Source organism: Dendrobates tinctorius, unplaced genomic scaffold (assembly GCF_039654945.1).
Source record: "Dendrobates tinctorius isolate UK_male_01 unplaced genomic scaffold, ASM3965494v1 ptg000290l, whole genome shotgun sequence".
Classification (NCBI taxonomy): domain Eukaryota; kingdom Metazoa; phylum Chordata; class Amphibia; order Anura; family Dendrobatidae; genus Dendrobates; species Dendrobates tinctorius.
Genome location: NW_027361957.1, coordinates 5050330 through 5122418, shown reverse-complemented (window position 1 = coordinate 5122418; position 72089 = coordinate 5050330). Strand labels below are relative to the sequence as shown.

At 46.0% G+C, this 72089-nt stretch overlaps 1 protein-coding gene across 3 annotated transcripts; it reads left to right on the top strand.

Annotated features, from left to right (window-relative positions):
* Positions 1-14601: 14601 nt before the first annotated feature.
* Positions 14602-64863, top strand: NAP1L1 (nucleosome assembly protein 1 like 1). 3 transcript variants are annotated; one of them, XM_073560003.1, is made up of 16 exons: positions 14602-14753; positions 23115-23150; positions 25615-25700; positions 32904-33006; positions 39738-39879; positions 39964-40044; positions 40995-41123; positions 41213-41284; positions 43942-44081; positions 44781-44926; positions 46025-46044; positions 55700-55822; positions 55921-55953; positions 56542-56592; positions 56820-56849; positions 64188-64863. In XM_073560003.1, exons 2-15 carry the CDS (start codon positions 23134-23136, stop codon positions 56823-56825), a joined length of 1149 nt encoding a protein of 382 aa, XP_073416104.1. In that variant the 5' UTR covers positions 14602-14753; positions 23115-23133; the 3' UTR covers positions 56826-56849; positions 64188-64863. The 3 variants fall into 3 exon arrangements, with proteins under 3 accessions (XP_073416104.1, XP_073416103.1, XP_073416102.1); XM_073560002.1 differs by lacking the exon at positions 56820-56849 and having other exon boundaries at positions 40998-41123; XM_073560001.1 differs by lacking the exon at positions 56820-56849.
* The last annotated feature ends 7226 nt before the right edge of the window (positions 64864-72089 follow it).

The following is a 72089-nucleotide window of genomic DNA, read 5'->3' as shown; positions in this document are numbered from 1 at the left end:
CTACACCTGATACCCCAATGCTGAGCCATTGCTGCCGTATGTGTCCCTATTACTGCACCTGATACCCCAATGCTGAGCCACTGCTGCCGTATGTGTCCCTATTACTGCACCTGATAACCCAATGCTGAGGCGCTGCTGCCGTATGTGCCCCTATTACTGCACCTGATACCCCAATACTAAGCCGCTGCTGCCGTATGTGTCCCTATTACTGCACTTGATACCCCAATGCTGAGCCGCTGCTGCCGTATGTGTCCCTATTACTACACCTGATACCCCAATGCTGAGCCACTGCTGCCGTATGTGTCCCTATTACTGCACCTGATACCCCAATGCTGAGCCGCTGCTGCCGTATGTGTCCCCATTACTGCACTTGATACCCCAAGGCTGAGCCGCTGCTGCTGTATGTGTCTCTATTACTGCACCTGATACCCCAATGCTGAGCCGCTGCTGCCGTATGTGTCCCTATTACTACACCTGATACCCCAATACTGAGTCGCTGCTGCCGTATGTGTCCCTATTACTGCACCTGATACCCCAATACTGAGCCGCTGCTGCCATATCTGTCTCTATTACTGCACCTGATGCCTCAATGCTGAGCGGCTGCTGCCATATGTGTCCCTATTACTGCACCTGATACCCCAATGCTGAGCCGCTGCTGCCATATGTGTCCCTATTACTACACCTGATACCTCAGTACTGAGCCACTGCTGCTGCCGTATGTGTCCCTATTACTGCACCTGATAACCCAATGCTGAGCCGCTGCTGCCGTATGTGTCCCTATTACTGCACCTGATAACCCAATGCTGAGCCGCTGCTGCCGCATGTGTCCCTATTACTGCACTTGATACCCCAATACTGAGCCGCTGCTGCTGTATGTGTCCGTATTACTGCACTTGATACCCCAATGCTGAGCCGCTGCTGCCGTATGTGTCCCTATTACTGCACCTGATACCCCAATACTGAGCCGCTGCTGCCATATGTGTCCCTATTACTGCACTTGTTACCCCGATGCTGAGCTGCTGCTGCCATATGTGTCCCTATTACTGCACCTGATGCCCCAATGCTGAGCCGCTGCTGCCATATGTGTCCATATTACTGCACCTGATACCCCAATACTAAGCCGCTGCTGCCATATGTGTCCCTATTTCTGCACTTGGTACCCCAATGCTGAGCTGCTGCTGCCATATGTGTCCCTATTACTACACCTGATACCCTAATGCTGAGCCACTGCTGCCGTATGTGTCCCTATTACTGCACCTGATATCCCAATACTGAGCCGCTGCTGCCGTATGTGTCCCTATTACTGCACTTGATACCCCAATGCTGAGCCGCTGCTGCCATATGTGTCCCTATTACTGCACTTGATACCCCAAAGCTGAGCCGCTGCTGCCGCATGTGTCCCTATTACTACACTTCATACCCCAATACTGAGCTGCTGCTGCTACCGCATGTGACCCTATTACTGCACCTGATACCCCAATACTAAGTTGCTGCCGCCGTATGTGTCTCTATTACAGCACCTGATAAACCAATGCTGAGCCGCTGCTGCCGTATGTGTCCCTATTACTGCACTTGATACCCCAATGCTGAGCCGCTGCTGCTGCATGTGTCCCTATTGCTGCACTTCATACCCCAATACTGAGCCGCTGCTGCCGCATGTGACCCTATTACTGCACCTGATACCCCAATACTGAGTTGCTGCTGCCGTATGTGTCCCCATTACTGCACCTGATACCCCAATGCTGAGCCGTTGCTGCCGTATGTGTCCCTATTACTACACCTGATACCCCAATGCTGAGCCATTGCTGCCGTATGTGTCCCTATTACTGCACCTGATACCCCAATGCTGAGCCACTGCTGCCGTATGTGTCCCTATTACTGCACCTGATAACCCAATGCTGAGGCGCTGCTGCCGTATGTGCCCCTATTACTGCACCTGATACCCCAATACTAAGCCGCTGCTGCCGTATGTGTCCCTATTACTGCACTTGATACCCCAATGCTGAGCTGCTGCTGCCGTATGTGTCCCTATTACTACACCTGATACCCCAATGCTGAGCCACTGCTGCCGTATGTGTCCCTATTACTGCACCTGATACCCCAATGCTGAGCCGCTGCTGCCGTATGTGTCCCCATTACTGCACTTGATACCCCAATGCTGAGCCGCTGCTGCTGTATGTGTCTCTATTACTGCACCTGATACCCCAATGCTGAGCCGCTGCTGCCGTATGTGTCCCTATTACTACACCTGATACCCCAATACTGAGTCGCTGCTGCCGTATGTGTCCCTATTACTGCACCTGATACCCCAATGCTGAGCCGCTGCTGCCGTATGTGTCCCTATTACTGCACCTCATACCCCAATGCTGAGCCGCTGCTGCTGTATGTGTCCTTATTACTACACCTGATACCACAATACTGAGCTACTGCTGCTGCCGTATGTGTCCCTATTACTAAACCTGATACCCTAATGCTGAGCCACTGCTGCCGTATGTGTCCCTATTACTGCACCTGATATCCCAATGCTGAGCCGCTGCTGCCGTATGTGTCTCTATTACTGCACCTGATACCCAAATGCTGAGCCGCTGCTGCCGTATGTGTCCCTATTACTGCAATTGATACTCCAATGCTGAGCCGCTGCTGCCGCATGTGTCCTTATTACTGCACTTTATACCCCAATACTGAGCCGCTGCTGCCGCATTTGACCCTATTACTGCACCTGATACCCCAATACTGAGTTGCTGCTGCCGTATGTGTCTCTATTACAGCACCTGACAAACCAATGCTGAGCCGCAGCTGCCGTATGTGTCCCTATTACTACACCTGATACCCCAATACTGAGCCACTGCTGCTGCCGTATGTGTCCCTATTACTGTACCTAATACCCCAATGCTGAGTCGCTGCTGCTGTATGTGTCCCTATTAGTGAACCTGATACCCCAATGCTGAGCTGCTGCTGCCATATGTGTCCCTATTACTGCACTTGATACCCCAATGCTGAGCCACTGCTGCTGTATGTGTCCCTATCACTGCATCTGATACCCCAATGCTGAGCTGCTGCTGCTGTATGTGTCTCTATTACTGCACCTGATACCCCAATGCTGAGCCGCTGCTGCCGTATGTGTCCCTATTACTACACCTGATACCCCAATACTGAGTCGCTGCTGCCGTATGTGTCCCTATTACTGCACCTGATACCCCAATACTGAGCCGCTGCTGCCATATCTGTCTCTATTACTGCACCTGATACCCCAATGCTGAGCCGCTGCTGCCGTATGTGTCCCTATTGCTGCACCTAATACCCCCTATACACACACGGCTCTGCTCCGCACCCCCTATACACACACGACTCCGCTCTGTACACCTTGTACACATGCGGCTCTGTTCCGTACACCTTGCACACACGCAGCTCTGCTCTGTACGCCTTGTACACACGAAGCTCTGCTCCGTACACCTTGTACACATGCACCTCTGCTACGTACACGCTGTACACACGCGGCTCCGCTCCGTGCACTTGTACACATGCGGCTCTGCTCCGCACACCTTGTACACACGCGGCTCTGCTCCGTACACCCTGTACACACGCGGCTCTGCTCCGTACACACTGTACACACGCGGCTCCACTCCGTACACCTTGTACACACCTGGCTCCACTCTGTACACCTTGTACACACACAGCTCTGCTCCGCACACCACGTACACACGCAGCTGCGCTCCGTACACCTCGTACACATACGGCTCTGCTCACCCCATACATACGTGGCTCCGTTCCTCTGTACACCTCATACATGCATATCTCTGCTCCGTACACCTTCTACACACATGGCTCCGCTCTGTACACCTCATACACACACAGCTTTGCTCCATCCACCCTGTAAACCCCTCCTGACCCCACACAGAAACTTACTTCACCTCATCCAGCACCATTACAACCAGCACAGCAGAGTCCTGCAGCCACTGAAGCCCCTGATCATGTGACCCCTGACTCCGCCCCCCTGTGACCTCATCACAGGTCCTGTGCGCACAGAATAGCCCAGGACAACACTGCTGGCTGTGAGGTGGGGGCCCACTGCAGGAACCGGGGCCCCCCACCGCCTTCTCAGGGGCCCATAGCGGCTGGGCGGCAGAGTAGGGAGATCGATTCTCCCTGCTCTGCCGCAGAATGTAACTGTATGGGCGCGCTGTGCACGCCGATACAGTTACAGTAGCGCAGCTCTGTGGGCCTCCTCAGAGCGCGGGCCCGGGGCCACCGCCCCCTCTGCCCCCCCCGGTAGCTACACTACTGGGGCTACCATTGGATGGGTGAAATCTAACTCCGCAAGATAGAGATGCTGCAGTCTGGAATAACACGCCGCATGTCTGTCTCCGCAGGTAAGCCGCGGGCGTCGGAGCAAGCATAGTGGACATGGGATTTCTTGAAATCGCATCCACTATGCTGTAACATCTGGCCGCTATGGCTGGACGCTGCGGATGTCAGTGTTTACTGACCATGGAAACATACCCTTACAAAACTCCTTCAAGAAAAGAAAGGCTGGGATAAGACAAAAGGCCCCATTCATGAAAAGCTTTCATGCCGGAATTCTGGCATAAAAGCTTTGAAAAGTCACAAAATTTAGACGTAACTCAGAGTTATAGCAAAATTCTGAAACTTATGGAGTTTTCACACCAGTTTCTCCCAGCTCTAACAAAACAGGCAAAGCTGGGGTGTGACAGGGGCCTAATACCTCAGTTCATCCAATTCATGATGAGTTGTTGCATTCCCTACATCATAGATCTCACTCCAGTTACTGGCGTAAGATTTCTAGTGCCGCGCACGGAGATGCATGCTGCTCGTCAGACGCTCCAGATTCATGAAGAGGCCTACACTCTTCATGAATCAGGAATGTTTGACTTCAGCATGCCCCCTCATCAAGAGCAGCGTAAACACAGCCAGTATGGATGAATCGGGCCTAAAGTTTTTATTGTAGCAGATCCCATCCAAAGACCGTCTTTGAAAAGCGCATTAGGGTGTGTTCACACTGAGTCTCTTTGTTGAGTTTGTTTTTTAGGAGAAGCTAAGTGGAAACTGCAAGTTTTTGAGGAGGATTTTTGGAATGTCCTGTTTCACACATCCGTTTGACTCCATCAGTCAAAATCCGCCGTTTTGAAAAAAAAAAACGGATCCGCCATTTTTCTTGGCTGATCCGTTTTTTTCCCATTGACTTGCATTATCGGCGGATCTTGATGGATGGTCATCCGTTGGATCCTTTTTTTTACGGATCCGCCAAAATTTTGGCGTCCGCTGACAGGACAGGATGGACAATGAAACGTTTTTTAGGCTGGCCGGATCCGCATTTGTCACTGCACATGCCCAGAAGCATTGCCTTTGCCAGAAATTTAACCCTAAATCCCGTTCTGGCGGCTGGTAAAAATCTCTCTCTCTCTCTCTCTCCCTCTCTCTCTCCTCTCTCTCTCTCTCCTTTAAATTTCTGCCTTCCCCGGATCCGTCTAAGCAACGCTCCGGTACCACACATTGCTTTCAAAACGGTTGCCGATCTGTGTCCCGCCATTTTCGCGGATTGCAGCTGATGTAAAAGACGTATGTGTGAAACAGGCCTAAAAAACATGGTGTGAACATACCCTTAAGGGGTAAGAGTTTGCTTTTGGAAAAAAAATTCTCCAAATCCAACTCAAAACTCCTCAAAAAGGTGCACTTTCTGTTTATTTCCGCTCCATTAGGTCCAATTCATGAAAGTTTTCACACCAGAATTCTGAAGTAAAAAGCTATGAAAAGTTGCAAAATTGTAGTGAAATGCAGGGCTGCGGCAAAATTTTGCACCTTTTGGCATTCTCATGCTATTTTCACCCAACTCTGACACAGTGAAGGGAGTTAGGGCAGGACAGGGGTGTGGCAACTGCAGAGTGACAAATTCATGATGAATCTTACTCAAATATCTGACTGAAGTAAGGTTTTGGCGAGGTCCACTCCACTTCTCAGATACGCCGGATTCATTGGGAGGGGTCTCTCTTAATGAGTCATAAGCATCGGACTCCAGCATGCCCCCCTCATCAAGACCAGCGTAAAAAACACTGGTCTTGTGGAATTAGAGCCTTAGCTTACAGCGTACGTTGGGAGTTTTTACCAGCATATACTACTAGCTGAAGAGCCCGGTGCTGCCTGGGCATAGTAGCTAACTACGGTTAGTTATAACAAATTATAATAATTATATCTATATATAAAGCTCAGTGTATAGCCCCGCCCGCTCCACTTAGCCACATTCACTATAATATCCCACATCATCCCATCAGCCAGAGCTACCGGACTACTACGCCTAATATCCCACATCATCCCGTCAGCCAGGGCCACCGGACTACTACCTCTAATGTGATGGGGATATGGGCATGGGAGGGGGTGATTCATTTCTGTCATGTGGTCTGTGCTCCTTTCTGGGGGCAGACAATGGCTGGGAGCTTATGTTCCTGGGGATGCTAGATTTCTCCCACTGTTATGAATGAGTCACCGTAGGAGGCAAAAACAGAAATACTAGCTAAGTCCAGAAAACCAGAGAAGTTGGCAGCTATCGGATTGCAGATCCCTGAACCTATCAACAACAACTAGCAGTAGCCATGGGGGGTTCCTACGGTGCCCTAGACCCCTCAATCACAGCCGGAGAACTAAATAGCCTAAAGACAGAAAGGGAAATCTAAACTGCCCCAGAGCAGACCCCAAAGCAATAGGCAGCCCCCAGCATATAATGACGGTGAAGCAAGATGAAAAAACACTCACACAGATAGAAAGATAGGCTGAGCAAACGATGGGGCCCAAGCTAACTACAAAGGACAGAAAAGCTGCTGTCTGTAATCCGCCAAAACCCTATCAAAACAAGAGCCAACAGCTGATAGGGAAAAAAGCCCTGAAGATGCTAGGCTTCAAAAAGACTATATCAGCACTCAGGTATTTTCTGAAGACAGAGCAAAAAGGAATTCAGCACACCCCAGCAGGGAATGGCAGAAATCCAGAAAAACAAGGAAAAACAAAACCAAAACACAAATGCAAAAAACAGAGCAGAAAACTTAGCTTTTGAGGAGCAGGAATCAGACTGGTCTCCTAGAATCCCTCAGAGAGATCACCAGCAAGGCAGAAGGGCGTCGGCTGCCTTATATCCAGTCAGCAACTCCCGTCACCCAGTCATCATCATCCTGCCCAGATGCTTGGTAATCAGCCTCACTACCTTCCTTCCCCAGAAGAGGGAGTTCATCAGACCTCAATGGTGAAGGGGAAAATGAACTCACAACATCCCACCATGTCAGTGTCTGCTGAGGTGTTGTCAAGTGGGAAAACTTGCGCATAGCAACCAATCACAGCTCAGCTTCTTTTAACCAGCTCTGGTGAAATGAAAGATGGTTTGTGATTGGTTGGTGATACACACATACATACATTCAGTTTTATATATATATCGATAAAGTTCCCATAGTGCCCCATTCACCAGAGGCCAAAAGTGTGTTCTATTGGCCTCTGTGTCCAACATGCAACTGCATGCTGTTTAGCTATTTAGTAAAGTGCAGCAGACTGTACTTTCCTATATAGAGGGCCACTGCAAAGAAGTATGCACCATGTTGTATATGGTTCTTTACAATTGGTCCAAATGATGGAGGGATGCCTTGGCATCCATTCTGACTGTACCCACTGTGGGGGCATGCCTCCTGAGCACCAGTGCCTGACAGTGGACCCAAAAGCAGTCTGAACCTAGCCGTACTTCTTTGAGGTGGACTCCTGGAAGCCACTCCAAATCTGACACATCAAATCAAAAGGCCGTAATAAGATGATTCAGTAAATAAAAAGCTTTATAAAAAAAACCTCAAAAGTCACTCCAGGAAAGTATAAACTCCTCAAAGAACGAGCATTTCCTGAAGCAGTTTCACCTTGAAATACTAGTCATTTTTGACAGCTAGTGTTGGACGGATTGATTCGTGGTCCATCGGCCAGGTCAGTCATGTATGGCTGATGAATGGGACTCTCACAGATCTCTAACCTTCTGGGATCCTCACCGCAGCGTTTCATTAGCCTACTGACCTGGCTGATGGACTAAAGTCCTGCAAATCAATATGCCCAACTCTATTGACCGCCTCAAATAACTTCATGTGCACATATGCTAATGGCCTATTTAGATGCGCTAATCACTAGGGAACAGTTCTATTTTTCTGCTGATTTAGAGTAGAATCGGCATGCTGATGTCAAAACTGTGGTTAGTTATTTGCTATCACTTCTAAAGAATGAGCTCCCTGGTAGTCGCCAAGTCCACACAGGCACAAAGCTTCTTAATGTAACTTGGAATGTTTATTAGACTTCATACAAACGTTGTTTCCTTCGACATAATGATAAACCAAAAACAAACAGTCCATTTGCTAGCACGAGCTTGCCCGCTCAGGTAAGTGTCCAACTCTGAGTCTCTGGCAGAGACAGAACAACACTGGAAGTCATTACACTTCCACTCACAGACACACAATGAGGCAGCTGAACTGCCTTATATAGGCTGTACCACATCCAGAGGTGGAGATATGGGAGCAGCCAGTCTCACCCATCTCTTTCACAGCTACTAATCCCGACCCTTGCTATGACCTATTAACTCTCTCTACACTTTACATGCTGGAGCACACTTTTTCGGGATTACATCACCAAGGCTAACCACATCAATGACACATATCTCCCCTCGTGGACATGTCAGATGGCCATCTTATACATGTCAGGTTCTTTCTCTACAGCTTATCTAAAAGCCATGACTCTAAGCTGGATCGAGGGTAGCACCAGTGCTCCCCTATTGGCCAAGCGTGAAACACCTTTGAGTGGTGAGGAGTGGAGGATGACATTGGCGACTGGCAACAGGCTGTTATTTGTCTACGATATTCAGTTACACATTAGATAGTCCAACAAAAGACTGTGTGCCGCGCTATATAGTGATATGTACTCCAAAAGTCTGTATACAGGGGTTTAGCAAAATTTTTTTTTTTATTTGAGCACTTATTTCCTTTCTTTCAGATCATGTATGTCTCTGCTATTTCTCGCCTCAAGTGCCTAAACAGCTCGGATTCCTTTTGTTATATCTGTGGCAGTTTCACCATTCTCAGTCAAAGGACGAACATCAGCACGTTTGTCAAGCAAGCTTATTTTGCATATTTCAAAGTAAAACTTGGTTTTCAAGATAAGTCTTGGGCCCCTCTAAAGGTGTGCAAGCAGTGCGTCGAGAGTTTACCGATGTGGATGAAGGAGACAACTGATAAGATTGATAAGATGCCATTTGCTATACCTAAGATTTGGCGAGAGCCAAGAGATCATTCCAGTGACTGTTACTTTCGTTAAGAGAAAACATCACGATATAACAAGAAAAACAAGTTTAAAATAGATTATGCTAGTCTACCTTCAGTTAAACGTCCAGTACCTCATTCAGCTGAAATTCCAGTGCCAGTTTTCCTTCTCTTCAAAGACAGCATTATGGCGAAGAACAAAGTGACAGCAGTCATAAAGATTTTGAAATTGAAGATGCCTGAGTTCATAAGGGATGTGACAACAATTTGGCACAAGATTTGGGACTAGCAAAAAAGGTTTCAGAACTCCTAGCATCAAGACTGCATAAGAAAAACTTGCTTGAAAAAGGAGCAATGGTATGCTGCTTTTGATCCAGAGAAAGTGCATTTCTGCAATACTTTAGGAGCGACAGTGGCTTTGTGTATTGCCATAGCATATGTCATGCCCCCCATGTCCGTTATGCCTGTCATGTCTGTCGTGCCCGCCATGTCTGTTTTGCCGCATGACCCCTGGAGCAGTGTGCACGTGTACTGATTTCTCATGCCTGTTATGTCTCGTGCTGCAAGATGCCTGTAGCAGTGTGCACGCGCGCCTTACCTCATGGCTGCACGCCGTTGCTAGGTAACCATCCGTCTCTGCTCTGATTCTGCAATCCTCTGTATTCCTGGAGCTCCTGATCATGTGACCTTTCCTATGTTCCAACGCTCTCTGATTCTGCAATCCTCTATGTATTCCTGGACCCCCTGATCATGTGACCTTTCCTATGTTCCAGCACTGTATGATTCTGCAATCCTCTATGTATTCCTGGAGCCCTGATCATGTGACCTTCTCTATGGCTCTGCCCAGTCTGATCTAGCAACGCTCTCTATGATCCTGGAGGATCTGAACCGGAAGTCCTTCCCTGATCCTGACCCGGAACTGCAGGTGCTATGGTGCTATATCAGACCGCCCCTTCCTATGGTCGGGGCCTGATTATCGTGTTGCTTGCCTGCATGGCTGCTTGGTCTGCTCGGTCGCTCCCTGTATTCTGTGCCTGTGTACTATGAGTTATTTTTATATGGTTTCAATCAATTTAATATAATATATACTGTATCCTTACTTCCAGGGAGGTAAGCAAAAGGTCACTGAAGGTTAGTTAAGATAAAGGAATGTAAATTATTGGTCATTTGTTTATCCATCAACAAAGGACCATTGATATTCAACGCAACTACCCTAATTAGATTGGGTGTGTTAACTTTCCCCATGTATTGTCACCTGGTGAAATCTCATCTATTTGGTTTCAGGAGACTTTTTCATTAGCATTCAAGGATAGATCAAAGCTTTTTTAACTAAGACACATTTGGATGCTTTTGGGGGATAAAAAGAGAGACACAGAGAGACAGGGGGCAGAAGGGATGTGTACAGACGAGAGAGGACACTGAGATGAGACTATCTGAATAATGTAACGTATGAATAATGCCTGTTTCTGATTAATGCATACGTATTTATAGTTTTATATTTTAATCTTATCATTTATATAGTAAACCAATTTAGTAAATTCAATTCTTGTGTGAGCATTTTCTTATTCATTACAATCCATTGGAAACCCTTACAATACAGTGCCCCTGCACTCTGCTCTGTAGTGCGTCTCTGCACACGCTCTGTGCTTGTACTCTGTCTCTTGTCTCGTGCCATGTCTTGTGTTGTCTCTCGTGCCATGTTTGTCCTTGCCTTGCTTTGCCTTGTAGTACTTCCGCTGTTCTCTGCCTTAGCCTGTTTCGCTATGTCTTGCCTAAGTTCTTCCTTGCTCTTACCTATGGTGCTCTGTTGTGCCTCCTGGTACACGCACCATTCCTCCTCTCTTACCTATGGTGCTCTGTTGTGCCTCCTGGTACACGCACCATTCCTCCTCTCTTACCTATGGTGCTCTGTAGTGCCTCCTGGCACACACACCATTCCTCCTCTCTTACCTCTGGTGCTCTCTTGCACATTTCCATGCTAGTCTCAAGGTTCTCCCTTGACCCGGCTCTGGGCTTCGGCCTACGCTCTGCTGCTAGCTCTGTTCTCGATCTGACCTGGCTCTGTTTCTGCCTACGTTCTGCTCTTTGTTCCGTACCCTGCCTAGCTTTGCTTTGTTCCTTGCTTTGCCTTGTTTCTCCGTGTGCCCTTTGCATGCGCCTGGCCTTCCTAGCCTCCTGCTTGTGCCTCAGCCGTGCCCGCCTGCTTGTGCCTCAGCCGTGCGTCGGTCAGTGACAGCTGTGTCGCCTGCTATGCCCCAGTCAGGCTCGCTGGAGTCTTACCTGCCTGTTTGTGCTGCAGCCCGTCCAGCTAGCCAGTGCCCCAGCCATGCTCTCTGTGCTTCCTTGCACTCACGCTGTCTCTGCACTGTGCTTTGCGTGCTCCTCTCTTAGCACGCGCAGGCCCTCGCCTGCCCCGTGGCTTACCTCCCCGTGCTTCTGTAAAAGTACGCACAGATCTTGCCATGTACCCTGTCGTGCCCTCTCGCATGCACAGGTCCTAGTGTGGCGCCCCTGAGGCTCAGTCGCCACAGAGGTACTGCACGTCCTCCTGAGGTGTGGTGCCCCACCATCCAGGTAAGTTGGAGGCTCCTGACCACGCTCCAACACCTGCATCCCACACAACACAGTAGTTCAGCAAAGCCACATTGCGGCTCCCTGCTTGGAGTGTAGCAGAGCACCTTTGGTGGCTCCCTGCTTGGAACACGAAACATGCTGGGAGGCGGGTGGAGTTTAGAATATATAAAAGAGTGGAAGGTTTAGAATTACAGGTCAGTTGGAGAGAGTCACTCAGAGAGGAGTGAGGAAAGTAGATCCCTGGAAGAGGGATGGAGGAAGGAGGTGCTGCAGCAGACCTCAGTGACCTAGGTCTGCTGGCACGGGAAAGGAAAGAAGGAGAAAGACATTGAACTGAAATCTAGTCTTCCATAAGAGAGAGAGATTAGTACGGAACAAAGGAGTAAAAGGGAACACAGAGGACTTGGGTTAGGAGAGAACCCTGCCTAGAAGTTCTAAGTGCAAGGCCGGGGCCCGGTCCCCGAGGTTGTATGGACACTAATGGTTCTGCAGCAGACACCGGTGGAGTAGTGGGCTGTAAATGCACTACTCCCATCTAAGACTTGGGGGCACAACAGCAACTTGGATAGAGAGCCGGGACTCAGGAGTAAGGAGTCTCCGAAGCAGGCTACAGCTGTCTGCCGTACAAGTAGAGTTCTTGGGAACATCTGTCAGGAGGCACTCCAGTGTAACTCAGTACTAGGAGTACTTCACACTTAAAGGCGCTATAGAGGAGACGTTCAGAAAGGCACATGTTGGCGGAGTGTTGGAAGGGAGCATTCAATCTTGCCTGGAGGTTGACTGAGTCCCTGACCCAGGGGACATGGCACGGAGGCAGGCACCTGTGTGTACTACAGACTGTGACTAAAGCTTTGGAACTACAGGCCCTGGTGTCCTCCATTCATTTTTGTGCCAACGCACCCAGCACTGCTACTTCTGGGTACCAGCTTCTACACCGCATGTGCCTCTTTTCTAATTCCACATCTACACTGCCCTGGGGCTACAGCTTCACCTGTGGGGAGCTTCACCATCTTGGCTGCAACACACCACCAGCCCCAGAGGATCTGCAAGCAGCGTCGGCTTAACATCTCACTTGCCGAACACTACAGGTGGCGTCACGAACTATTCCATTAACTATATTCCACCATTCAATCTCCCCTTTTTTACATTGGGTGCCCAGGGCCACAGACTGGGTCACCGCTGCTGTGACACATCCCGCTGACACCGGCCCGGTACCGAGAACCCCACGGCCCTGGGAGGGCGACCCAATTTTGGCGTCACGAACAGGATGACGAGACCCGATACCATCGGGTTCTGTGTGCCTAAGATTTGTTGGACTTGGAACTTTTGAGAATGTGCAGAAGACCCAATTTAATAGACTGTAAAATGAACATTAAACATGGCCACTGGCGCGGTGAAGGGCGTGACGATATGGGAGGTCCTAGGAAAAGACCGCGAACAGTCTTGGGCCTCCCCTGCCTGAATTACTATGTGACAGCAACATGGCCCACCCCCCGAGGGGTCCATATACTGGCTTGGCATGGAGGCGCTGGAAGAAGACGCTGCCCCAAGAAGGAGGGGCAGAAGCCAGTGGCGGGAAAAGAGCCGAGACAGGAAGAATGTCAGAACACCATGATGGAAAGAGAAAGGAAGTCAGAAGAATGGGGGGAGAAGTCACTGGCCCCTAGGCCGCCCCTACAGAGGCTGCGACCGCTGATACATCCTCTGCAGCGCCTGCCGCCACCTTACAACCGATACTGCCATTGGATGAGCCCCGTCTGGAGGAGATATATGAGGGTTCCGGAGCAGAATGGAGGGCCGGGACCGCGTCCCCGTCTGGACCAGGTGCGGCTGCACAGGCCTCCACCGACGGCCCCAGCAGGAACCGGTCGTGCCCTTACCCGAATCCAGCTGCGACCCACCCCATCGGCAACTCCGGGAGTTGCGGCTGCCACCGTCTACTACCAGGTACCGGAGCCGCAGCTGGAAGCGCCGGGCATGATTACCGCTCCAGGCCTGACCCTGGTTTCAGGAGTGGAACCCCTGAATAGGAATGACCCCGTTGACCTACGTTGGTGACCCCCGACTGCGGTACCGCTGACTGAGGTCCCGATGGACACTGAAGAATCAGATCCCGAGGAACCAGCGACAGCGCCGGCTGAGTCACCAACAGCAGCAGAAGTGCCATCGGTGGTGGCGGATATGCCATCCCCGCAGGCAGTTGACGTTACCTTGGCCCTTTCCATTACCCCGACCAGTCCCTATCTCACCCTTTAGGAGGCAGAATACATGCGTTTGGCAAACAACCAGCAGCAGAATGCAGATATGATGGGGGCAGAATGCAGGTATGATGGGGCAGAATGCAGATATGATGGGGGCAGAATGCAGATATGATGGGGGCAGAATGCAAGACATGGGGCTCTCAGCAGCACATTGTCCCGTGTAATCAGCGCGTGCTGCCGAGCACTTAGCACAATCCAATCCGCGCAGATGAAACTAAGCTTGCAGACCCCTGGAGCAGTCACTGTAGTGGGCATCTGTCCCGAGGCGTGATCATAAGGCTGTAGGGCTGTGAATACTTTGCTCTCACCACAGAGCTGGGGCAATGGGGGCGGCCATACTGGGCGGTGGGCGCCCGCACTGGCTGGAGACACTGGCAGCGGCGCACAAGGGGTTAGCGCTCCAGCCATCTCTGACAGAAGGACACGCCCTCCAGAAAGGAGCGCGAACCCGGGCGGCCGACGCACGTTGCCATGGAGACGGGGGGGGGGAGTACGTGCTGACGCCTCCCGTTGTATATGAGCGCGGGCGGCGGGATCTCTGCTCCTCTTCTTATTTTGCCGCCATCCTAGAGGGGTGCTCCCTCCTCCTATCTGTGACACTGCGCGGCGGCAGCGGACTTTTCGCTCTGTCACCCCGGTAAGGGCTCCTGAGGGAGAGCGGGTGGGGTTCGGTGTGAGGAGAGGCGTCGCGTGTGCAGGCACTGGAGGCTCGGGCCGGTGTTCCTGCTGCGCACGGATACAGGGCCATGTCATGGCCGCCGGTCCCGCCATGCCGGGGGAGACACAATGTGTCTGAGGGCGCGCCTGGTGCGGGGAGGACCATGGCCTTCCGTGTCTGGAGCGTCCAGGCTGCTGGCGTGTGAGGCCGCTGGGAGAGGCCTTGCCGCACTGGAAAGCCGCAGAGGGCTCCACGTGTCGCTGGTCTGGGCGCACCCAGGAGCGGATGCCGGGCAGCCCCTGTGCGCCGGGAACGGCCGTGACCTGCGAGGCTCCAGCACGTGGTGTCCGGGCCCTCACTGCTACTGCGGGGAGCGATGGTGCCCGGGCCCCTGCCAGCTGCGGGTGGTGGATGATGCCCCTCTGACATCTCTGTAGGGTAGAGATGATTCCAGATCATATAAGCAGCTTCCCGTTTGCTATGGCTGTGCCCCCCAGCTGCAGGCTGTGCCCAGTGACACCTGTGGATAAAGGTGGGATGTGTAATAAAGGGGCTGTTACTGTGCCTCAGGTGGTTCCCAAATCTCCTTTCCACCATGCCTGCCAGCAAAGACGTATTAAATCTAAACCCACAACTATTCCAGTTCTTCGATGCGACCACTAGGCCTTACTGATCTGCTGCCGGTGACCTGTATAGTAACTGCGGTCCCATCATAGCTGCGGGATGCTGTCCTGTTAAGCCGTGGTTTCTCACTAGCGGGGGAGGGGTATATAAAGCGCATGACCTCATGTAATAAAGTTTAGTCTTATAATGTCTGACAAATATATTCCTGATGAGACGCATTGGCTTGAAATTGGCTTCAAATGCCATGTTTTGAGGTCGGTGGAAAAGTTGCCACTTGTAGGGCTATGTCATGGTGTTAGGGCGAACAAAACCAGCAAGTCTGAACAGTGATCTAACAAACGAGGAGCGGCAACACGTGTGCAGTGGATGTAGGTGGGGGGAGCAAGATCTTTGCACTAGTTGTTCGTGGTCACAATGCTGAAGCCTAAGGCTGTGCTCACGTTGCGTTTTTTTTTTTTTTAGCATTTCCGTGTTTTTGCGGCCGCAGAAATGCTTAAACGCACCCCCATGCAATCCTACGGGATTCCGCAGTTGCTGTGCACATGCTGTGGATTTTACCGCTGTGGGATCGCATAGCGGTAAAATCCACCGCATGTCCATTATTTCTGCAGAATCGTGGCGATTCCGCCACCATAGGATTGCATTGAAACTCTGACTTTACATATGTGGCTTCACAATGCGTGAAGTGAGCGCTTCACACGCTTTACTTGTGGCTTCATGTGCGGATGGTACCCAGGGTCTGGAGGAGAGGACTCTCTCCTCCAGGCCCTGGGTACCATAATCCTGTAAAAAAAAAAAAAATAGAATTAAAATTAAAAAATAAGGATATACTCACCTTCTGTCGGCCCCCCGGAGCCCTCCAGGTCGTCATTGGCGCTGCCGGCATCTTCCATTCCTAGGGATGCATTGTGCAAATGACCTCTGACGTAGCGGTTTCGCATGACCGCTACGTCATTGTCGCAAGGTATCCCACGGAACTTGCCACCAGCGCCAATGACAACCTGGAGGGCACCGGGGGCCGCCAGAAGGTGAGTATATCCTTTTTTATTTTTTTTTAGCATTCTATCTTTTACTATTGATGCTGCATAGGTCCCAAAAAGTTGGTCACACTTCAAGCACTATGCTGAAAAGTGACCAACCTAATCACTTTTCCAAACAATGCTTCAAATGGCTTGGAAAAGCGCAAGCATTCTGTAAGCTAAAAACGCTTGTTTTGTGGGAAAACGCATGTGAATTTCGCATACATTTTACCCGTGGCAGGGAGTTGTGGAAGTGCTGCGGACATTTCCGCAGCATTTCTGTAGCGTGGGCACATTGCCTAAATCACTCATGACTTAGCCCATCAGTTAGTTGACATGAGGAATGTACCTGGTTACATTAGCATGGTTAAGAGGCTCCAGTATCAGTGGCAAGCGACTGGTTAATCACTTGGTGGTTACAGGATCACTTATTTCTTTGGGGCACACCGTGTGCACTAACTGATCTTGGCTGATTGCTAGAGAACTGAGAAGTTTGGTTGAAGATGACTTCAGCTAGCTACCTAAGGATACCGTCACACTTGGCGACGCACCAGTGATCCTGACAACGATGCGACCTGGTAGGGATCGCTGGTAGGTCGCTGGTGAGATGTCAAACAGTCAGATCTCAACAGCGACGCAGGAACGATGCGATGGCTGTTGGGACCCTGTCTCTTAGACCTGTAGTATTGAGGTCATTCGTCGTTGTCCCTGTCAAACACAGCAATGCATGTTGGCCAGCGGGACACCAGCGATCCAAAAATGGCCCAGAACATTCGAACACTATCAGCAACATCGCAGCAGGGCCCTGATCGCCGCTGATCGTCACACGTAGCAAGATTGCTGTTGCGTCACAATCTGTGATGCAACTGTGATTACTTATGTGAGGCGGGGGGGGGGGGGCCTTAAGAATGAGATCTGTCTTCCCTAAACAGTGTACACAACGGGCTCAATCTTTTTCTGTAGCTCATGTCTGCTTTGGTGTATGAACAGAAAAGTATGGAAGGAGCATGATCACAGCACTGTCTTCACAAGCAGACAACCGCTTTACTCTTAAGCTTCTCTCTGTCCTTCCTGCCATCAGCATATCGTTTACCTTATGACTTACAGGATTTGCCACCTGCGTGAAAACAGTATCGTTGGGTGATGGTCACTGTGGCACATGCACTAGATGCACATCTAGTAACTGCGCAGATAAATCCTTCAGTGGTTCGGATGGCATTGGTGATGTCGCAGCTGTGGAGTGAGGAGAGCAGAGTACACTTGACCACAAGAAGAACCACATGTGATGCACCTCTCACTGGAACAGAAGTCAAACTGTAGATATTTAACTTTTAGCATTCTGCCAGTATTGGTAGCTTTCAAAGCATATCACTGAAAATCCCTTAACTCCCTATGATGTACATTTGTCCAATTAATAAGGAATGTATGGAGCTGGCTCAGTAGCTTAGCTTGCTTCATACTAGGTGGTGGGTGCCAGCTGTTACCTAGCCTGTTACTACAGCGCCAGAGCTTGCGTTCATCGCTGCAGTTTAATCACTTGTTTGCTCCTGTCAGTCAGGGTTACCCTGCCATCTTGGTCCTCCTGAGAAGCTATGTCACAGGCTGAGCTCAATTGGGAAAACTGACTTCTCGATGTATTGCTGTACTGTGGTATATAGTATAAGCAATTGCTAGTTCAAGTCCCCAAATGGGGACTAAAAACAAAGATAAAAATCTTTATGTACCGAAGCTACTCAGGTCTCTTCATCAGGCATTGACTAATACAACATCTGAAGAATCTTCAGATGTTGTATTGGTCAATGCCTGATGAAGAGAACTGAGTAGTCTCGAAAGCTTGCAATGTGTTACCATCTTTTCAGTTGGCCATTAAAAGGTATCGACCACTAAGGACTCTCAATTCTGAATATTTCTTTCCACTGCACGGTACAAAGATATACATCGTTCATGTATGTACCGAAGTGTGTTTTTTACAATTCTCAAGTTGCCACCAAAAAAACTTTCTTGGCATTGTTGTATCCCAAAAAGTTCAATCTCTGAAAATATGTAATAGTTGACTCTAATAATGGCAGAAAGATGATATAAATGGCACAATCGCTACTTAAGTCGCCGTCAACTCGCACCCCCCCAAAATACGATAAAAGCAATCCTCAAAACATCATGTGCTAAAAATGACTAAAGACCTCATCTGCTGCTAGGACAGAATGAGTTACTAGTCTCAGAAAATGCTAACAGGCATAAATAGATCTATCATATTTTTTTTTTTTCTTATTTTAATCACTAAAAGAAGACTTGGATGAGTTTGATATCGCCACATTTGTACTGACCTGGAGAATCCTGATGGACAGGCAATTACACCTTAGGCCTGTTTCACACATCAGTTTTTCATGTCAGTCTTAAGGCCGGTTTCACATTTGCTTTAAAGGCCGCAGCGTCGGCCGCCACTAAGCCCCGCCCCCTGCTGCGCCTCCGCCAGTAGCTCCGCCTCCAGGTGCATGACGCGTCATGCGTCCCCTATCTGTATCACTGAGGACGCAGGCCGTGCGCAGTATGCGTTTTGGCGGCGCCTGCGTCCTTTTGACTGTGCGCCAAACGCAACCTGTTGCAATTTGGTTGCGCTCGGCGCACCGTCAAAAGGATGCAGGCGCCGCCAAACGCATACTGCGCACGGCCTGCGTCCTCAGTGATAAAGAAAGGGGACGCATGACGCGTCATGCGCCCGGAGGCGTAGCTACCAGCGGAGGTGTGGCAGGGGGTGGGGCTTGGCTGCGGCCGTGCGCAGGCCGACGCTGCGGCCTTTAACGCAAATGTGAAACCGGCCTAAGGCTGTGTGCACACGATGCAGATTTTACCGCGCAGAAACGTTGCATATCCGCATTGTGATGTACAGTAGCCTTAAAATCAATGAAAAAAAAAACCGCTGTGCAGACGCTGCGGATTTTTCCGCGCGGTTTTCCTGCGGTACAAAATCCGCAGCATGTTACTACTTTTGTGCGGTTTTCAATCTCCCCTGTCACCAAATCCGCAGGGGGAAAACCGCAGTGGAAAACTGCACTAAAACCGCAGGAAAAATGCAGGTCTTTTGACCTGAGGATTTCTTCCATTCTGCATGGAAAAATCTGCATGGCTAAAAAGTCCATCTGCACTCAGCCTAAGGCTGAGTTCACATGTGGCGTTCTTTTCGCGTTTCCGCTGTGGTTTTAACCACGCGATTTTGCCGCGAAAACGCGAAAAATAAGCATCCCATGCATTCCTATGGGATTCCGCAATGCTGTGCTAATGCTGCGGTTTTTACCGCGGCGGAATCGCTTCGCGGTAAAAAACGCAGCATGCTCATTAATTTGCGGAATTGCGGCGATCCCGCACCCATAGGAATGCATTGTTCCGCTTACTTCCCGCATGTGGCTGTGCACACCATGCGAAAAGTAAGCAGAACAATTGCGGATGGTACCCACGGTCCGGAGGAGAGGAGACTGTCCTCCGGGCTCTGGGTACCATATCCCTGTAAAAAATAGAATTTAAAATAAAAAATATTGTTCTTACCTTCCGGCGTCCCGCGCAGCCTTCCCGCTTCTCTCCACGCTCTCGTTCCCAGTAATCCTTTGCGAAAATGCCCACGATGGCGTCTGTTCTCGCGGGATCGCAAAGTCTCGCGGTTATTCGAGCGACGTCATCGCAAATTACCGCGAGACATCGCGATCCTGCGAGAATGGACGTGGGCATTTTCGCAAAGGATTACTGGGAACGGATGCGCGGGACGTCGGAAGGTAAGAATAACACCATTTTTTATTTTTTTACATTCTATCTTTTACTACTGATGCTGCATAGGCGGCCTCAATAGTAAAAACTTGGTCACACTCGTCAAACACTATGTTTGACGACTGTGACCAACCTGTCAATCAGTTCTCCAAGCGATGCTACAGATTGCTTGGAAAATGCTAGCATTTTGCAAGCTAATTACGCTTGCGAAATGCTAGTTTTTCCGTGGGAAAATCGTGGGAATTTAAAATGCGATTTTCCCGCAGAATGGAATTCCGGAATTCTCGCGGTAATTTCCACAAGAGTTCCGGTACGTATGCACTTAGCCTAAATCTGTCAAAATAGTGGAAAACTGATCCGCAGGCGGACTGACAGGAACGGATGTCACTGGAATGGCGGATGTACGGATCTGCCGATGGTTAAAATTTAAAGGAACCCTAGCAGAGAGCGTATCGGCGCGATATAGCAGAGTACCTGCATGTTGGAGCGGGGGTCCATGGCTGCGATATGAAGGCATCGCGCGATGAGAGAGAGAGAGAGACACACTCGGACAGCAAAAAAACAGTTGCATGGTCTGTTCGGTGCGGACGCCAAAATTTTGGCGGATCCGCACAAATACGGACGATCATCAGTCAAAATCCGCCGATAATAAGTCAGTGGGGGGAAAAAATGGATCCGCCAATAAAAATGCCGGATCTGTTTTTTTTTTGGAAAAAGGCAGATCTTGACTGATTGTGAAAAACTGAAGTGTGAAACAGGCCTTACACAGTGAATGCGGTGAAAACAAAAACCAAGAAACTGGCTGTTTTTCACTTTCCTTGGAATCCTTTACATGTTTTTTCAGTACATTACATGTGAAAATGGACTGTTACTTGTGCAACTTGTTCCACAAGCGGTGACATGGCTATGTGGACAGAAAGTTATGGTTCTTGGAACACAGGAAGGAAATACAACCTCAAAAAAATGAATTCCTTTGTCATTAAATGGAAGAAAGATGGATGGCTTTTGTCCTACTGAAGGATCCTGCCTGATTGGCTTGTATAATAAGACTAATATGACTTTTCTTGGCTAAAATTGATTGAGCCATATAATAGGAGTGCTTTATTGGGCTCCTAATCAACTGTTAGTGGAGTTTGAAAAATTGTTGCTTAAAGTGAACCTGTCAGCAAGATTGTGTTCAGTAACCTACAGACTGTCAGGTTGGTGCTGTTGCGCTGATTAAAATTATACCTTGGTCAATTAAATCTGTCTTGTGGTTTTGTGTAACCTTGATTTGTAGTTTTCAGTTAATGATATGCTGGTGCTTTGGGGTGGCCTGTGGGGAAGGGCTTATGACCGGTCCCTCAGTGACCTGCCCCCTACTTTACATGCTGATTTATATGTATTGAAATAAAAACATCACCTTCGGCTGGCGAGGGTGCCTGCGCTGCAGCATGGTCACATGTATAATGTGCATTAAATTGTTATATACATGGATTCAGAAAAAAAAAATATTTCTCAAAATGGCAGCCCCTGCGCCTAGCATCTCAGCTAGATGCTACTGTGCAGGTGCCATCGTGGTGGAGACTAGCAAAATGGCGCTGCTTGTGCTGTAGCATCTATTGGATCATGCTGCAGTGCAGGTGCCTGCCTGTTGAAGGTTTTTTTTTTTTTTTAAACATTATATTCAGTATGTAAAATGGGGGCTCGGTGACCTGTCAAACCATCAGTGTGAATACCGAAGGCTGGCTTCACATCAGTGGTATTGTGCGCATGCGCACCTATGTTTAACATGGCGTGCGCATGGTCTTGTGTTTGCATGCGTTCGGCTGCATTATCGTGCGCATGCGTTTTAAGAGTAAAAACATGTCTACACACTGGAGAACGAATGCGCATAAATGCAAACTCGTGCAAAAACGCATGATGCGTTTTTGCATGCGTTTCTATTGCGCATGATGTGCTGCGCAAACAAAGCTAATGTGACATTAGCCTAAGCAGAGCACCACATGAAGCTGCCCCAGAGCACAAGCTGATCATTAACTAAAAACTGAAAATAAAGATAAAGGCGATTCACACGCTGCAGATCCGCAGCAGTTCTGCAGACAGTGTACAGTACAACGTAAGCCTATGGGATTTACAATCCGCAGTGCACATGCTGCGGTTTTTACGCTGCAGTTTTGAATCCACAGTAATAAATGACATGTCAATTCTTCCTGCGGATTCTGCTGCGGTTTGCCACCTATTCCATTGTCCAGGTGTCAAACCGCAGACCAATCTGCAGGTAAAACGGCAGGTCAATTTACTTGAGGTTTTACCTGCGGATCCGCAAGGAAAAATTCGCTGGTGAATCCGCAGTGTGTGCACATAGCCTTAACCACAAGATGGATTTCATCACCCAGGTATCATTGTAATCAGTATAACGGCGCCAACCTGACACTGTGTAGGTTACTATGCACAATCCATAACTAGAAAATAAAGCCACTACAATTTGTGTGAAAAAACTGGGCTCTTACGCTATGTGCACAAGATCCGGTAGTAGCAGCATCCAAAATGCTGCGTTCTATTGAACATGGGTAAATTGGCATATGTTCAGTGAACTGTGCGGATTTACCGCATCCAATAGATTCTATTGATTACATCTGTTGCCGAGACTAGTGTCTCCACATGATAAACTGACATGCTGCAGATCCAAAAGATGCTCAGCATGTCAGTTTCTGCAGGTGATCCGCAGGTGCACATACATTCATAGTGGACATGGGATGTCTAGAAATCCCATCCACTATGTTGTAACAACTGGCGCCTGTGTTTTGATGCTGTATAAATGGTGTTAAAATTTTAGCAATACCGGATTGTGGGCACATACTCTTTTTATGTCTGAAGTCCTAAACTGACTTGTGTAGAAAGATGTTTTGCCTTGGACACTGCTTTGTCACAAATGACGATGAATTTTCTCCCCTATTAGGTGTTAAAATCTGAGAAGAATGGCCAACATAGACAAGTGAGTATTTGCCATTTCTTTTTTCTATATGTACTGAATATGCTTATTTAAGCTGATTTGGTTAGCTTTAAAGGGGTTGTGAACATGTGACTTTATTGGGTGATGGATTAACCCCTTACTGCCAGCTGACGGAATAGTCAGCTTGCAGTATCCCCTGCTTTGAGGCGGGCTCTGGCAGTGAGCCCACCTCAAAGACGCAACATGTCAGCTATTTTCAACAGCTGACATGTGCCCGCAGTAGGTGCAAGCGGAATCTCGATCCGCCCTCGCCTATTAACTCGTTAAATGCTGCTGTCAAACGCTGAAAGCGGCATATAACAAGCACTTCTGGCCAACGGACTGGAAATGAGCGCATCGCTGCCCCCGTCACATGATCGAGGGTCAGCGATGTGTTGCCATCACAGAGGTCTCCTGGAAACCTCTGGTTGATGTATTGCTATGAGCGCCACCCTGTGGTCAGTGCTCATAGCAATGCTGTAATTCGGCTACATAGAGGTGATTTGTGCATCATCTCTATATAGCAGAGCCAATCCAGTAGTGGATGCTTCTAGGCTATTAAAGCATGCCAAAAGTAAAAAAAGTGTTTAAAAAAAAAAAAAAAAAAAAAAATGAGAAAAAGTTCAAATCGCCCCACTCAAAATAAAACAAATATGGTATTGTGTTCAGAAACGCCCAATTTATCAGGAAAAAAAGGATTAACCTCATCGCCAAACGGCGTAGTGAGAAAATCAAAACAACAGAATTCCTTTTTTTTTTTTTGTCACTGCAACATTGCATTAAAATGCAATAACGGGCGATCAAAAGAGCATATCTGCACAAAAGTGGTATAATTAAAAACGTCAGCTCGATGTGCAAAAAATAAGCCTTTCAACCAACCCAAGATCACAAAAAAGGAGACTCTACGGGTATTGGAAAGTGGCGCAATAATGGAATCTTTTTTTTTTTTCACCACTTGGATAAAGAACCTAGACATGTTTGGTGTCTATGAACTGGTAATGACCTGGAGAATCACAATGGCAGGTCAGCTTTAGCATTTAGTGAACCTAGCAAAAAAAGCCAAACAAAAGTTGTGGGATTGCCCTTTTTTTGCACTTTCACCACACTTGGAATTTTTTTTCCTGTTTTCTGTTACATGACATGGTAAAACCAATGGTATTGTTAAAAAGTACAACTCATCTTGCAAAAAAAAGCCCTCGTGGCCATATTGACTGAAAAATAAAAAAAAGTTATGGCTCTGGAAAGAAGGGGAACGAAAACTGAAAACCAGAAAAAGCTCAGTCATTAAGAAATTAATCCCAAAAAAGGGACAAACTCCAGTATCATTTGATCTTATGGGAATGGGTTGATATGGGTGCCTATTCTGTTATGTAAACCTAAAGGGGAATATCAACTGTCAGAGGTGTGGGCTGGGCTATAAATATTGGCACTACTACTACTGTTGGTCACAGTGACAACGTACAGATGTTTGCATCAACCCCTCACCCTGCTCAGAGCAAGTTTTGTCCATTTAGTGCCCCTCTAAAGCCCCCATTACACTCTGCGATATCGCTAGAAATATTGCTGTAAAGTCACCGATTTTGTGACGTACCAGCGATATTGCTAGCGATATCGCTACATGTGAAACTTGCCTCCGACCGACTCCCCCGCTGGTTATCGCTGGTCGCGTGAGAAGGGCCTGGACCATTTCTCGTCATCAGCTTCCTGCTGTGACGACGAGCGACGCGTGGATGCGGGCGGGAGGACGTCAGGATCGCCGCATCTGACAGGTAAGTAGCGACCCCTGCGATGTCGCTGGTGAGATCTGCCTGTGTGGCAGCTCACTAGCGACCACTTAGCGATGCACCAGTGATCCATATCGTTGTCGGGATTGCTGGTGCATCGCTATGTGTAACGGTACCCTAATATATGAAATGGCCAAGAGCAGTGAAAAAGAATTATGGGTACAGAAGTGGCACATCTTGCATACATTTTTGAACTGGTAATGGCATTTAAAGTGGTAACTTTGTTATCCTTGCTCTATTTTAATTCTCCTGCATTCATGTTGACCCTATTTGGTCAGACCATTGCACAACTTTGAAGTGAGTAGGTGCCCAAAAGCAGTTAACCCAATTAAGGGCCTGTGCTCATGTTGCAGATTTGCCACATTTGTTGTTTTTTTTTTTTTTTTTTTTTTTCCACATTTGTAACAAAACATGAAGTATTTCCTAATGCCAGGAAAATGAGAATCCTGACCTCTCATGAACACATTGCTTATTTTTGACTTGCAGACTTGGATACCTGACATGCTGTAGATATAAGTTTTTGCTGCAGATTTCACCCATCCTAATGATTGGAGGGAAAAGCATAAAGTACATTTTACTGTTCTTCCTGCAAAGAGATGTAGACACTTCTCCACCAACTACTTAACGTGTGCATGTACCCCAACACCCACTTTAAAAGTTGTTTTGGTAACTTGTTTTTTCAGCAAAGACCAAGAGTTTGACCAGCAAGAGATGGAAGATGTGGAAGAAGTTGAAGAGGAGGAGACGTCAGAAGATCCTAGCATCAAAGGTATTGATTGAGCTTGATTAGGTCAAACCAACAGAACTGTCATTAATTAACACTATATGGATCATCTGTTTATATGGGTCTGGCACTTGTGAACCTTTTTGAGCAATACTTTCAATGGTTCAATGGATTTGAAGACATGTTGCATGGAAGATTACTTTAACCAGTTCAAGACTGGCCCATTCGTTCCCAACCAAGCACACGTTCAGGTATGTTCATGCATGCGATTTAACCTCTTCCTGGCATGCACCGTATATATACGCAGTGCTTTGGGAGCTGCGTTCCCACAAATTGTGTATATACATACAGCGTGATGATCGCGCTTGGTTCACGCTGAGAGCCACTGCGATCAAACACAGCTGTCTGCTCTCTACCCATCAGCAATGCCCACGTTCGGTGCTAGCACTGATCGGGAGCATTTAACCTGTCTGCTGCTGTCAATAAGGACAGCAGTATTGCAGAGGTAGGGAGCTTCCTCTGCTCCCATTGGCACAGCGCGATTGCAATCACTTATTGCTGATGGTCTTCATGGTGACCCAGAGCTGAAAGCCACTTGGTCACCCAGAGATTGGTGAACTGTCTGCAAAGCAGAAGCATCAGACCAGAGATCTCAGTGTAGAGTTGATGTCCCATCCTGGGACAATGTTAAAAAAATAGTAAAAACAAAAGGAAATATTATTACATTTAATACATTATTATGTAAATACAAAAAATTGTACACATTTTATATCACGGCGTCCGGAGTGACCTGACCTATAAAACCGTCCCACTAGTTAAGTTCTTAAGTGAACACAGGCAAAAAAAATGCTTTTTTTTTTTCTTTTTTTTTTTTTTTTGACAATCATACCTAAGAACAATAAACGGAATAAAACGCAATCAAACAACAAATGTAAATAAAAATGGTATCTTTGAAAACATCTTGTCAGCAAAAAAACAAGCCTCTGTCACTGGAAAAATAGTTATAGCTGTCAAAATAAAGCTATGGAAAAATCTTTTTTTTCTATAAAATAGTTTTTGTGTAAGTGCAAAAACGTAAAAAACTATATAAATGGGGTATCTCTTAATCATACTGACCCGAAGAATAAAGCTGCCTTATCAATTTTACCATACATGGAACGGCATACAAACCCCCCCCCCCAAAAAAAAACAACTTCTGACTTGCTGTTTTTGTTCATTCTGCCTCCCAAAAATCAGCATGAAAGCGATCAAAAAGTCATGTGCCTGAAAATGGTACCAATAAAAATGTCAATTTCCCGCTAAACTGAAGCCCTCAAATTACTTTGTCAACCGAAATATGGAAAAACCAAAAATGCAACAAAAACAATGTAAATCTGGCATTGCTGTAATCGCACTGACCCAAAGAATAGTCTAACTTTTACCACACCAGAAACGGTGTAAAAAAAAAAAAAAAAGTAAAACCTATTCACTTTTTTTTTCTTTTTTTTCCTATCTCCATTCTGCCTCCCAAAGATTGCAGTAAGGCTCGGCTCACATTTATCCTGCCCTCTGTGCTGAGCGCTTACATTGGGTTTCTGTGTACACACCTAGTGGAAGATTTCCTGTAATGAGGCAGATGTGGACACAGTCTGGCCTATGATCTGGGGGGTGTCTGTCTTTAGGCATGCATGAAATCGTGGTTCACCACAACTTTATGCACTTCTGAAAATGGCTGAACAGACTAAATCCAGAGCAATCCTGCAGCCTCATTATAGTGAGTGGCTCCCTCATGTGTTTCATCTGAATCACATCACTGAGATTTAGATGGAAACCCCAAATCGCTCAGTGTAGAACTCTGGATAAAGGAGATTGTAAATGTTATGTAAATTGTTCCCAACAAAAGTTTCGAATCCATCCACAGAAATGGCAAGTCTTCACTCAGGTCTATTATCTGATTATATATATATATATATATATATATATATATATATATATATATATATATTATTTTTCCACACTATCCGTAGTACAAAGGCTCTGGAAAATCTCTATAGTTCCTTGCTCCCCAAAAGAAATTCAGTAAATTCTGCTCTTCCAAATGCCCTTCCCTTTCTGAGCCCCACGGTGTTCCTAAACCATGTTTGGCATTTCTGTAGCGATGAGTCTGCCTAATTTATGGGTGCATGTCTCCAGAAGCACAAGCTGGGCTCAACAACTGCAGTTTGCAATTTTCATTTGACATCATCCACTGCTTGTTTCTGGAAATGTCCATGGAGTCAAAATAGTCAATACACCTGTAGATAAAAATCCCAAATGGGTATAATGCTCACCACACATCTAGATAAGTTCCCTGAGGGGTCTTTTGTGGGGGGGGGGGGTTCCTCTGTTTAGGCACCTCCAGGGGCTCTCCAAATGCGACATGCTGTTCGCTAATGATTCCAGCACATCTTGCGTCCAAAAGTCAAATGACGCTCCTCCCCTTCTAAGCCCTGCCATGTGCTTAACCCCTTCCCGACATCCGACGGTATATCCCGTCCATGGGACCTGGGCCCCTATGCCCATGGACGGGATAGTACGTCGGGCGCGATCAGCGGCGCCCACGTGGTGAGCGCCGCTGATCGCGGCCGGGTGTCAGCTGATTATCACAGCTGACACCCGGCACAATGTGTCAGGGGCGGTCACGGACCGCACCCGACACGTTAACCCCTTGCACACCGCGATCAAATATGATCGCGGTGTACCGGGAGTTAAAGGGAAGCATCGGCAGGGAGGGGGCTCCCTCCGTGCTTCCCTGAGCCCCCCACGGCAGCGCAATGTGCAGCGCTGCTGCGGGGGACTCCTTTCCTCCAGGCCCCCGAATCCAAGATGGCAACGGGGGCCTGAGGAAGCTGGCTTCCTCAGTGCCTGCAAAGCGCAGGCATGAGGAAGCCTTCTGCAGTGCCTGTGTCAGATCGCTGATCTGTCACAGTGATCTGTGATGTGACAGATCAGCGATCTGTCACAGGACAGTGATGTCCCACCTGGGACTATTTAATAAAGTAAAAAAAAAAAAAAAAAAGTGTAAAAATAATTAAAAAAAAAATCGCCAAATAAATTAGAAGAAAAAAATATTCCCCCAATAAATCCATTTTTTGGAAATAATAAAAAAACAATAAAAGTACACATATTGGGTATCGCCGCGTCTGTAACGACCCGCCCTATAAAACTGTCCCATTAGTTAACCCCTTTAGCGAACCCCTTAAAAAATAAATAAAAAACAAAGCAAAAAATAATAATTTATTATCATACTGCCAAACAAAGTGTAATAACGCGCGATCAAAAAGACGCATATAAATATCCATGGTACCGCTGAAAACGTCATCTTGTCCCGCAAAAAACGAGCCGCCACACAGCATCATCAGCGAAAAAATAAAGTTATAGCTCGCACAATAAAGGGATGCAAAAATAATTTTTATATGAAATAGTTTTCATTGCATAAAACCGACAAAAACATAAAAAAAGACCTAAATGAGGTATCGCTGTAACCGTACTGACCTGAAGAATAAAACCGCTTTATCAATTTTACCGCACGCGGAACGGTGTAAACGCACCCCCCCCAAAAGAAATTCATGAAACGCTGGTTTTTCTTCATTCTGCGTCCCAAAAATCGGAATAAAAAGCGATCAAAAAATTTCACATGCCCGAAAATGGTACCAATAAAAACGTCAACTTGTCCCGCAAAAAATAAGACCTCACATGACCCGGTGGGTCAAAATACGGAAAAATTATAGCTCTCAATATGTGGTGATGCAAAAACTATTTTTGCAATAAAAAGCGTCTTTTAGCGTGCGACAGCTGCCAAAAATAAAAACCGCTATAAATAGTAAATCAATCCCCCCCCCCGTTATCACCCCCTTAGTTAGGGAAAAATAATAAAATAAAAAAAATGTATTTATTTCCAGTAGGGTTAGGGTAGGGTTAGGGTTAGGGCTAGGGGCATGTTGGGGTTCGGGTTGGAGTTAGAATTGGGGGTGTCCACTGTTTGGGCACATCAGGGGCTCTCCAAATGCAACATGGTGTCTGATCTCAATTCCAGCCAATTCTGAGTTGAAAAAGTCAAATGGTGCTCCTTCCCTTCCAACTCTGCCATGCGCCCATACAGTGTTTTACCCCCACATGTAGGGTATCAGCCTACTCAGGACAAATTGCAAAACAATTTTTGGGGTCCAATTTCTCCTGTTACCCTTAGGAAAATAAAAAATTGGGGGCAAAAATATCATTTTTGTGGAAAAAAAATGATTTTTTTTCACTTTCACGTCCGAGTGTTATAAACTTCTGTGAAGCACTTGGGGGTTCAAAGTGCTCACCACACATCTAGATAAGTTCCGTGGGGGGTCTAGTGTCCAAAATGGGGTCACTTGTGGGGAGTTTCAATAGTTTAGGTACATCAGGGGCTCTCCAAACGCACATGACACCCGCAGACCATTCCATCAAAGTCTGCATTCCAAAACGTCACTACTTCCCTTCCGAGCCCCGACGTGTGCCCATACAGTAGTTTTCTCCCACATATGGGGTATCGGCATACTCAGGACAAATTGGACAACAACTTTTAAGGTCCAATTTCTCCTGGTACCCTTGGGAAAATAAAAAAATGGTGACTAAAAGATAATGTTTGTGGAAAAAATACGAATTTTTTATTTTCACGCCCGGGTGTTATAAACTTCTGTGAAGCACTGGGGGGGTCAAAGTGCTCACCACACATCTAGATAAGTTCCTTAGGGGGTCTAGTTTCCAAAATGGTGTCATTTGTGGGGGGATTCCACTGTTTTGGTACATCAGGGGTTTTCCAAACGCGACATGGTGTCGGATCTCAATTCCAGCCAAAAACGTCAAATGGCGCTGCTTCCCTTCCGAGCTCTGCCATGCGCCCAAATAGTGGTTTACCCCCACATGTGGGGTATCAGCGTACTCAGGACAAATTGCACAATAACTTTTAGGGTCCTGTTACCCTTGGGAAAATAAAAATTGGGGTGAAAAGATCATTTTTGTGGAAAAAATGATTTTTTAATTGTACCGCTGTACATTATAAACTTTTGTAAAGCCCTTGTGGGTTCAAAGTTCTCACCACATATCTAGATAAGTTCCTTGGGGGGTCTAGTTTCCAAAATGGGGTCACTTGTAGGGGGTTTCCACTGTTTAGGTACATCAGGGACTCTCCAAACGTGACATGGCGTCCAATCTGAATTCCAGCCAATTTTGCATTGAAAAAGTCAAACGGCGCTCCTTCCATTCTGAGCTCTGCCATGCGCTGAAACAGTCGTTCCCCCCCCCCCACATATCAGGTATCTGCGTACTCAGGACAAATTGCACAATAACTTTTACAGTCCAATTTCTCCTGTTACCCTTGGTAAAATAAAAAAAATTGAACCTGAATTATTTTTTTTATGAAAAAAAGTTAGATGTTCATTTTTTTTTTTTTTTTTTTTTTTTTTTTTTTTTTTTTTTTTTAAATATTCAAAAAAATTCCTGTGACGCACCTAAAGGGTCAATAAACTTCTTGAATGTGGTTTTGAGCACTATAAGGCTGTGTGCACACGCTGCGGATTATGTGCGGATTTTGTAAAATCCGCAGGTGAAACCGCAGGTCAAAAGACCTGCGGTTTTACCTGCGGATTGCTCTGCGGTTTTGCCCTGCGGTTTTTCATCTCCTCAATGGAGGAGATGGCAAACCGCAGGAGAATCCGCAGAAAGAATTGACATGTCAATTCTTTCTGCGGATTGAAAACCGCAGATAATCCGCGCGGAAAATTCCGCACCGTCTGCACTGCGGTTTTTGATTCCCATAGGGAATCATGGTACTGTACACCGCAGCAAAATCCGCAGCGTGTGCACACAGCCTAAGGGGTGCAGTTTTTAGAATGGTGTCACTTTTGGGTATTTGGGTATGTTCTATCATATAGACCCCTCAAAGTGGCTTCAAATGTGATGTGGTCCTAAAATTAAAATGGTGTTGTAAAAATGAGAAATCGCTGGTCAACTTTTAACCCTTATAACTTCCTAACAAAAAAAAATTTTGGTTCCAAAATTGTGCTGATGTAAAGTAAACGTGGGAAATGTTAGTTATCAAGTTTTGTGTGCCATATCTCTGATTTAAGGGCATAAAAATTCAAAGTTGGAAAATTGCGAAATTTTCGCCAAATTTCCATTTTTCTCACAAACGCAAGTTATTTGAATGAAATTTTACCACTAACATGAAGTACAATATGTCACTAGAAAACAATGTCAGAATCACCGGGATCCATGGAAGCGTTCCAGAGTTATGACCTCGTAAAGGTAGTGGTCAGAATTGTAAAAATTGGCCCGGTCATGAACGTGCAAACCACCCTTGGGGGTGAAGGGGTTAAACAGCAGTTTTCCTTCACATATGGGGTACTGCCGTACTCAGGAGAAACTGTACAACTAATTTTTGGATCCACTTCTGTTTACCTTATGAAAATAAAAAGTTGGGTCTAAAATTCCTTTGTGAAGTGATATTCCCCCCCCCCATATTCCATTAATTCCTGTGAAGCACCTGAAAAGTTAAACTTATTGAGCACCTTGAAGGATGCAGTTTTTAGAATGGTGTTAAATTTTTTTTTTTTTTTTTTTTTTGTTGTTGTAGAAATGAAAAATGGCTGGTCAACATTTAACCCTTATAATTGCATATTAAAAAAAGTTTAAAAATTATGCTGATGTAAAGTAGACATGTCATGCAATAGTTTAAGAACATTTCCCACAACTGTTTTAAAGGCATAAAAATGTAATGTTTGAAAACTGCAAAATTTTTGCCCTTTTCACTAATTAAATGCAAGTTACATTGAAGAAATGCACTTCATGGTAGTGGTAGCTACAATGTCGCGAAAAAACATTCTCCGAATCAGTGGGAACCTTTGTGTTCTAGAGTGACTGCATAAGGTGACACTGGTCAGAATTGTAAAATTGGCCTGGTCAGGAAGGTGAAAAACTGTCTCAGATGTGAAGGGGTTTGAGTGATCAATGTCCCCCCCCCACACTTTTTTTTTTTTTATACTTTTTTTTTTTTTTTCTTTTCTGGTCCAAATCTGCAGCATCACTTCTATAACTTCTAGAAACTGGCTGCAGGATGATACGATTGGTGTTGAGGGAACTCTTGCAAATGAAAAGATTACTGCAGTGATTATGTGGTTTTTAGAGACTTGTTGAAATGTGTTATAGGTTGTAAGTAAAATCCACTTTTTTTTTTGCTTTTTTTTTTTTTTTTTGTTTTTCTAGCCAGGCAATTGACTGCACAAATGATGCAGAATCCCCAAATTCTAGCTGCACTGCAAGAAAGGTTAGATGACCTCGTAGGTACTCCTACAGGATACATTGAAAGGTAAGCCTGCAAGCTGTGAAGGTACAGAAGACTTGGTTTGGCCTCATTTTTCTCAGCTTGCTGTTCGATTGCTTTAAGGCCTCTTTCACACATCAGGTTTTCGCCGTCAGGCGCGATCCGGCGCTTTTGACAGAAACAGGATCCGGCGAAATGCAATGCCGGATCCGGTTTTCCCCCCCATTGACTTGCATTTGCGCCGGATCGCGCCGGATGGCCATGCGTTTCATCCGATTTTCGCCGGATCCGACAATGTGACGCGATCCGGCGTCTGGAAAAAACGGAGACTGTAACGTTTTTTGTCTCCGGCGTAAAAGCCGGACACGCCGGATCCGGCGCGTCCGGCTTTTTCACACAATGAAAGCCTATGAGCGCCGCAATGCGCCGGATCCGGTGGCCGGATCCGGTTTTTTGGGTCTGAGCATGCTCAGTAGCTCTGCCCACTACAACCTGTCAAAGAAGGGCTGTAGGAACATGCTATATATAGTTTTCCAGTAGCCAATCCCGTTCGGAAGGCCACAAGGGTCAATTTTAAAAACCGGATCCGGCGTAATCCGTCGAAAAACGGATGAACCGGATGAGACGGATCCGGTTTTGTCTGTCAAGAAAAAGACGGATCCGGCAGAAAACCGGATCCGTCACATCCGGTTTTACGAAACATTTGCCGGATCCGGCGTTTCGGCACGACGCCGGATCGCGCCTGACGCCGAAAACCTGATGTGTGAAAGTAGCCTAATCCTTTGCCTCGCATGGGATGATGCACTCTTGACAGTTCAGACCAGCAGCATGGTCGTGCCTCTAGGCAGAACTGTCTGTTTTAAGCAGAAACTGCTTTGCCTCCGCAGCATCGGAGGAACATGAGGGCACTGGAGCTGGCTGCTTTCAGCCATGTGGCTAGCTTCAGAGCAGAGCTTCCAAGCTACATTGCAACATGGCAAAGAACTTGTAGGTGCTGCTGTCCTTTCCTAGGAGATCGGGCTTCAGTCTGCAGGAAACAAGCCATAAATATTTCTCTTGCCTGGACAGGACCTTTTTTTTTTTTTTTTTTTTTTTTTTCCAATACTTTGCACTTTTAGCGGCCAACCTTTCACCACGCTTTTCATGTTGAGCTGGACATTTTGATGTAATAGTGGTTGCAGAGCAGAATATTTTTCACATCAAAATTGCAGATGCACTAGTAGTCGAGTGTTTTCATTGAAAGCATGTATGTTGAAGTTGCTTGTAGTACACCCCACCTACCCCTATTTAAAACCTGTTTAAAACCTTCTCCCCTTGTTGATGTGGGCTCTGGCGTTGAGCCCACATCTTTCCCAGCACATATCAGCTGTTTTGAACAGCTGACATGTGCCCGGAACCGCCGCAGGTGAAGTCGTGATCCACCTGTGGCTATTAACCCGTTAAATATCGCTGTCAAACTGACAGCAGCATTTAAAGCTCACTTCTGGCCATTAGGCTGGAAATCTGCTTATCGGTAAACCATCCCCTCCCTGGTCACGTGATCATGGGTCACTGATAGGTTGGCATGACAACCAGAGGTCTCCTGGAGACCTCTATGGCTGTTGCTGCCGGATAGCTATGAGTGCCACCTGGTGGTCGGCGTGCATAGCAAGTCAACAAATCTGCTTCATACAGGTGATTTGATCATTACCTGTATGTAGAAGATTTTGTTATGACCGCTTCTAGTCTCCCATGAAGACTATTGATGCATGCCAAAACTGAATTTTTTTTTAAATAAATGTAAAAGTTCAAATCGCCTTCCCTTTCACCCCCTTCAAAATAAAACATCTCCTGATCTATCAATATAAAAAAGAATTAACCTGATCGCTAAACGGCGTAGCGAGAAGTCAAAATGCCAGGATTCCTTTTTTTTTCTCTTTTTTTTTTTTTTTTTTTTTTTTTAAACTTTGGTTTATTTCTCACCACTTAAAAAAGAAACTAGACAAGTGTCTGTGAACTTGTAATAACTGTAATAACCTGGAAAATCATAATGGCAGGTCAGTTTAAGCATGATATGTTAAAACCAATGGTGTCGTTCAAAAGTACAACTTGTCCTGCAAAAAACAAGCACTCACATGGCCATATTGATGGAAAAATAAGTTATGGCTCTGGGAAGGAGGTGAGCGAAAAAACAAATGCTAAAATGAAAAGGGGCAAGGTCTCTAAGGGGTTAAATCATTAGGTGCTAAATACTTTGCTAATATCTCAGCAATGGGGAGGTGAAATTAGTTTTGTTCCACTTTGCAGCCACTATTGCATCTTGCGTCCAGCTGAACAAGAGTTTTGGTGAAAAGTCCTCTGCTAAAATTGTAAAATATGGGATAACTTAACTCCCTGGATCAGACTGTAAGAATCCGAACTGATCTTAAACTGGGTCTGCAGTGCTTGCTCTATTTATTCTGATGCATTATTTAAAGATTTGTTTTTTCTCATGGAGAATAAATGAAGCTGTGGTGCACATTCTCCAACTCTATTCAGATGGTAAACTGCCTCACCCTGTTCTCAGGATATGTTGGACTCCAGTGGTCTGATCCTCCATTAGTGTTGGGTTTAACTTTTTACACTTGGTGCAAACCTTTAAAGGGAACCTGCCACTGAATTCCTGCTGCCTCAGCAGTTGGTAGGGTGAATTGAAGACTTTCTGCATGCTTGCAGCCAGGTATGTTTAAAGATGCGTCCAGGAGAGACTAGAGGAGCCTTGCTTCAGCTGAGTTACAGATTTCTACCTATGTACTAACACAGCAGAGACTTGGCTTTTCCATGCCCCATGTGATTGACATGTCTGACTCTTCTAATCTCTCCCAGATGGGTCCATGGGGTGTTTCCTACCCCCCAACATTTTTGCTGCAGATTTCATCCATACTAGTGAGTGGGTAAAAATCTACAACAAAAATGCATGTAGAAAATATGCATATTTTACACTTTTTTTTTTTTTTTTTTTTTTTTTTCTTCCTGTCAAGAGATGCTGAAATTTCTGCTTCAGATACTTAACGTATGCACACACCCTTAGGCCATGTTAACACTGGTTTTGCTGCGTTTTTTTTTTTACTTCATGCAAAACTTTATCTCTTGGCATTAAAAAAAAAACTGCTTACAAAAAGCAGGCTTTGCTGCTTATTTGCTGCCTCTTATGCATGCTGATAAGTTTAATGCCCCCCAAAAATCATGATGCAGCTTCCTTAACGTGTTTGCACCAAAAATGCAGCAAATTTTGGTACCTGTGGTTTATGCACTTGCCTATTTATGCGTGAAACAAAACTCTGAAAGTGACATGCTGCAGTTTTCCAAATGAGTCAGGAGAAAACCCAGTGTGTGTGTGTGTGTGTGTGTGTGTGAAATTTCTGAAATCTCCTAGCATTTGCTGCTGGTGTAAAACGTGGCTTTAAAATTTGAATTTAAAAAAAGGCAACTTGTGAACAAAACCTAAGGCTGTCTTCTGAGATGCCAGTGTGTTTAACAGAAAAAACATGCCTGGTTGCAATAGTGCTGCCAGGCTAAGATTTAGGCGCTGCCCACGTAAGCATTTTTTTCGTGTTAAGCGTTTTTACTGGGAAAAAAAACACTTAAAATCGCTCAAAAGAAGCATCCCATTCATTTTAATGCATTTTGCACTTAGTGCATATTTTTTTCCACGAAAAAAAGCTTTGCGGTAAACGAAGCATGCGCATTAATTTTGCGGAAAAGTCCGCGTTTTTAGCTATTTTCTATGTATCTGGGAAGGAGTCCAGTTTTCATGCAGAAATTTTCTGCATATGTGGGCACGTAGCCTAAAGCCTCCGTTACACACTGAGATCGCTAGCGATATCGCTAATGTCACCGATTTTGTGACGCAGCAGCGATATTGCTATGTGTGATAACCAGCGGGGGAGCCGGTCGGAGGTAATCTGATAGCGCGAGAACGTCCTGGACCGTTTCTCGTCGGCCACTTCCTGCTGGCGCCGACTAGCGACGCGTGGACACGGGCGGGAGGACGTCTTCGTCGCCGCGTCTGACAGGTAAGTAACAACCCCCGACCCCTGCTATGTCGTTGGCGAGGTCTCCTTGTTTGGCAGCTCACTAGCAACCATTTAGCGATGCACCAGCGATCCTGACGTATCGTGGTCGGAATCGCTGGTGCATCGCTAAATGTAACAGTACCCTTATGCTTCCTACAGTTTAAAGAAACGCAAATTAAGTGATCGGTTTGTTTTTACAAGATGAGTTAGTTTAGAATGACACTTTATTTTCCCATATACAGGTGCTTCTCACAAAATTAGAATATAATCAAAAACTGAATTTTTCAGTTGAATTCAAAAAGTGAAACTTGTTTATTAGTCATTACAAACAGTGATCTATTTCATGTGTTTAATTCTGTTAATGTTGGTTTTTTATTGGCTGAAAGCCATAATCTTCAAATAAATATCTCAGTAAATTAGAATAAAAAACACCGGCAAAGGCTTCCTAAGTGTTTGAAAAGGTCACTTAGTTTGTTTCAGTAGGCTCCTCAATCATGGGGAAGACTGCTGGCTTGATATCTGTCAAGAATGCCATTATTGACACACTCCACAAGCAGGGTAAGGCCACAAAAGTATGTATCCAGGATATGGGCAACAAGTGTTGCATTCCTTGTGTCAAGCCACTCGTGACCAATAGACAATGCCATAAGAGTCTTACCTGGGGCAAGGAGAAAAAGAACTGGACTGTTGCTCAGTGTCCAAGGTGTGTTCATGTGAAAGTAAATCTTGCATTTCATTTGGAAATCCAGGTCCCAGAGTCTGGAGGAAGAGTCAAGAGGTACACAATCCAAGCTGCTTGAGGTCTAGTGGGGAAGTTTCCACAGTTATGGTTTCGGAAGACATGTCATCTGCTGGTGTAGGTCCACTGTTTTATCAAGACCAAAGTCAGCGCAGCCGTCTACCAGGAAATTTTAGAGCACTTCGTGCTTCCCTCTACCAACAAGATTTTTGGAGATGGAAATTTCATTCTCCAGCAGGACTTGGCACCTGTCCTCACTGCCAAACCCAAAAGTACCAATACCTGGTTTTCAAACAGTATCACTGTGCTTGATTGGCCAGCAAACTCTCCTGACTGTAACCCCATAGAGAATCTATGGGGTATTGTCAAGAGAAAGATGGACACCAGACCAACAATGCGCGGACGAGCTGAAGACTGCTATTAAAGCAACCTGGGCTTCCATAACACCTCAGCAGTACCACAGGCTGATCGCCTCCATGCAGCGCCACATTGATGCAGTAATTGGTTCGAAAGGAGCCCCGACCAAGTATTGAGTGCATTTACTGAATATACACTTCAGTAGCCCAACATTTCATATTTTAAAATCATTTTTCATGCTGGTGGTATAAAGTATTCTAACTTACTGAAATAATGACTTTCGGGATTTCATTGGCTGTAAGCCATAATCATCCACACTAACAGAAATAAACACCTGAAATAGATCACTCTGTGTAATGACTGTATATGATGAGTTTTAATTATTTTGAAGAACTGAATAACTCTTTAATTTTTCCAATTATGTGACAAGCACCTGTAGTGTGTTCTGTCAGAAGGCCTATGGCAACCAATCACCACATCACTCGGTTTTGGTGGCTTCAGACGTACCACTTGCCATCTTGGCTTACGTTCTACCATTGTGCTCCATGGTAGCATTTAAGAACTTACACTTGTAATCAGCGCCAACTCCGATTGCATCAGGTACTGTTGGGTGCTGGATATCTTATCACAGCCAGAATCTGTGCTTGGCTCTTGAGCACACTCCTCTTCGTGATGGCACATAGCTGCCATTCATGTATGCTGATCAACACTAAAGGGTTAATGGTGAATTTTAAGCCTTACCTGATTTGTCATGTTTCTAGTTAAGACCCTAAATTAACACATGAACACTTCTACATCCTGTGCGTTCAAACCTTAGGTGTAACTACTGTGAAACCCTCGTCACACGCAGCTATCTCATTAGCGAGATCGCTGCTGAGTCACAGGTTTTGTGACGCAACAGCGAGATCGCTGTGTGTGACGCCTAAGTGGCGCTTAGAAACCTGCTGTTTACCTTAGTTACCAGTTCCCTGCACCAGCGCGCTGGTAACTAAGGTACACAGCGACGCGCACTTGTCCTCGCTGGTGCTGATCGCTGATGAGATCTGCCTGTCTGGCAGCCCACTGGCGATCATGTAGCGACACCAGCGATCCTGACAAGTTCATATCGTTGCTGGGGTCGCTATGTGTGACGGGGTGCCAACAGTCCTAGACTATTGAAATGACACAGACCTCTTGTTTGCTCAATCTCTAAAGTTTGGCTGAAAACTTCAGTGGCAACATCACTCGTCATCCAGTTTGAAAATATCTTGCTACCTCATTGTAGAGCTTTTCTTGTGATTGAGACTTCAATTTTTTTTTTAACTGATATTTTGGAGGTGTCCTGTAATGGCTTAATCAAAGGATATGTTGTATGCTACCTGGTGGTCTAGCTAATCAAGTGGCCACAGATTCTGAAAATGGAGTCCTTGGTGTGAATGGAGTGTTAGTCGGCATGTTTGACTCCTACTCTAGCCAGGAAATGAAGCTGTGCTTGCACATGCTCACTTCTGCTTTGTTCTCTAGTCACACAAGTGACTTTGGTTGTTGTGGTCAGACTGCGATCATACACTATCCTGTGTAGATGATTATGGAATAACCCTGTTAGGCATGCTGAGTACATCTTGCTACATCCTGCAAACCTTTAACCAGAGTTTCTTTTATTTTAGTCTACCTAAAATAGTAAAAAGACGAGTGAATGCGCTTAAAAACCTTCAAGTGAAATGTGCACAGATTGAAGCAAAATTCTATGAAGAGGTTCATGCCCTGGAGAGGAAATATGCTGATCTTTATCAGCCACTTTTTGACAAGGTAACTTAATGCACACCCATATGTAGGGATTTTAAGTGCAATTGATTTTTATAAGATTTTTTTTTTTTTCCCCCCTTCTAATAGAGAAGTGAAATTATAAATGCCATTTATGAACCTACAGAAGAAGAGTGTGAATGGAAAGTAGATGAAGAGGAAGAGATTTCAGTGAGTAACTTAATTTGCATGTGTTCTTTCATAGCTCAGAATTGAATAGTCCTGACACATAAAGCCTAACGAAAATACATAATCTTACCCAATGAAGAGGGTAATGTCAGCAAATAAAGGGATTTTCTTGTGGTTAAAAATCACAAAAACCTGTAACTGCACATGTTTGTGTTGGTGTTTTTTTTTTTTTCCCTAAATAGAGCATTTTTAAATTTTGTAGTGTACAATGTATTGTGCAGGTGACCAGCCACACTGATTACCTAGGTAAGGAGCACGTGCTGATAGCGGCTTTACTATACAACTTGCTCGTGAAGTTGACTGGATCCAACAACTCAGTGTCTGGTTCCCAGCACTTCATTCTGCAAATGTCAAACTTGCATTGCCAGTCCTAGCCATATGGCAGACTGCTGTGTAGATAGGATTTTATCAAATGCAGGTTAATAGTACTGTAATGTTGATTTAGTGGGGAAATCTGTTTATTCAGCCAGTGCGAACAGATCTATACAGAGAATCATGTAAGTGATTCGGCACAAAACTACAATTACTGGTGAATAAACATTTTCATGAAGAAAGTTTTGGTTTACTGGTAACTTGTGATGCTCTGCTCCATAGTATAAAGAAACGCTCACAAAAGTAGGTCGGGAAAGAGCAGCACTCACCAAGCCAAAAGAACGGTTTGACAACTGGAAGCCGTAAACGTTATGTGCAGGTGTTAGCGGGCAGCGTGAAAGCCTATGGCGGTCTTCCATTATTCCAAAGCTTTGATGGGTCCTAGTGTACATATGCAGAGATGACTTAATATAATGCTCTAGCTTGAAATTGTGAAAGCACTTTATATGAACATAAATGCTAACAAGAAGGATCTAAAAAAAAATGTACATCTTGGAGTATAGACTGCTGTGAACATGCCCTTGCTGTGTTTGGTTGTTTTATCATAAACTTTGCACTAGGAGGATTTGAAAGAGAAAGCAAAGGTTGAAGAAGAGAAGAAAGATGAAGAAAAGGAGGACCCTAAAGGAATTCCAGAATTCTGGTTAACCGTATTTAAAAATGTTGATCTCCTTAGTGACATGGTTCAGGTAAGGCTGCCAAATCTAATATTTAATGTTAAGTTGTAAAAGTTTAGATCTATATTCTAATTCTTTTGTTTTGCCTAAACCCATTACAGGAGCATGATGAACCAATACTGAAACACTTGAAAGACATTAAAGTAAAGTTTTCTGATGTGGGTCAACCAATGGTAAGAATTTTGCTGCTTTTTAGAAGTTATCCCTCTTTCAGTAGGTCTTGTCCTTTTGACTTTCCTATCATGGAAGGATTAATCTCAATCTCCTTGTAGTAGTGTGTAGCTGAGGATATTGAGCTCCATTCATGAGTAGTGGAGAGGAATGTATGGATATTTAACTGATAAGGGAGGTGTGGAGTAACTATCTGCTTCAGAAGAGTTGGCAACACAAGAGATAAGAACTTTCCATGGCTATTACCGTATTTTTCAGATAAAGATGTGCTGGACCATAGGACGCACCTTTGAAAACTGAAGCAAAAATGTGGTCAATTCTGTACTTAATATCCCCTTTTTCTGATATATGGCTCCCTTATCCCTAGCCTGGTATGCATGTCCCCTTTATCTCCTATCCTGGTAGGACTGGTTCCCCTCATCCCTATCCTGGTATGCAGAGTCCCCATCTTGTTCTAGTATGCATGGGCCCCATCCCTATCCTGGTATGCATGGCCCCATCAAAGCATTTAAAAAAAAAAAAAAAAAAAAAAAAAAAATTGCGCTTCCCAGAACTCCCTCGCAGCATCTTGTTCTGATGCCAGCAGCTGCTTTATGCTTGTAAGCAGCGCATAGCAGGGACATCATGCACTGCTTGCAAGCCGAAGTGCAGCTGCCGGAACACTGCTCTGCACTCTGGGACTGTGTGCGCGGAGAGCAATGAGTATTCATTGCTCTTCAGTAGCATGCACAGTGTCAGCTGGAACCTTCTTGCAGCTGCCAGCGGTCACATGTGCTGTTACTAAAGGGAATGAATATTCACCGCGTTCCACTCCGATGGGTGTGGAATGCAGTGAATATTCATTTCTCTAGCAGTGGGCATTGGAGATAGCTGCAGCACTTGGCCCCTGTCTGTGACCTGCTGCTCTGCTATTGCTGCTCCCCCACCACAGCCAGATTAGGGACATCTGGACCAGACGTTGCACCCCCCCCAAATTTCTTCCACATATTTGGAGGGAAAAAGTGCATCTTGGAGTCTGAAAAATATGGTCAATGGTTCCAGCCCACAGCCATTCTCTACAGCATTTTTATAAGCAGACAAGAAAATAACCAGGTCTCGTCAGCCAAAGAACCCATGTAACAAAGACAAAATTAGGTTTTTCAGTTATTAAAGGGAATTTGTCTACAGGTTTTTGCTATGTAATGTAAAGACAGCAGGAGATGGGGCTGAAACAGATGTCAGCCATGAGTCACTTTTTTTTGCCTATGCTATTCAGTTGCAATGAAAGTTTATCACTACTGGGCTAGGATTTGCATGCCTGCTAGTTCAACTGTGCTCCCACTGCTAAGCAGCTAGTTGTACCACAGAACTGGTGTGGGCTGGGTTAGCTTTCTGCATCTATAGCTTTCTGCATCTAAAGTGTTAACAGCTAGTCATGAGTGAACATGCTTGGATTACGTGTTATCTGAGTATGTCAAGCATGCTCAGATAATATATTCGGCAGTAGACTGCTGCAAAGCATGCAAGGGTTACTTTGGCAATCCCTGCTTGCTGTGGATGTCTACCGCTGCAAAAAACATGCAGCTGCAGGGACAGGGATAATGCGTAATCCGAGCATGTTCGCTTATTACTATCTACAACTGCTGCACTCAGTAAACTAAATATTGGATTTGGGGTTGCTTTTCCTACACTATGCTGCTCTCAGATGAGGTGGTAAAAACCTAGGTATGGGACCCCCTTTAAATTAGACTGCTGCCGCCACAGAATGGATTGTGCATTTTGATCTGAGAAAGGTGCCTCAACAGTTAGGTTGTGCCTTGTTGGTGAGGTTGGTCTTTCTTCAGAACATAGTCTATGTAGGAAACAAAGCAATGGACCCTCTACCTTTTCACAATTTTTTTATACATCTTACAGGGTCAGCATAGTGCATGAGAATTTTGGACGTCTACTATAATACTACAGCGTGAATTGACGGGCTGCGGATATAATATCTACAGCATGTTAATTTATGCTGCAAAATGTGAGTGCAAAATTAGTTGGAATAGAAATGACGACGTGTTATTTCCCTGCACCTATGCATCGTTTTCGGTGGTAAATACTGCTAAAGGGTTAACTGTAGGAGATCTGCAATGAGTGCTGTGGGAGTGTTGTCTTAGGCTACTTTAGACTTGCGTTATGAGGTGCAGGGCCGCCGCTAAGCTCTGCCCCGGCCACGCCTCCGGTCAGCTCCTATGGGCGCATGACTCTGCATGCGACCTGCGTCCTTTATATTTAGCGTTGGGTACGCTGGCCGAGCGCTGGTATGTTTTTGCCGGCGCATGCGCCCTTTTGGCGCTGCGCAGAGCACACAAAAATCCAACAGGTGCGTTTGGTGCACGTCGGCACAGCGCCAAAAGGGCGCATGCACTGGCAACAACTTGCCAGCGTACCCAACGCTAAATATAGGGGATGCAGGTCGCATGCAGTCATGCGCCCATAGGAGGAGCTGACTGGAGGAGTGGCCAGGGGCGGAGCTTAGCGGCGGCCCTGCGCTGCGCCTCATAACGCAAGTCTGAAAGTAGCCTTGGCATTGCCCTACAATTGGGAAATGCAGGCATAAGCTGCTATCTCCAGGGTCCCTACAATTATAAATCATATTGACGTGTTTTTTTTTTTTTTTTTTTTTTTTTTTAAAATGTAGAGCTTCACTTTAGAATTCCATTATGAGCCAAATGAGTTCTTCACTAATGAAGTTTTGACAAAGACGTATAAAATGAGATCAGAGCCTGATGAGTCTGATCCATTTTCTTTCGATGGACCAGAAATCATGGGCTGTACTGGGTAAGTGACTTTAAACTTTTTAGTAAAGGCACAATAACACCAATTTTTTCATATAAGACTACTTTGATTAAAAGGATGATGATCGTTAGTGATTGAGTATGCTCGGGTTTTTCCGAGCATGCTCGGGTGACCAGAGTATTTTGGCATGCTCGGAGATTTAGTTTCTGACGCAGCTGCATGATTTGTGGCTGCTGGACAGGCTGAATACATGTGAGGAATGCCTGTTTGTTAGGGAATCTCCACATGTATTCAGGCTGTCAAGCAGCCACAAATCCATGCAGCTGAGGTGACGAAAACTAAATCTCTGTGCACGCCGAAATACTCGATCACCCGAGCATGCTCGGGGCGAAAAACCCGAGCAACGAGTATACTCACTCATCACTAATCATTAAAACTTTTAACATTGCTAATTTTTTTTTTTTTGAAAATTTTTGTAAAACTTCTAATTTTTATAAATGAATGCAAAACATGCCAACCTAAATTGTACTTTATGATAAATGTGTGAACGAAAAGTCTCAACTCAATGGGATACGTTGAAGCGTCCCATAGTTGTTACCTTATAAAGTGACACTGGTCAGATTTTAAAACCTTTTTTGCTCAGTCCCTAAGGGGTTAATAATGCTACTATCTAAACACTTGTAGTTTTGCATCAATATTCACTTAAAAGTGTAACTGCATGGAATTGCTGCTTTAATTCAGGTGCCAGATTGACTGGAAAAAAGGCAAAAATGTTACTTTAAAAACCATAAAGAAGAAACAAAAACACAAGGGCCGTGGAACAGTAAGGACTGTCACAAAAACTGTTCCCAATGACTCATTTTTCAACTTTTTCTCTCCTCCTGAAGGTAAAGCCAGTTTTATTGTCATTCTGATTGCAATTTACAATATCCTATATTGGACTGACTGAACTGTATACCCAGCCAGGAACACCCATTCCATGTAGTCATGCGAGTGCCTGGTTTTGGGGTAAATGGGCTTTAGAAATGGCATGGCCCCTTTTCTATGGAGGGAAAGTGGGTGCTTATCTCCCTTGCAAAGCTATGTGCTTCGTTCATACTGTCAGTTTAGACAGATTCCTTAACATTTGCATGTTAGTTGAATTTGTATTTTTTCATGTGGTGGCTTCTGACCGTTCTTGTAACTAAAATACTGTTGGGATTTCACGTGGGTTCTTTTTTGGGTATCATATGGCCCTGTCACACACGGCAATCTCGCTAGCGAGATCGCTGATTTTGTGACGCCACAGCGATCTCACCAGCGAGATCGCTGTGTGTGACACGGGGATCAGCAACCGGCCCCCCGCCGGTTATCGCTGATCGTGCACTGCCATTTTTTTTGATCGTTGGTCTCCCGCTGGCCAGCGCGCATCGCTGCGTATGGCAGCGGGAGCCAACGATCAGCGATGCTCCCAGCGCTCTAAGCAGGAGCTAGTTTCTAAGGTAAATATTGGGTTACTAAGCGGTGCGCGTCACTTAGTTACCCGAAGTGTACCTTAGAAACCTGTGTGCTCGCAGCTCCAGGCACCAGCGCGCAGGTTTCTAAGGTACACATTGGGTAACTAAGTGACGCGCGCCGCTTAGTAACCAGATATTTACCTTAGAGACCAGCATCCTCGTTGGTGCAGCTGCCTGTTTGGCAGCTCACCAGCGATCATGTAGCGATGCATCAGCGATCCTGACAAGGTCGTATCGTTGTCGGGATCGCTGGTGCATCGTTTAGTATAATGGGGCCTTTAGGTCTGGTAGATAATGAAGTAAGGCTCCATCCTTTCAGATTCATGAGACTGATAAATGAAAAGGCACATTACAGGGAGTTGTAGATCTTAGAATTGTTCTGAAAGAAAGCAATGTGTAAATTTTTCATAACTGCCTTTAAGAATGTTTCTAAATGTTTTTTCTTTCTTTTTTTTTTTTTTTCCCCTCCTCCTCCACACTCCCACTTAGTACCAGAAAATAGTGAACTGGTAAGTGATATGAACTGTAATTCTACCTTTATTGACTTGAATAGATTTTTTTTTTTTTTTTTTTGGGAATCTGTCAGCTCGCAGAATAAAGCGATGCAAAAATTATTTTTTATCTATAATAATGCCCTAAGCAACTTCCAGTTGTAACAACTTCCGTCCAGTTGTAACCGGTGACGTCACCGCACACCTCTTTCCATGTTAACCCTCAACACACACACTCCACTCACCTTTCACCATCTCCACTCACGTCCACTCACTCTTTCACTCCACATACGACCCTTTCTCTCACTCCGTCTCTCATACTCACGCCGTCATCGCCGCTGATCCACGATCCCCGACATCTTCCGCCGGCGCCATCCTGGATCCAGACGTCCTCCACGCCGGCGACATGTTCTTGCGGCGACGCCATTTTGGATCGGCGAAATCCCGCGATAGTCAAGATGGCATCGCCGCAAGAACATGTCGCCGGCGAGGACGACGTCTGGATCCATAATGGCGTCGGCGAAAACTCACGAGATTTCGCCGACGCCATTTTGGATCCCGACGTCGTCCACGCCGGCGACATGTTCTTGTGGCGAAGCCATCTTGACTATCGCGGGATTTCACGATACTCAAGATGGCGTCGCCGCAAGAACATGTCGCCGGCGTGGACAACGTCTGGATCCAGGATGGCGCCGGCGGAAGTCGGGGATCGTGGGGCAGCTGCGATGACTGCGTGAGTATGACAGACGGAGTGAGAAGGGGTCGTATGTGGAGTGAAAGAGTGAGTGGAGATGGTGAAAGGTGAGAGGAGTGTGTGTGTTGAGGGTTAACATGGCAAGAGGTGTGATGCTATCGCATCCTCCCGATGCGATAGCATCGGGCCATAATCTAGTATAAAATAGTTTTCATTGCATAAAACCGACAAAACATAAAAAAACAACCTAAATGAGGTATCGCTGTAACCGTACTGACCCAAAGAGTAAAGCCGCTTTATCAATTTTATCGCACGCGGAACGGTGTAAACGCACACCCCCCCCCCCCGAAAAAAAAGAAATTCATGAAACACTGGTTTTTGTTCATTCTGCGTCCCAAAAATCGGAATAAAAAGCGATCAAAAAATGTCACGTGCCCGAAAATGGTACCAATAAAAACGTCAACTCGTCCCGCAAAAAATAAGACCTCACATGACTCGGTGGGTCAAAATATGGAAAAATTATAGCTCTCAATATGTGGTGATGCAAAAACTATTTTTTTTTTTCTATTTTTACAATAAAAAGCGTCTTAGCGTATGACAGCTGCCAAACATAAAAACCCGCTATAAATAGTAAATCAAACCCCCCTGTTATCACCCCCTTAGTTAGGGAAAAATAATAAAATTAAAAGAATGTATTTTCCATTTTCCCGTTGGGGTTAGGGGTGTGTTGGGGTTAGGGTTGAAGTTAGAATTGGGGGGTTTCCACTGTTTGGGCACATCAGGTGCTCTCCAAATGCAACATGGCGTCTGAACTCAATTCCAGCCAATTCTGACTTGAAAAAGTCAAATGGTGGTCCTTCCAAGCTCTGCCATGCGCCCAAACAGTGTTTTACCCCCACATATGGGGTATCGGCCTACTCAGGACAAATTGCAAAACAACTTTTGGGGTCCAATTTCTTCTGTTACCCTTAGGAAAATGAAAAATTGGGGGCAAAAATATCACTTTTTTGTGGAAGAAAATGTGTGTTTTTTTTTTTTGTTTTTTTTTTATTTTCACGCCCAGGTGTTAAGCTTCTGTGAATCACTTGGGGGTTCAAAGTGCTCACCACACATTTAGATAAGTTCCTTAGGGGGTCTAGTTTCCAAAATGGGGTCATTTGTGGGGGGTTTCCACTGTTTAGGTACAAAGGCAACATGACACCCGCAGACCATTCCATCAAAGTCTGCATTCCAAAACGTCACTACTTCCCTTCCGAGCCCTGACATGTGCCCATACAGTAGTTTTCTCCCACATATGGGGTATCGGCGTACTCGGGACAAATTGGACAACAACTTTTGGGGTCCAATTTCTCCTGGTACCCTTGGGGAAAATAAAAAAAAATTGGTGACTAAAAGATCATGTTTGGAAAAAACACGAATTTTTTTTTTTTTTTTTTTTTTTTACTTTCACGCCCGGGCGTTATAAACTTCTGTGAAGCACTGGGGGGTTCAAAGTGCTCACCACAAGTCTAGATAAGTTCCTTGGGGGGTGTAGTTTCCAACATGGTGTCATTTGTGTGGGGGTTTCCACTGTTTTGGTACATCAGGGGTCTTCCAATCGCGACATGGTGTCCGATCTCAATTCCAGCCAAAAACGTCAAAGCGTTCCAGAGTTATGACCTCATAAAGGGATAGTGGTCAGAATTGTAAAAATTAGCCCGGTCATGAACGTGTAAACCACCCTTGGGGGTGAAGGGGTTAAAGACTTTCAGCACAGAGTGACTGTTCAAAGTACAGTTAGGTCCATATATATTTGGACAAACAACATTTTTCTAATCTTTGTTCTAGACATTACCACAATGAATCTTAAATAAAACAATTCAGATGCAGTTGAAGTTCAGACTTTCCGCTTTCATTTGAGGGTATCCACATTAACATTGGATGAAGGGTTTAGGAGTTTCAGCTCCTTAACATGTGCCACCCTGTTTTTAAAGGGACCAAAAGTAATTGCACAATTGACTCCAAGGCTATTTCATGGACAGGTGTGGGCAATCCCTTCATTATGTCATTCTCAATTAAGCAGATAAAAGGCCTGGAGTTGATTTGAGGTGTGGTGCTTGCATTTGGAAGGTTTTGCTGTGAAGGGAACATGCGGTCAAAGGAGCTCTCCATGCAGGTGAAACAAGTCATCCTTAAGCTGCAAAAACAGAAAAAACCCATCCGAGTAATTGCTACAACATTAGGAGTGGCAAAATCTACAGTTTGGTACATCCTGAGAAAGAAAAAGCACTGGTGAACTCATCAATGCAAAAAGACCTGGGTGCCCATGGAAGACAACAGTGGTGGATGATCGCAGAATAATCTCCATGGTGAAGAGAAACCCCTTAACAGCCAACTAAGTGAACAACACTCTCCAGGTGGTAGGCATATCAATATCCAAATCTACCATAAAGAGAAGACTGCATGAAAGTAAATACAGAGGGTTCACTGCACAGTGCAAGCTACTCATAAGCATCAAGAATAAAAAGGCTAGACTGGACTTTGCTAAAAAACATCTAAAAAAGCCAGCACAGTTCTGGAAGAACATTCTTTGGAGAGATGAAACCAAGATCAACCTCTACCAGAATGATGGAAAGAGAAAAGTATGGCGAAGGCGTGTTACAGCTCATGATCCAAAGCATACCACATCTGTAAAACACGGCAGAGGCAGTGTGACGGCTTGGGCATGCATTGCTGCCAGTGGCACTGGGTCACTAGTGTTTATTGATGTGACCGGACAGAAGCAGCTGAATGAATTCTGAGGTATTCAGAGCCATACTGTGTGCTCAGATCCAGCCAAATGCAGCCAAACTGAATAGTTGTCGTTTCAGATGGACAATGACCCAACACATAAAGCCAATGCAACCCAGGAGTTTATTAAAGCAAAGAAGTGGAATATTCTTGAATGGCTAAGTCAGTCACCTGATCTCAACCCAATTGAGCATGCTTTTCACTTGTTAAAGACTAAACTTCAGACAGAGAGGCCCACGAACAAACATCTGAAAACCACCGCAGTGAAGGCCTGGCAGAGCATCAAAAAGGAGGAAACACAGCGTCTGATGTCCATGAGTTCACGACTTCAGGCAGTAATTGCCAACAAAGGGTTTTCAACCAAGTACTAGAAATGAACATTTCCAGGACGTCCACCTGACGGCACTATGGAGGACGTCCTCCTCCTCCTTACAGGGACAGGAAAGCACACGAGAGGTTAAAAGGCCATGTCCCACCCCCTTTCCCTCAGTGTTTTTCCTGTCCCTGCACGGAGGGACACGCGAGAGCTTACCGGAGGGGCCCAGGGGATCGTGCGGCCGGTCCAATCCTTCCCCTGTCAAGAGGTCCCGGGGCCGAAACTTCCCGGTGGGGAGTCCCTCGGCTCCAAAGGCCAGGAGCAGGACGACGCTCCTGGAGGGAGCCGTTCCTCCCGGTGGGGGGGCTCTCGGCTCCAGGACGGGTCGGCTCCCCGCAGGCGGCTGGCCGTGCGGGCACCGACAGAAGTGGGCGCAATCGGCCGCGGCGGGCCGAGTACCCGCAGGACGACGCCGACGGCTGGGCAGTGGAGGCCGGAGCGCCATAGCAGGAATGGAGGCGGCTCCCTGCACGTGCCGAGCGCGGTCGCGCGCAGATGCCCGGCAGGAAGTGGAGGCGCGGCTTACCAGCGTCACATCTGGTGACGTCAGACGCCGGTTTCAAATCCAGGGCGCGCGCGCTCCTGGACCAAAGCGTTCTCCAGAGTCGTCACAGGTCGTTCCAGGCTGTGTGACTGCATCGGTCGCCAGGGGATGGAAGGCAACACTGCATCTGGTGGAGGGGTAAGTGCGCATAGCGCAGACCACCCTCCCCACCCGTCCCCACAGCCCAGATCTGATGAGGTGCCCCTTATGTTATCAGGAAAAGGGAACCCCGGCTGAGTCCCCCTCGGGGAAGGACCCGGCGAAAGCCACCTCCAAATCAGTCAGATGTCCGGTGTGCAGAGTAAAGCTGCCAGACACCTATAGCAAGACCCTATGCGGTCCCTGTACCTCCAGGGTCATAGGCGAGGAACAGCCATCTCTACTTTCCGAAATGAGGTAGCTGATAAGGGAAGAGATTCAGGCCTCTACAACCCGGCGTCGATCCCCCAGCCCTGGGCCAGGTCGCAAGCGTCCGAGATGGGAACCAGTCCCCCAGTATCAGAGGCGAGCCCTAGCGAGGAATCCGATTTCTGGGACTCAGATCAGGAGGAAGAAGGCGAGATCCTGGGGGATAGTCAGGAGCAGAACAGAAAGTACCTATTCAGACTGGAGGATACGGACGAGCTGGTACACACGGTCAGAAATACCATGCAGATGGAAGAAGTCCCTAAGCCACAGTCCAGACAGGACTTAATGTTTGGAGGACTGGTGTCCCGCAAACAGGTGGTGTTCCCTGTGAGCGAGCACATCAAAGCAATGATCCTGGAGGAGTGGAAAGAAGCAGAGCGTCGGTTGACACTCTCCCGAAACTTTAAAAATAGACTGCCCTTCGATCCCGAGGAAACTCGGGCGTGGGAAGAAGTCCCTAAGATCGACGTCCCGGTCGCCAAGGTTACTAAGAAGTCGGCTATCCCAGCCGAGGACTCATCCGGTCTTCGAGACCCGATGGATAGAAAGGCGGACGTCTTGTTAAAAAGAGCATGGGAGACGTCGGCGGCCCTGATTAGAGCCAACATAGCAGCCACCTCGGTGGCTAGGTCTATGTTCCTGTGGTTGGGGCAGTTGGAAGAACACCTAACCAACAAGACCCCGAGGTCAGAGATACTAGCATCTCTTCCTCTCTTGAAATCAGCCACGGCGTTCCTGTCGGATACGTCGGCGGAATCAGTTAGGTTTGCGGCCAGAAACAGCTCCCTCTCTAATGCGGCCCGGAGAGCAGTCTGGCTTAGATCCTGGTCGGGGGATAACCCTTCTAAGGCAAAGTTATGTGCCATCCCTTTCTCGGGTCTGAGGGTGTTTGGTCCAGCCCTGGATAATATCCTTGAGCTGGTGTCCGATAAGAATAAGGGATTCCCGGAAGAAAAGCCCAGGCGGTCCCAGTCCTTTCGGAGAGGCTCCTTCAGAGGACAGTCAGAGTTTAGGGGCCGGGCGAGGTCTAATAGAAGCTCCTACAAAGGCTCCTTCAGCCAAAGTGGGAGGAACAGAGGTCCCCCATTTGCATCGACATCTAGATCGAGGAGACAATGACTCCATAGGCATTGGGGGGAGACTTCGCCACTTTGCAGCAAACTGGTCACGAGTCACCAACAATCAGTGGGTCCTCAGAACCATCAGAGAAGGTTACAGGATAGAGCTCTATTCTCCTCCCCCCGACAGATATATTGCCCCCACTGTCGTCCAGGAGGACTCCGCAATGTGGTCGGATCTTCAGGACATGTTAGACTCAGGGGTCATAATACCAGTTTCACCGTCAGAAAGAGGGAAAGGGCACTACTCTTCCCTGTTTGCAATCACAAAGAAATCCGGCGAGGCCCGCACCATCATAAACCTGAAGCCACTAAATGCTTGGGTCAGATACAGGAGGTTCCGGATGGAATCAATCCGATCCGCAATTCCTCTGATAGACAGGGACGCAGTTATGTGCACCCTAGACCTAAAAAAGGCATACTATCAGGTTCCTATTCATCCCTCATCCCAAGGCCTACTAAGGTTCGCGATCAGTTCACCAGCCCGGACCTGCCATTTCCAGTTCCAGGGTCTTCCATTCGGGCTGGCCTCAGCTCCCAGGATCTTTACAAAGCTGGTGGTAGAGGTGGTGGCCTACCTGAGAGATCAGGGTATTGTGATTGTGCCGTACCTGGACGACTTCTTACTGGTGGCAAGATCCAAAGAAGCGCTCATCTGAGACAGGATCCGAACAACTACTGTGATGGAGTTCCTGGGCTGGGTGATCAACTGGGAGAAGTCGGACCTCACACCAGACACCAGAAAGGTATTCCTGGGAGTCGTCCTAGACTCAGCCGACAGAATATCCTGGCTACCCGAGCAGAAGCAGAAGTCCATTCAGGCCAGAACCAGAGGCCTGTTGAAGCGTCAATGCTCCATAAGGGAAGCAATGGAGGTCCTGGGCCTCATGACGGCTTGCATCCAGTGTGTCCGTTGGGCCCAATTCCACTCGCGGTTGTTACAAAGAGATTCTCGCGAGGTGGGACAGGAGTCAGGCGTCGCTAGACAAACCCCTAAGGCTCTCAGGACGAGTAAAGGAGTCCCTTCGCTGGTGGTTACAGGCCAGGAACCTTCAGGTGGGCGTGCATTGGACAACCTCTCCATACGTGGTAGTCACCACAGACGCAAGTGCGTGGGGATGGGGAGCCCACATAGAAGGGAAGATCTTCCAGGGGAAGTGGCCAGCAAGCATCAAGGCCAGATCCTCCAATTTCAAGGAACTCTTCGCGGTCTGGGAAGCGTTGCGGAGAAACCGGTCGGTACTAAAGAGTCGTCATGTTCGCATTTTATCCGACAATACAACGACAGTGGCATTCCTGAAACACCAAGGAGGAACCAGACATCAACCACTACAGGCACTGGCGGAAAAGATATTCACGTGGGCAGAACGGACAGTTCGATCCGTGACCGCGGTACATCTAGAGGGTTCCCAAAACGAAGTGGCAGACTACCTGAGCAGACAACAGATCCACCCGACAGAGTGGGAATTGAACGTAGAGATCTTCGACCAGCTTTGTCAGCGCTGGGGGAACCCCAGTATAGATCTCTTCGCAAGCCGGAAGAACTCGAAGGTTCCCAGATTCTACTCCCTAAATCTGATGGACCATCCAGAGGGCGTAGACGCCCTGAGTCAGACTTGGGGAGAATCCCTCTTATGCGTTCCCACCACTGGCCCTCATACCGGCAGTGCTCAGAAAGATACGCGAGGACCACGCAAGAGTGATATTGATAGTGCCATACTGGCCGAGGAGAAGCTGGTTTTCCCTTCTGGGAGCCATGGCAGTAGAAGATTCAGTCGAGCTGCCCTCGTGGGAGAACATCATCCACCAGGGCCCGATCCACCACCCGGACCCAGCAAGACTCCATTTATCGGCTTGGATCCTGAGAGGGACATCCTGAAGGCAAAAGGATTGTCGGAGCAGGTCATATCCACCCTACAGGCCAGCAGGAAGCCGGTGACGTCGGCAATTTATCGGAAGATATGGAAGAGATTCTGTCTGGAGGGTGGCAGGTCCGAGCTCGTGGCAGGTACCCCTGATCTCCCTAACATACTAGGGTTCCTGCAGGCAGGTTTAAATAAAGGCCTCAAGCCCAGCACTCTAAAAGTCCAGGTTTCAGCTTTGAGCGCCTTCGATTATCAGTTAGCTGCACATCCCTGGGTGATAAGGTTTATAAAAGCCACACAGCGCCTGCGCCCCACGATTAGGCAGCTCACCCCGCCATGGGACCTGGGCCTGGTACTTCGGTTCCTCTGCTTGGACACTTTCGCCCTTAGTGAGAAGATAGCCATCCCTGCTCTCACTCGTAAAACGGCCTTTCTAGTAGCCATTATCACGGCCAAAAGAATAGGGGAGATCCAGGCCCTATCCACTAAGGATCCATACCTCCAGATAAGAGAGGATAGTATAATCCTAAGGTTAGACCCGGCATTTACCCCGAAGGTAGCTTCTACAAGAAATCTGAACCAGGAGGTAGTGTTACCCTCTTTCTGCGATAATCCCCGAAATGAGAAGGAGCGGCGGCTCCACTCGCTAGACGTGAGGCGCGCAGTTATAAAATACCTAGAGGCCACCAATAGTTGGCGTGTCGACCCGAACCTGTTCGTTCTCTTTGGAGGTAGGAATAAAGGGAAGAAGGCCTCTAAGGCGTCCATCGCGCGTTGGATTACCTCAGTAATCTCGGACGCCTACCAGGCTGAAGGCGCCAGCCCGCCTGATTCCTTAAAAGCCCACTCTACGAGGGCGGTATCGGCCTCATGGGCCGAGCGGGCGGGGGCGTCAGTTGATCAAATTTGTCGAGCGGCAACCTGGGCTAGTCTTAATACATTCTGCAAACACTACAAACTAGATGTGTTAGCTGGCCAACAAACCGCATTTGGGAGAAAAGTTCTCCAAGCAGTAATCCCACCCTGAGGAGGTGCTTTGGTACTCTCCATAGTGCTGTCAGGTGGACGTCCTGGAAAATAGGTATTAGACCTACCGGTAATGATGTTTCCAGGAGTCCATCCTGACAGCACGGGTAGTTCCCTCCCTGTTATGTTATACTATGTTGTATTATGTTATGTCATATGCTGTAATATGATTGTTTCATTAAACCGTTACTAGCATCATCCACCTTGTGGTACTTGTCAAATCACTGAGGGAAAGGGGGTGGGACATGGCCTTTTTAACCTCTCGTGTGCTTTCCTGTCCCTGTAAGGAGGAGGAGGACGTCCTCCATAGTGCTGTCAGGATGGACTCCTGGAAACATCATTACCGGTAGGTCTAATACCTATTTTTATTTAATCTGTCCATTTACTTTTGGTCCCTTTAAGAACAGGGTGGCACATGTTAAGGAGCTGAAACTCCTAAACCCTTCACCCAATTTTAATGTGGATACCCTCAAATGTAAGCTGAAAGTCTGAACTTCAACTGCATCTGAATTGTTTTGGTTTAAAATTCATTGTGGTAATGTCTAGAACCAAAATTAGAAAAATGTTGTCTGTCCAAATATATATGGACCTAACTGTACAAGAGCGCTGTGCTTCATGGCAGGCCAAACATAAGAGCTTTCCCACCTGATTGGTTTCAAACTCTATCAAGCCAGAGCTGTCAGTTGGGGGTGGGTGGTGATGGATGGAAAGCAACCAGGAGGGAAGGTGTAGGTAAAACTTTTGACCACACCACGGTGCACGGAGTGCCTGTGCAAGGTAGTGAATAGTGATTCTGTGCATAGTGCCTTAACTTGCAGTGCTGAAGTATATTCATATGTCTAACTTTTTTTTTCTCTCTCCATATTTCACTAGGATGATGATGCAGAAGCTATTCTTACGGCAGACTTTGAAATAGGACACTTCCTACGTGAGCGTATAATTCCTCGATCCGTTCTTTACTTTACTGGTGAAGCTATTGAAGATGATGACGATGATGTAAGTTCAGTGTTTGACAGAATGGTTGAGCAGATGTTTTCTACATACTAACTCTATTGCCTGTTTAAGACTTTAAACATCTATTAAACTTTTTTCAGTATGATGAGGAAGGTGAAGAAGCAGATGATGAGGTAATTAATACCTTTTACATGTGACTAAATGTTTCAGCAGTTACCGCATATTGATCAAACTACAGTACTTTGTTAATTTTCAAGGCAAATCAATGTTGCTTACCATCTAGTTACATCCCATGTCTTGACCTGTGACCTTAAACTAATTTATAGGGTCTTAAATTACATGTATAGCACCTATTTCCCTTCAGTATTGAGGCAGCTGCACTCAAGGCAGGACAGTTGCAAAGGCAGCTTTTGACCAGCAGGTATTTTATGTGAACCTTGTTACTTGGACTGGTGGGCATTCAGCTGATGTCTACTCCTACTGTGACAGTTCACTCGGTAGCTTTAGGCTGCATTCACACATTCACTTTTATCGGACAGCACACGGACACACTGATTTTCAGTACTTCTACTTAGATATCCGTTAAAATGATGGATATTGAGATCTGTGAAACTGAGCATGTCGCATATGGTGGTCTGCTCAGAATAGGACATAATATATGTGTTCTTTCCAAAGTTAAAAGACTTGGGCAGCACATTTCATACAGATGTTTCCTCCCACATCTTAAAATTGGTGTTTAATTGCAACTACTGTTCTTGCAGGAAGGAGAAGAGGAAGCAGATGAAGAAAATGACCCAGATTATGAACCTAAGGTGAGTGTTGGTGGTTTAATTAAGTGGTTTTGGATACTCCTGCCCTACACCCCCCTCTTCAAACCTTCATTTTTGTGTATGGATTGTACTTGGTTCCCTGACTGCTCTAATGCAAATATATAAATTCTACAATATAGCATGCATTTGTTTAGACTAACATGGAGATGCCTGAGTTTTCGGTGAAAAACTTTCCACTTGTGTCTACCCTTGACATTTTTCCTTACTAGGTTTAAATGGTGCCAGAATTCTTACCCTGGGTATGTAACTCTTGATGCTGAGTATTAATGCACTAATGGTGTGTGTGGCTTTGGTTCACGTGCATACACTAACTGGTAAACTTCATAGCTCCCTATTAGAAATAAGCACCATTTAAAAAAGGTCCATAACCCACAACTTGTGCTGGTCATCTGTTATATGTAGGGGCTACCTCACATAATTGTTGCATTACCAGAAAAGGCCATTGGCTTCAATATTGTAGAACACTGGCCATTTTTTTTTTTTCAATGGTGTCCTGAAATGGGATTTAAATGGCTGTAGTTAGTTTAATAGACTTTGTAAGCATGTGTGTATTGTTGCATCGCCTACGATGTCTCGCCAATGGCTGCTGGACACCTGACCAGTACGGCTTCACCTTATCTTCAGTCATATTTCATGGCATGGGTGATTGCTGGATAAATGTGTTTAGTGATCTGCGTTTGACCAGCCTTGTTATAAGACTGATTCTTTCCTACATGGTGAATCTCAAACTTCTCAGTGTATAACTGCCTCATTGTGCCTTGGACGGCTTGGCTTTCAACCAGCACTCTTCGGGGGGGGGGGGGGGGGGGGTGATGGTTTACCAAAGGGTTGAGACCTCTAAATAACTTTTCTTGTGTGTAAAATATATGTTCTTTACACATTTAAAGAAATGACATTTAAAAAAAAAAGCATCTATAAATAGTATAGTATTTATAAGCAAACTTCAATTTTGTCTAGGGGGTTAATTGCTATAGAATTTAAATGTCCAGCACCTTACCTTGTTACTGACAAACCTGTCCTAGAATGATAGAACAGGAGCCTTTGAGAATGTGCAGTTGGAAGCTCTGCCGCTGTGACCTGCAGTCAAATCTCCTATGAATGCTGGTGTTAATAGTAGATCCTGAATTATCCTACACATAGCATGTGTAGCACGGCGTATTGAATGACTGCATATTGAAGTTAAAAAAAAAAAAAAAAAAAAAAAAAAATTGAAAGGACTTGGGTCGATCGGTGGATACCGACGTTTGCGGTACCTTTCTACTTAAAGAATCGGACGAGGCCTGGGTATGAACCCTGTAGAACCTCGCAAGGACGACCAGGTCTCTGCCCTGTACATCTGTAAAGTCGAAGCTTGGTGACGGCCCAAGAAGCCACTACAGCACGGGTGGAGTGGGCTCACTCCCGGAGGGGGCCATTTGTTCTGAGCACATTATGCTTCCAGTATCGCAAAATGAATCAAACGAGCGATTGTGGAATTTGAAGGTCGCTGGAAGGATCTCCCAGCTTCAGAGATGAGAAGCAGGAAGTCGAATTGACGAAGAGACTTGTTCTAGAAAGACTCAAATTGCTCTGACCACATCCAGCTTGGGGAGAGATTTTCCCCAGTGGGTGTGCAGGAGAAGGACAAAAAGGAGGAAAGGAAGATGTCATTAATGTGTAAAGAGACTACCTTGGGAAAGAGAGGATAAGGCCGCAAGGTCAAACTCTCCTAATGGATGTAATGGCCACTAGGAGGGTCACTTTCCATGAAAGGAGGGAAAGTGGAAAGTTCTGAATGGGCTCGAAAGGCGTGCTTTGGGGAACCCTAAGGAAGAGGTTAAGATGCCACTGATCCATCGGAGAAAGGAGGGGAGGGGCCAAATGGGCAACTCCCTGGAGAGGCCTTAACCTGTGGCATAGATTCCAGATTCCTAGGGAAAGAATCGACAAAGCTGAAACCTAGCCCTGTAGGGTAATCAAAGGACAGGCAGACCAGATTGAAGAGAGCCAAGGATGGATGGAAGGGAGAAAGATATTGGGGAAAACTTTGACGTCGCACCATCAGAAAAATGCTTTCCAATACCTATGGTAAATGCGTGAGGAGACTGGTTTACTAGCTCTGATCATGGTCTAAATGATGTGGTGCATAAAAAACTGATTCCCTCAGAACCGTGGCCTCAACTGCTGTGCTGTTAAACTCAGACTGAACTCTAGTGGCAGAGGGGGCCTTGCGAGAGAAGATCTGTACGGTCTTGGAGCCTCCAGGAGACTTTCGAGAGCAAGCGTACCTGCTCCGAATACCAAGGTTGTCTTGGTCAGTCTGGTGAAATCAGAATGACTTGAATCCCTTCTGATTTTTTTTTTTTTTTTTTTTTTTTTTTTCTTCCAATCACTGAAGATCGAGGCAGGTGGAAATGGATAAGGGAGTCGAAACTGGGACCACGGAATCACCAGTGCGTTGCAACCGACGGCCTGAGGGGCCCTGGCTACAAATCGAGGAACCTTGTGGTTCATTCGAGACGCCGTGAGGTCAACATCCAGTGTACCCCGCCGATGACAGATCGGGCTGAAGATCTTGGGGGTGGAAAGACCGCTCGCCTGATGCTAGGCTCTGGTGGCTTAGGAAGTTGGCTGCCCAATTTCTCACTCGCGGGATTGAACGGCTGGGATATAACGTTCTGACAAACGTAGGATCCTTGCCATTTCTGTCATTACCCGTTTGCTGCAAGTTCCGCCTAGTGGGTTATGTAGGCCACGGCTGTGGTGTTGGCCAAATGAATGTGGACTGGGTTGCCCACAAGAAAGGCTTGCCCATGGAGGATGGCAAGGAAGATTGTGTTTCTGCCCGGTTTCGAAAAGGGGACGTTTTGCGTTTAAGGGAAAACGTGACAACCACTACAGAAACGTCTATTTTTGATTTCCAGGAGGGCTTCTTGAGGGAATCGGCGCCCTTGCTCTGTTTTCGATGGAAAACCGCACCCCACCCGAAAAGACTGGCGTCGGTGCTGATGACCGGCCACTGAAGAGGGAGAATTTCCCATGCAGGACTGACGAAGGCAACGTCCCTCACATCTTCAGCTTGAGAGGCTGGAGCATGGGTCGGTCCAGCGAGACTAAAGACTTGTCCCAGGCAGAGAGTAGGGACAGGAGAAAAGGACTGGTGTTGAACTGGACAAAGATGACAGGCTACCGTGGCAGCTATCATCTACCCTAGGTTCCTGATGCAGGGCCGAAGGAGAATGAGGATTGGGCGTTTCAGGGATCTGATTCCTTTTGAAAAAGTGGAAAACTTGTCCCTCGTAAGGAACACCCGGGCCCGGTTCATGTGGCATTCCATGCCCAGGGAAAATGGTCACTGAGTAGGGTACAGAGTGGACATCTCCCTGATGATTATCCAGCCGAGGCAGGTCAGAGTGCCCAGAGTAATCTGCAGATTCTGAACACATTCTCAGTGGGACTGCCTTTGACTAACAGATCGTCCAGGTAAGGAAATATTAGAATCCCCTGGGGCAGAAGATGGCTGATAGCTGGCATGACCTCTGTGAGGACACTGAGGCCGAAGGAAAGAGCCTTGATTTGGTAATGATCCTCCTGGATCACAAATTGAAGGAACCTCTGGTATTGTACACAAATAGGGATATGGAGATGCGCCTCCCGAATTGGATGATAGGGAAGAGACAGCATGGAGGAAAAACTGGTGTCTAAGATGGCTGTTTTGGTAGGCGAGACAGAAAAATGTCTCACTGAGTGAAGAATATTTTAGAATGGAGAGTCCTCAGTGGTTGGTACCTTTTAATGGCTAACTGACAAGGTGGTAACAAATTGCAAGATTTTGAGACTACACATGTCTCCATCAGGCTAGACTAATACAAAGTCTGAAGAATAAAATATTTATACACAAGACAGCACATAAATAACTCAATAGATAAGTGATGTGAAGTTTCTTCACTGAGTGAAGAAATTTTATCTTGTAACCAGAAGCGATTTCCCTTACCCAGGTGCCATCAACAACTGACAGCCACTCATCCCTGAAGGAAAGAAGTCTTGCCTCCCACCCTGGAAAGACCTCCAGGTGGGCGTGACCTGACACTTGGAAGAAAATCTGCTGGAGCGGGAACCTGAGGGCTTGGGGTTCCTGCCCTTGGTCTCCAGTGGGGCGAGGGTTTGAATGATGGTCTCCTCCCTTCTCCGTAGGTAGAACTGTCCTGCTGTGAGGAACTTTCTGAAGATTGGAAAGGTCGAGAGAACCTAAACAGCCGGGGAGCCTTCCTGTTAAAAAAGGACTTCTTAGAGATGGTGTCCGCATTCCATGTTTTCCACCAAAGGATGCGGCATATGGCCACGATGTTACTGTTTGCTCTTGCGGAACACCCGGCTGCATCACTGAGGCAGCTAGAAGGTATTTGGTGGCATGATCAATTTTGTCCGCTAATTCAGCTAGCTCAACTTGAGGAGCTGACTCTAAGATACCCTTACAGAGTATCTTTGCCCAGGCTGAGATGGCTTTCGCCACCCAAGTTGAGGCGAAGTTTGGACCGAGAGGACGCCAGTGGCCTCAAAAATAAACTTGGACAGTGATTTGATCTGACTGTCGAATTTTTCAGTGATGCACCGTCTGGTAGCGATAGAACTGTCTTGGAAGACAGGCGAGAACCGGCGGATCCACCTTGGGGATCCTCCTCAGCGCACTTTGTGGAGCACTGATTTCGTCCTGAATGCTTTTCTGGATGTTCCCAGTGTTTGCTCAAGTTAGCCTTATATCAGCTATTATACACTCATGCTATAAGGATGAGATCCTTCCAAATCAATAAAAGTTCGAGGCTATCTACCATGTACGTGAGGGCTGTATCTGAATCCTCCTACCTGGACCGTGAATCTAGATCTGACCCAAGGTCCTCAGAGGGGATTTGGGACAAAGAGTAGCCTGGATGTTGCGGAGGTCTTTGGTAGCTGGAAGAGCCAGACAGAGCCCTCTTCCTTCAACTCCTACCCAGTCTGTCCCTTTGTAGGACGCGGTCAGGTGCTGGTGACTTGCCGTGAGAGGCGGTCAGAGCACTGGTGGCAGTTGATGGCTGTGGAAGTCCATGCCTGGTCTGTAAATCTATATCTGACAAAGGTCCTCCTCTGAGGAGGGGAGCTGGGACGAACAAGGCAGCTTGGATGTTGCGGAGGTCCTGGTGAGCTGGAAGAAAAGTCAGACAGAGCCCACTAGCTTAAACTCTGACCCAGACTGTCCCTTTGGAGGTCGGTCAGGTGTTGATGGCTCACCGTTGAGGAGGTCAGAGCATTGGTGGCTGTAATTGGCTGTGGAAGTCATTCTAAGACCTGGACCAGGGACTGGCATACCACTTTAGTCAGGTCTGCGACCAACTGAGACATTGCAACGGCCCACTCCGGTGGAGGGGGGAGTGCTCTTATCCCGGGAGTCACTGCTCCTGTGGGGCAGACGTGGTGGAGTTACTGCAGGACGGGCAGATGGGAGACTACCGACCTGATGTCCACTTTTTTTAACAGCAAGGGGAGCCCTTGTGAGTGGGGCATATGTAGAGTAACACTCTTTCGTGAGGTAAAGATACTGTGGGGGAGCGAGTAACATGCAGGGGACCGCTATAAAGTGGCCCAGGGAGAAGGACAGAGCCTACCCGTTACCAGTGATCCGCAGCAAGCAGGAGCGTGACTGTCCCCTGAATAGTAAGTCCGTGGGCTGCCCGGGTAGTGCACGAGGTGCTGGGCAGCATTATGACGCTGGAGCAGTGAAGGACCTTAGCGGTGGATGTGGCTAGTGTCCGACAGGAGTGATACTGAGGGAGAGGGGCGTGCATCATGTGGGCTTCCAGGCCTGACTGGAGGGAAAAAAAATAAGCGCCAAAAAAGCGCACGCTGAACAGAGAACCCTTGTGAAAACAAAAGAAGCTGGCGCCTGACAGAGGAACAGTGCTATGTACTGGGGGGGATGGGGGTCAATGATGGCGGTGGGGACAACGCAGGGCCCGGCCGCTGAGTGAACTATGAAGCTGCTATTAAAGTGCGCTGCCATGAGGGGTTGTGGTGCTGTAGGCTTTATGTGGAGTGTCCGTCGTCTTACCAGCTTAGTATATATTGAGAAGGGATACCCCTGGATGGGGAGGGTGACTGGGAGACAATATCCTCCTTCCCGCACTGTTCCTACAGTGCAGAAGATGGCATCAACCCCTTCAGTGAAGGTCACCACCGGTGACCACCATCTTCCTCTCGGCCCTCTCTGGAGAGAGGGGTGAGGAGGGGAATCGGCAAGGACTAGCCACCGGTTATCGCCCAGGAGCACCCATGAGGGTGGTAGGGGATAGAGTCCTGCCTGAGGGATGTGATGTGGGTGACACCACACTGCTAGCTCAGCCTCATAATATGGTAAGGCAGGGTGAGAAATTACATTTATGTATCTAAAAAAAGACATAAAACCTGAAAGGAAAAGGTTTGTTGTGAATATGGGGTGATCCAGGTCCGCCTCCTAGAGACACTAGGCTCAAACTGAGGTACTTGGTGCCTGTCGGTGGGGTGTATACTGCCGAGGGAGGAGCTACTTTTTTATTTTGCATAGTGTCAGCCTCCCAGCAGCAGCGTACACCCATGGTAACCCTGTCAGCCAATGAAGCGAGAAAGAAAAAAAATTCTGCAGTCTAGATGAGCACCCACTTGTGATGTGCATGTCTACTGTACCTGTTCCCATGCTCAGACTACTAAAATACTCTGGTACAAGAACAGGAATCACTTCAGCAGCCTTATGGGCAGCACGGTGGCTCAGTGGTTAGCGCTGCAGCCTTGCAGCGCTGGGGTCCTGGGTTCGAATCCGACCAAGGACAACATCTGCAAGGAGCTTGTATGTTCTCCCCGTGTTTGCGTGGGTTTCCTCCGGGTACTCCGGTTTCCTCCCACACTCCAAAGACATACTGATAGGGAATTTAGATTGTGAGCCCCAGATAGGGAATTTAGATTGTGAGCCCCATTGGGGACAGCGATGAAAATGTGTGTAAAGCGCTGCGGAATATGTTAGCGCTATATAAAAATAATGATTATTATATGCAGACCAATTGGCTGTCAGAATTGTATCAGAATTGCTGTCTAGCACTGAACACCAGGGGGTGCCATAAGTGACAGAATGTATGCATTGTCTATACAGGAGCATGGCTGAATGAATCCGCAGGAAAATGGTTATCTAATGGGGAAAATAAAATAAGCGTTAGTGTTTTCTGTAGTTGTTCACACCCAGCTTTTAAAGCTGCTTAGTTGATTTACAGGGCATTATAACCTGGAAAAACGTGTATATGGCTCTCAAGTGTCAACTTTTGACCTGGCTTCCATAGATTTGCTTCTTGATTTATTGAACCTGACAGTTGCTCCTCAGTATATGTTCATGTCTCGAGTTTCATCCAGTGCTAATCTGTGAAAGTCTTCCAGGGCAATGATGAGAATGTAAACTATGCTGGGAAGTTTGTGCCATGACAGATTCTTTTTGTACAGAGTTGCACATTTAGGTGAATGATGTGGTGGGTGGCAGCTTTATGATGACCTTGTATAAGAGTATATCAAATTTTTTTTTTTTTTTTTTTCCTCTTTTACAGAAAGATCAAAACCCAGCTGAGTGCAAGCAGCAATGAAGTGGCATATATGTGACCTTGAGGATTACCTGCACTGTAATAAGTTAAACAACTCTTAGTTACTTACAGCCTTATGTTTTGTATTCTTGGTAGAATAAAGTCAACAATTTTTGTTAAAAAAATATATAAAATTTAAACCTCTAAAAATCTGTCTAAATGGTAAGATCTTTGGACTTAGTATTAAGTGTACATTCCTGCCAAGTATATAATGGGATGCTGAAATCCCTTTAAAGCATGTTCTTCACTGCTTCATAGTCTTGGTTCTTGTGAAGTCTCTGCCATGTAGATCTCTGGAGTTCTGATTCATCACAGCTGCCATCAGACCAGTCTGGTTAGATAAAACTCCTAAGGAACCAAAGTATTTTCTCAGCCCAGTAGTTCAAACAGGTGTAAGTAGCTTGCAATAGCTGTGCCTTCATGACCTTGTTCTAGAATTACAGTTCTTACCTTGGAAATGGTACATTCAATAACTTATCCTTGACATCAATTTGCAATCAAGCCATGTCCATTGATCATATCTGCTTGTTATGCTATGGGTTTTTGTATTCTGTGACTGTGATCTATAAACCAATCTGATGGTTAACATAACAAGGTTATTGTTTACCGATGGGGTGTGAATAAAACCTAGTATTTTCAGAAAGTTTTATCTTGTGTTGTATATTTTACATGCATGCAACTTGTGTTTGCCACACAGTCTCCATACAGACTGATGTTGCATGGAAACCTGGACATGCCGGTCCTCAGATGCTTTTCTGTGCACTTTACATAGCAGCACATAAATTATTCTGTCTGAAGGTGACGTCAGTATACATTCTGTGCATCGGCATAAATTGGGAAAATAACTGCGTTAGTGCTGCTGTTCGGGATCACAATGAGATACAGTGGTGGGATGAATTAAAGGGCAATTTGCAAAGGTGATTAACATATTGGAGCTGTAGGTTTTTATATTGTGTACCATTTGGAATATTGGTACAGATGATAAGATACAGGGCTGTGGAGTCGGTAAGCCACAGTTGCGACTCCGACTCCTGGATTTTATCAGGCTCTGACTCCGGCTCTGACTCCTTCATAAATGGCCAATTCATAACAACAAATTTACTGTTGTAAAATATTAAACATCGTGCTTATTCAGTTTCTCACCATCATATAAGTAATCAGACCACTTAGAGCAAAAACTACATTTATTAGAATACAATTAGAATATAGCAAATAACTTTTATAAACTTTTCTAAACTGTAAGTAAATATGCAATAAACACTTTTATGCAGTTAATAAGAAGAAATCTATAAATTTGTCCTCAGAAAAAGTATTGCCTCTGTCAGATCCTCCTTCATGGATGCCCTCAAATCTGATCTAATTATTTTGAGAGCAGAGAACAACCTCTCTACACTAACTTGTGTTGGTGGCAAAGCAGTAACCACTCGGGCAACATCTGACAATGTCAGGATACAGAGGAATCGCTTGTTGCACTGTTATTTTTGATGAATGGTCAAATTTCTCAATTTCTTTTAGTGCACATGAAAAATTCTGCTGAAATGTACTGGCTGTGTTCCTTGATGGGGATGACTCCTCTTCTATGCGGGAACGCTTTGCACGGTCCTTGTGATCCAAATATTTTTCTAAATTAAATTCTTCATCAGTTGATGATGAGGGTGAAGATGTGGCAGGACGACCAAATTCTTCTTGTTCTTCCTGACTGTTCTGCAACCCTTTCATCCTTACTGCCATTTCAAACAGAGCTTCTTTTCCTTTACTTAGCTGTTGATCATCTAGAAGAATCCGATGCATTGGGTCTACATAAACAGCTGCCAAAAGAATGTTATTTTGTAATAGTAGCTCCTCTCTCCGTTTCATTGATGTAGCAATGCCACTTGCAATTAACCCTCCTCTTTGGGACAGGCGAAACATCAGGTTCTTCCACTCCTTTAAGAAAATACCTGGAGTTAAGTCCTCTGCTTGTAATTTTTTAGTCACTGTAAATGGGTGCTCTAGCAATTTTTCCAGCTCAGTCACCTGATTCCACTGACTTTCATTTAGCGTCAGTTGAAGGTTAGCCATGTCTACAAGAGAGGTTTTCAGTTCAACCAAGCGCTGAATCATTAAGTAAGTACTGCCCCATCGTGTGGCTTGATCAATAATTGCCCCTTTTCCAGCACGTCTCTTCAAAATTGAGTCAACTTTAGGGCTTCTGGCAACAGTAGCCAATTTTCTCACCTTGCCAATCAGTGCAGCAGCATGTCCTTCTTGCAGACTGTCTCTTATAGCCAGCTGTAGCGTATGCACAACACAGCACATGTGATGAATGAAAGAACATATTGACGCAGTTTCAACAAGATCATCTAAACTATCATGTTGCTGTTCATCTGAAGCAACTTCAGTTTGCTCCTCAGTTACAATACTGTGTTCCTCTATTTCAAACATTTCTGTGTCTGTGGACCCAGAATGTTCTTCTAGCTGCTGGTCACCATCATTACACTCATTCATTAGCTTAATAGTACTTATCATATTTGAAGCATTGTCAGTTACGACAGAACTTGCTCTTTAAGTTCATAGTCTTGCAGAACCTTTTCCACCAAGACCTGGAGAAACTCACTGGTGTGATGAGCTTTGGTGTCTTTAACTGCCAATGTCTTGGTAACTATTTCATTTTTGTCACAAACAAATCGGACATTGATGGCAAAATAGTTCACTCTGTGACGTGTGCAGGCATCCATTTTAAGAAACAGAAAGCGTCCCTTGAGTTTTTTTAAGTTCTTCCTTTTGTTTAAAAGCTTCTTCGATTACTAATTTTCTAATTCTCTCTCCAGAGAAACACCAAGCTTGCGGGCCATTTCCCCATTCAGACACCTAAAAGCTGGTCGTGAAAATAATGAAATAGGCACACTATCCTTTACAACAAGCTCTATGATCTGTTTTTTAAATGTATCTACTGTCATTGTCACAGTAACTTTGTCACTGACAATATCTTGCAACTGACATTTTCCCCAGTGAGGTCCCTCAAGCCACAAAAAAAGTAGGTCATAAGAGGTGCTGAGAGTGGTCAGACAAGCCTGGCCTGTGTATATAAAAAAAAAAAAAAATGCTCCAAACTGTACCACACATTCATGTACAATAACCCTGGTACAGGGCCATTCCGTTCACTGTTATCAACCCCCACGCAGTGTCCATAGCTGTATGAATAACCACCAACAGGTCTCGGGGATAACAGCTGCTTTACTTTAGCAGAACGGGAAGAAATAATGGTAGTAACAGTTCATGTGGGGAAATCCATGACCAATACAGTTCAGGATTGGACTCTGACACAACTGAGATTCTGGAGCTTTAAGAACCTGTATTAGGAGCTGTACTTGCGGGTAACTATAAGAAAGTTCAAAGTCTATTGGTGGCATAAAGGCAGATGAGGGAATATATGGCAATATTTACAGACCTGAAATCCAGTATTCATTTTCTCAGCTGGTCACGGTACGTGCAGAAATATGCTTGAAGTAAATAATGGATAATTTGCGGTGAGGCGGGGGACCCTTGATTTCCTCAACACACAGAGCAATAGGTTCTTCTGTACACATTTAGTGCGACCTAATGCTGTAGAAACACGCCTTAAACCGGACAGCAGAGATCCACGGTTAAAAGAAAGGTTAAGTCTTCAGCCATCTTGGCTGTAGAAGTCGGGGGGAGATCCAAGGCACTAGGCCTGGCTGTGTGCACACGATGCAGCATTCCTGCGAATCCGCAGCGGATTTTACCGCACAAACGCTGTGGACCCGCAGTGTGATTAGGCTGTGCCCACGTAGCGTTTTAAAACGCTCACTAAAAACCGGACTCCTTCCCAGAAATCGCGTGGTTTTGCCACGATTTTCGCGTGCGATATTCAAGCACTTTCCAAGCATCGCTTGGAAAGTGATTGGTTGGTCACACTCGTCAAACATAGTGTTTGACAAGTGTGACCAGGTTTTTACTATTGAAGCCACATAGGTGGCCTCAATAGTAAAATGTTAAAATGCTAAAAAAATAAAAAAAAATCTGGGTATATTTACCTTCTGGCGTCCCGCGCTGCCATCCCGGGCCTTTTTTTTGCGCCGAAAATCGCGGCAAAACGCTACGTGGGCACACAGCCTTACAGTAGCATGTACATCAATAAAAAAAAAACCGCTGTGCAGACGCTGCAGTTTTTCCGCGGTACAAAATCTGCAGCATGTCACTACTTTTGTGCGGTTTTCCACCTCCCCAGTCTCCAAATCCGCAGGGGGAAAACCGCATTAAAAATAAAAAAAAATCCGCAGAAAAAATGCAGGTCATTTGACCTGCGGATTTTTTTCAATTCTGTGCGGAAAAATCCGCAGGGTAAAAAAGTACGTGTGCACTTGGCCTTAGGCCTGTTTCACACTTCCGTTTTTTTCAAATCCGTCAAAATCCGTTGTTTTCCGTTAAACGGATCCGCCATTTTTTGCAGGATCCGTTTTTTTTGGTCCCATAGACTTCCATTACGGTTACCGCGGATCCGTCAAAAAAACGGATCCGTTTTTTTAAAAACGGATCCGTTTGCATCCGTTTCCGTAAAAAAAACGGAAACGGATCCGTTTGGCGGACACAAACGGAAGTGTGAAACAGGCCTTAGTCTTAAGATGAAGGGAAGGATGTACCTCCAGGCTTGGAGCCTGGAGGGGGTCTGGAGACCCCTCAAATGAGGTCTGCTCTGGGGTCACATCTTGAACCAGACTCCTCAGAGAATCTTTCAGAACTGTCTTGCCTCCACAGACTGGAGGTAGCTCCTCCCATTGACCCTTGGTGACAGGGTCACCAACCAATAGGATAACTCTATTCTTGTGTTAGACTTCACATTGTGAGATTAATATATAAATCATGAATGAGATTAGTGAGTTTTTGATTAATTTAAATCCTAACAGTAAAAGGATAACTTAGGAGTGAGTTGCAGTGTACAGAAGCTACTCGCGGTCCAAGGTTACTTAAAGGGACATACCCAGTCTGGACCAGGTCACTACACATGGACTAGTAAATGCGTCTGATTTGTGAGTTGCACATGCCAACCTGACGTGCTCTACACTACTCGCGCATGCCCACTTGTGTGGCCCCCGAATTATGGTAGAATTTTCCAAATGGCCCCCAGCTGGAAAAAGGTCCCCCCCCCCCCCCCTGCTTTTAGAGGGTAACTACAAAGTTGTCACTTTTCACCCTGGGAGTCAAAGTATGAGTAATCAATGTGCAGGGAAACTTTCAGCTCTTACTTGGCTACCAACAAAGTATTCCTAGGACTACCTTGAGATGCTCCTGACCTCTTGGGTATTAATCTTTGGATTAATATTTTGGCAGGAGTGCCTCACTTTCAGGATATCACTGTTGCCAATGTGAATGATCTGACTTAAGTTTCCTGTTTAATTTGGCCAGCTTATGACAACCAAGCTTAGGGAGAGACCAAGTACGTGTACACACTGCACCAGAACCTTGGCAGTACTGTGAATTTGTACATCTTGAGATGAGTATGATCTTAAGGTGATATCAGCAAATTGGACAGTGTCAGCCAGGTAATCATTTTAATCACTAGACCACATGGTATACACCTGATACAGAGAAAAAGGAATGCAGAAATACACTGATGTCCAAAAAGGTCAGAACCAATCATAAGTATGGAACTAATAAAATGACTACACCAGTAATGTTTCTTACCTGCAAGTTTGGCCTAAAATCTCCTGTAGCCTTCTGGTCTTGGGCTGTGATAGTCTGCATGTGCCTATTTGTAAATAATTGGTTACCTCCACAGTCCACCACTACTGCACTGCTCAGCAAAGGGAGCCATTATGTCTTTCATACATTGTGGCTATTTAAAAATATGCTGTTTTATTTCAAAGAGTTGTTACAATTTTAAGACTAAAGCAAAATACAGTATGAGCTGAAAAAGTGGACAAGGGCTATACAGGAAATGGACAAGGACTGACCTGTAAATCTTTTCAGTTGTTTCCTTTGACTTCTTTCAATACTAATCTTTCAAAAGATGGTCCTGATTTTAGCCTTAAGGCTAAGTTCACACTTGCATATGGCTTGTCTGCGGCTGGCTGTGTACGTCCTCCCATAAGCTCCGCCTACTTCCACATGTGTCCTGCTTACCTATCTTTAACATTGACTACGCAGGAACATGCGTTATGTTGCGATCCCGTGCGGTCGGTGGGCATATCAAAATGCCGCATGCAGACACATCCGCATACAGCGCATGTCCCTGCGTAGCCAATGGTAAAGATGGGTACGCAGGACGCATGCGGAAGTAGACGGCGCATAAGGGAGGACAGACAAGCCATACGCAAGTATGAACTTGGCCTTAATTAAAGGGATTCTAACTTCACTAAGAGTTCAGTGGTTTGTTTTTTTTTTTTTTTTTACAGGTTCTTTAACCCCTTCCTGGCATCCGTAGTACTGCTCTGCGGGAAGTGCGTTACTGCAAACAGCAGTACTAATATGGCGGCACGATCGCGCGGCCTCACCCTGAGTGCCGCGGCAATCGCGTGCAGGTGTCAGCTGTATGACAGCTGACACCCCGCATCAATGCCCACGATCAGTGATAGAAATTAATGCCATTGTCATTAGTGACTGCAGCATAGAGAAAAATCGCTCAGGGAGGGGGCTCCCTGCGCACTTCCTTGGACACCCCCCCCCCCCGGTACCAAGATGGCGGCGGGGTCCTTCAGTAAGGTGGCTTGCGAGCGCCTGCTCAACCGGCAAGCCTCCTTCCCTGCCTGTCAGATCGCTGATCTGACACTGCTGTGCAAAGTCTGTCCCAGTATGGGATATCACTATATTACAATCTAATAAAGTGAAAAAGTGTTTGTTTTTTTTTAAAAAAAAACTAAGAATTTTTTTCTCAAATGTTTTTTATTTACATAAATAAAAGTACACATTTGGCATCTCCGCATTCATAACTATCCACTCTATAAAACTATCCCTCTAGTCTACCCCTTCAGTGAGCACCATAAAATCAAGCAGTCATTTTTTTTTTTTTTATCATATCGCTGAACAAAAAGTCGGATGTAAATAAAATGTACCGCTGAAAACGTTATCTTGTCCCACACACAAGCCGCCATACAGCTCCATCAGCAGAAAGTTATAGCTCTCAGAATAAAGCGATGCAAAAATTTTTTTCTATAAAATAGCTTTTGTTTAAAAGCATCAAAACATATAAAAATACATGATTTATCGCTGTAATCGTACAGACCCAAAGAATAAAGCTGTCTTATCAATTTTACCACATGTGGAACGGTATAAAAACAAAATGTAATTCTTGAATAGCTGGATTTTGATCATTCTGGCCCCTGAAAATCGGAATAGAAAGCTATCAAAAAATATCAATGCCCAAAAATGGTACCAATAAAAACATCAGCTCGTCCCACAATAAACAAGCCATCACATGACTCTGACCAAAATATGAAAAAATTATAGCTCTCAAAATATGGTGATGCAAAAACTAGTTTTCGCAATAAAGTGTCTTTTAGTTTGACACCAGTCAAACATAAAAACCCGGTATAAATCTGGTATCTCTAATCGCACCAACCCGAAGAATAGTCGCCTAATCACTTACACCACATGAGGAACAGCATCAAAAATAAAAACCCAATTCTTCACATTATGATTTTTTTTTTTTTCCCCATTCTGCCTCCCAAAGTTCGCAGTAAGGCTTTGCGCACATTTATCCTATGCTCTGCATGGCGTTTCCATGTAAATTTCTGAAATGCATAATTCAGACAGAACCCCTGGAAGAAAATTCACTATGAGGCAGATGCAGTCACTGTGGATACTATATAATCCATGATCGGTAGTGTTCGTGTTTTTAGGATTGCACAGTTTTGTGCACTTCTGAAAAAG

Bases quoted from the DNA above. Each gene is read 5' to 3' on its own strand.
- NAP1L1 (XM_073560001.1), top strand. The intron at 55,954-56,541 runs GTAATTAATACC...CTGTTCTTGCAG, and splicing joins GTGAAGAAGCAGATGATGAG to GAAGGAGAAGAGGAAGCAGA. The intron at 56,593-64,187 runs GTGAGTGTTGGT...CCTCTTTTACAG, and splicing joins ACCCAGATTATGAACCTAAG to AAAGATCAAAACCCAGCTGA.